We start from the raw sequence: 72,089 nt of genomic DNA, 5'->3' as shown, positions 1-72,089 counted from the left end.
AATCCAAAAATTCTAAATCCACCATGCAAAGAGATTTATTTATTTTTTATATTATAATATTTAATTCTTATAATTATGGTATTAGTATAGTTTATCTCTAAGGGATACGAACTGTATCAGTAGATCACAGCTCGTCCTGTTGGAGTATAAACTATCTAAATTTAATTACAAAATCTAAGATTTAATCTAGCATACCACAATCGATCTCTCCTAAGCACGTACCATATCCAAAGATCACGGTACGTCAATAAAGGGTACAGGCCGTGTAGGCTGGATCAATACCTCAAAAAAAAATAAAAGATATGAAATAAAAGCATAATTTTATTGCATAAAAATTAAATATAAAAAAAAATAAAAACCAATTTACAGGCTTCATCATATTTCTGGATTGAAGGAATTTAGCCACGCATCAAGCTCTCTAGCTTCATAATCTTCTAATAATTGATTCCTAAAGCTCTTTGAATTTTTTCTCTATTTTTTTTTTACTTTTTCTCTAATTTTTTTTCTTCCAAAGCTTATTTCCAGACCTCCTATTTATAGATGAATTTTTCATAATTTTTTGATAGGAAAAGGAGTCCTAAAACCTTTAGAAATCATATTAATCCCCTTAGGAATATTCCTGACCGTCGGATGGAGTTTGGACAGCTCAGATCTGATAAAAATCAATCGTTTTAATCCAAATCAAAGTTGAATCGAACCACAACCTTCCGATCATGTCTGAGATTGATTCTGGACTGTTGGATCGCGCAGAAGAGTCCTCTTATAAACCGGCAACAAACAACAGACTTGGATCTAAGTCGGATTGAATCTCAGCCGTCGGATCGTGTCCAGTTTCTTTCTCTCATTGTGAGCCATGCCTGTGGACCGCGTGAAGTTTTCTATGGATCGTGCCCTGTTTCTGTGGACCGAGCGGCCGGTCCACCATGCACCGGAGGTAATATTTTTTATTTTTTAGGATATTTTAGCTCTATTTTTGCTTCGATTTTTATCTGAAAAATTGAAAAAAATATGCATTAAATTTCTTAAAATTTTTTCATCATTTTAGTACTTAAATTATTTAATTAAATTAACATCTTATTTTTCATAAATATATCTAATTTCATATTTTTTAAAAAAATTATTTATTTTTCAAAAAAATTTTAATAAATTTATGAAATTAGATTTTTAAGAAGATGTTAACATCATAAATTATCAAAAATATCTATAATAAATATAAAAATATACCACTTATCAGTGTCACTAGTAGATTATGAGAGCTCACTAGGATTGTTCTGGATCGACAATCCTTGTTGAGTTAGTGTGAAATTATTCCGACCCATTGAAAAGAGTTTTAATGATACGATGATAAAGATCATTGTATGTCTCACTATCAGATAGAATTGAACTTATGAGGTCACACAACAAAGGGATTAGGCCTGAAATAAGTAATTGAGCTTATGAAGTATCAATTGGGTTTAGAGAAACCTATTAGATTCATGGTAACCTTGCTAGTATGGTTGGACTCAATTTCTCTTTTCATTGGGATTACTTATTTGATAAATTAATTTTAACTTAATTATCTGCTAATAACCTACATAAATAAGATTCATGAGACTTCAATTATTGGGTGTCTAAAGTTATGGATCACACAAATTAAGGATGCAAGTCCTTTATGAATCTCTTTGATAGTTATTATGGGGCGCCACTTTGATTTGATCAATTTGGACGTGTCTATTAATTAGAGGGTCTTTGATTTTTATATGGGATGTCTCTTAGATGTAAAAGAGGGTGTCTAATTATAAATGCAAGGGCTCCAATAGTTGGCATCTAATGGGCTTCCTAATATAAGTTGGATAACTTAAGTTAATAGGAATCCTAATGCAAGTAAGACTTATATTATGAGATTGAATAGGATTCAATCCTTATGCTTATTTAAAAGAACCTCCCCTAAAGTCCCTAGAGCATCAAAATCAGCAGCCCCTCACACCCAAAGGCTCTTCCCACACCCTCTCTTTCTCTCCCTTTCTCTCCTCTTGAGTGTTCTATACACCTCTTCCTTAAGATGCACGTCCTAAGGATTTTCATGCCCAAAAGAGTTTGGGTGCCTCTTCCTTGCAAGTTTCTAATATCTGGTAGCAGCACATAGCAAGGAGAAACTCTAGAGAAGAAAAGAAGAAGAAGATCAAGAAGAAAGATCAAGTGTTGATCGCGATCCAGACTTCGTTCAGATTCAGCAGGCTAAATTTTAAAGATTCAAAATTCAGATTATAGAGGGCTGTTTCAGGCTGATCTTGAGTGGATACTCGTAGAGATCGGACACTTGTGCGGCTAACAGAGAGCCTTATCTCTTTCAGATCCAGATTTGAAGAAAGAGATTGCGAAACAGGTATGTGATTTGATCACAATCTAAATTTCAGTATATATCAATTTCAGCATATCAAATAGATTCATGTAGTTTTATATTTTTATGCATGCAAAATTTAGATTAAAATTATTTTAATCTTATTCTTCATTGCGGTATTTAGAAAATTAAGTTTTAAAACACATATGCATGCTTCAAACCCCGAATTCCAACATAAAGCATTCTTTTTCTTCCTCATTTTTAGTACATAGCAATACATACTATATAACTATATAATACATACTAAATATATAACCAGACGATAAATATTGTAAGTTTTTTTGATATACATCAAGCAACAATCCAATATACATCTACAACTAAATTAATACAAAGTTTACCAAACTTAATATTTACTAATACATAGTATATAGTCAGTCGATATAGTGCATCTAATAAAATATTCATTCAATATTCCAATGTATATCTCTAGATAAAATGATATTTAATTTTTCAAATATAATATTTATCAGTGCACAGTATATGAATAAATAATACATACTAGATAGCTTATTGATATATACTGAAAGTTTTTTTGATATACACACAGCAACGATCCAATACACATCTATAGATAAATTGATACATAATTTATCGAACTTAATATTCACTAGTTCATAATATATAATCATTTGATATACATCTAGCAAAATATTCATCCGACGTCCCAATACACACATCTAGATAAAATGATACATAGTTTTCGTAAACTTCTAGACGCAAAAATTTTAAAAAAGAAGAAGAATTTGGAAGAGGAGAAATGATCTTAAGGTATGTATTAAGTCATTGCTAAGTGTGTATCAAAAAAATTTATAGTTTATATGAATAAGATATCTAGTGCGTATCATTTGCTCATGTACTGTGTACTGATAAATGCTATGTTTGAAAAATTAAATATCGCTTTATCTAGAAATATATATATTAAAATATTGGATGAATATTTTACTATATATGTATCAACTGACCATATATTGTGTATTAATGAATATTAAATTTGATAAAATATATATATCAATTTAGCTGTAGATGTATATTATATTGTTGTTGGGTGTGTACCAACAAAACTTACAATATATATCATTTGGTTATATATTTAGTATGTATTATATAATCATATAATATGTATTACTATATACTGAAAATAAAAAAAATATTTTAATCATAAAATTAATAATTTTATAAATAAAAAAATTTAATTTTTAAATTTATATTTTAAAATTAATATTAAGAGATGCATGGCATATTATGTAGCTAATATTTTATAATGCCCATCCCATATGCTTTTTGTTCCTACTAATAATGTAATCCTTTTTCCTCCCCTTTCTTCGTTTCACGTGTAACCACAGCATACCCTATGTGCAATAAATGCATTTTCCCTCCTTTCAATTAATAGATTATTAATGATCTAACAAATAATTTTTCCTTTTAGTGTCCACTATAATTCAAGCCTTCTTAGCCAAGAGAAGGCCAGGTTTGCCCCCACACAGCCTGGGCGAGGCTCCAGCTTGGAATGAGACAGGCCATTGGCAGTATTAAAGAGAGGACCACCAGCCCCGCGCCCACCGCTTCATTCAAGCTGGAATTCACCTCCTCACAAAGGATCAAGGTTTCTCTGGAGATCCGCACCCTCCTTTATAAGAGATCACGGGTTACATGCAATCTGCAATCCAAAATTTCTTGAGAAAAATCCTATGCATTTGTAACTGAAAAATCTGCGCGCCTTTAACCCCTGAATCTAGAATACCAAAGCAAAGAGCTCGGAGAATGAGTTGGTTGCTGTTATAAATAGATTCACAGCAAGGGTGGATCACCAAGCCGTCACCAACAGGAGAATTTTGAAGCCAAATTTTTACATGATTGAGGCAACCCATTGTTACACTAGGAAAAAAAAAAAAACATTTGCTTTTTATCTATAGAAACCATGAAGATTGGCAGCTGCTAATGTACAAAGGGATATCTCTAAGCAGTCTAAGCAGCAACAAGGCCTACATCTTTCTTCTCCCCAAAGAACTCGGCTAAAATTGTACCAACATCCTCTAATCCAACACCAATAAACAAAGGGTTGCCAGGAGGCTTAACAGAATCCACACAATGATCTGAAACTCTAACATTTGGTCCATCCCTGCATTTGCCCATGCACTTGCAGCCAACAACAACACCTTCAATGCCCGCCTTCCTCTGGAGTTCATTCAATAGCTCTAGAGAACCAGACCTCTTGCATTTCCCTCCCACACAAACTTCAATCCTATCCGCAGGCTCTTCGACTACTATCTCACTGCACTTACAGCTAACATCAGTGCTGCTGCTGCTGCTGCATTCTTGGTCAGGCTTCAGAAGGGTGCGATTCTCTTCCATTCTTTCTTCTGTTCCAAGTTCCAGAGTTATTGGGTCTTCATTGCACTTAGGTGCCTCTTTTCGAACTTCCAAGCTTTTCAGTCTGGGGTGTGGAAGAGAAGTAGTTCTTAGGCTGCTCATCTTGACTACTGTTTCCCCATCACTGTTGCTGGATTCAGAGGAAGTGCTGGAGGCATCAAGATCGGCAGAATCTTTCAACCTTGCTGCTTTCATTGCAGCCTTCTCTTCCTTCCGTTTTCTCTTCATCTCCTTCTTCTCTTCCTTTCTTTTCCTTTCCATGTCTTTCTCGCCAGCTCTTAGCTGGTTCAGCTGTGCCAGCAAAACCTCTGCCGCCTCCTGCATCCAGAGAAAAACAGGAGGAAACCCAAATGAGACTTGCCTTCCAATTTCAAATTAAGAGCTCCAGCCACTACCTCAAACCAATGGTGAATCGACGACACCAAAAATCTTTTAAAATGCAATTCCAAAGCAATCATAAAACGTATCAAGGAGATAGATGAAATAAATTCAGGATTTCACAGTCATCAAATTAATTCCAAAAGTTAGACACACACACACACATATATATATATATAAAGGTAGGTTTTTGAAATCAAAGATCAAATAATCAAAGATCAATTATTTTCATGATTACAATCAATTATCCCCTGTTCTCTCCTGTTAAATTTCAAGAACTGCCATTACGAAGCCTCCTAAAAAGTATTACTTTCCAAATTCCCATCAAGAAAATGAGCACCTAAAGCAATTCCAGATGCGGAAAAAAAAAAAAACAATCATAAATTAACTATACATATCTAAACAATCATAAGCCTATCATGTAACAGACAAAAAATGAAAACTAATTCGAACCAATTCTTGCAATCTGTTCACAACGGATATAACCCAATCGAAAAAGACAAGGTTCAATAAATCATCAACCATCTCCTATTTCCATCAAAATCCATTTTCTAAAGCAAAAAAAAAAAGTGATAAATTGGCTCTAGAAACACACCGTGATCATCTTCGCCTTGACATCTCCCACGACTGCTTGTCCGGCCTCCACGCCGAAACCCACCGAATAGAAGGCCGACAAATCCCTCGCCAAACTCTCCACCAACCTCGCCCTCCTCTTCTCCTCCTTCTTCCTCCCCCCGCCGCATCTTGCCGGCGTCGCGTAGTACCTCAAGTATCCCTCGTCGGAGAACCCGCAACCGCCGCGAACCCGCCTCGGCCAGGATGATATCTTGACCCCAAATCTCCCACAGCCGGCGGCGATCGAGAAGCCAGAAAAGGAAGGCTCGCCGGCATCACGCTGGAACCCGGCGCTGGAGACGGCCGGAACTCGCCGGAGCGCAGCACCGGAGATCTCCATCGGCAGGAGGGAGAGGATCAGAGGGCTCTAAAGCGGGGAGAGTTCCGTCCTCGCCGGTTTATAAAGCGGCGGATGGAACGTGGCGATACATAAGTGGCTAGAATTGTGGGTCCATGACGTGGACCAATGGTGTGCGTCGGCCCCCGGGCCTCGTGGCAGTTTTGGCTAGCCACGCCCGGGCTCCGTGTCATCGCGCTCTGGGCACGCGAAGGATGGAAAGTACGACCGTTGGATCGGAATTTTGGAAATTGGATGGTTGGGATGGATGTCAAGTCGATGATATGTTGGCCTTCGGCGCGGGAAGCGCGGGTCGGGTTAGTTCGTAAGGATGGAATTACCCTTGTCAATGTGGATATTGACGTCCAAGTCCTTTTCCGCGGGTTTGGCTTTCTTTTGGCTTCCTGGTGGAAAGAAGGTGAAACAAATGAAGCAAAGTGCGCTGGAAGCAGCTCGTGACAAGTGTAATTTAGTTTGTTACTTATAGTTCAATAAAACTTCTGCTTCCTCTCTGTTTACCATATATATATATTAGAAAATTACTGTTCCAGGCTCAGAAGACTCACAACACTTTGTTAAGAGAATATATATATATATATATATATATATATATATATATTAGAAAATTGCTGTTCCAGATTCAGAAGACTCACAACACTTTGTTAAGAGTTTGCTGGCCTGGTCTCGTTATCCAGGAAGGTCCGATTATTGCTTTTCAACCTAATAGTCTAGAGAAATTTTTTGTGCACCAGTACAGAACGCATGCACTGTTCGTAGTAATTGATTCACATATGTTATCAAAATATGATATATAATTTTTTTTTTTCAATTTCACGGTACGAATCAATCATCATGAGCGGTGCGTACGGTTCTACCCCACTCACAATGTACAAAAAATTTTTCTAATCCATATTAGAACAAGTATAAAGGAGTCCCATGCTAAGCCATATATCTTCACATTCCGAGTTCAAGTTGTATCTTTGATGCTAAAAAATGATTCACTTTCGTTTACAACATCCACCATTAGATCATACAATGATCGCTTCAAGATCTATATGGATGAATAGAAGATAGATGTTAAAGTACTTTATAATCTGTGTAATATGCAATCCAATGATTGGCCTCATGAAAAAAGATTGATCATTCTTTTGCATGAAAGATACAATCCGAATCTTTAATGTTTTACTCTCTATCTCTTGAAAATTGGAATCCCATCAAAGCAAAGTTTGTCTAGATGGTTAGTTATTTTTTGGATAGAGATTAGAGTGCTTTACAGTCTGTGCAATGCATAATTCAATAATTGACCGCGTGAAAGAAGATTGATCATTTTGTTTGCATTAAAAATATAATCTGAACCCTAATTTTCTCTCTCTGTCCCTTGAAATCCAACCGAAGTGGGTTTTGCCGAGATTATTGGTTACTTTTTGTTTCCACTACTGGACAAAGAATTAGGATAATGTTGTGGACGAGATTGTCTATGTAAAATTGGAGGGCGGCAGTACCTTGGAAGCAAGAAGATGCTCTTGCCGATAGAGATGGGTGAGCTATGATGAAAGATGCAAGCAAGGAATATGACTCGCTTATGGTAGGAATATATTTTTGGATTGCGATGAGGTCATCATAGTAGCACGCATGCAAAAAGTTGGGAACTTCTCATTAGTAGATAAGGCGTGATCTATATACCGTGGAAAATGAGTCATCAATCCAACTTCTTTATTATTTAATTATTTGATGATATAACTAGATATGATTTGCGGATTTTGTAAACGGGCTGCACTCGGTGGTGTGACTTCCAGTAGTAGACCATGTGTGGCATAAAGCCATGGGAAATTAGTGGTCATGCAATAAGATTCTACAGTGTCATATAACTAGCCAAATTCTCGTGAGCAAGTTGCGCCCAGTGCACCGTGATCCACATAAAGTGTGACCAGATGGCGGCAAGACGTAGTATAGAAAAAATTCCCACTAGTTTTTTTTTTTTTGAAGGAAGAAAGAAAGCTTTATTTCACAAGTTATAGTCTGGGACACAAGTTAGAACAGAGCCTACATATATCAATAAACAAAAAGGCTTAATTCTGAAGAAGCAAAAGATAGCAAAGTAGCAAATAACAATAGCACTCCCAGAAACCCAAAAAACTATATAACAAACTGAAATACATGAGTCAAAATGGAGAACCAAAGAAATGGAAGCGTTGCCCAGAGTCCTGAAATCACAAATAGCAAAACATGCCAAAATGCTGAGTCTTCATAGAGTAATATATGCTGTAGATGATGCAGCAGTTATGCTGAAGAGGATATATTCTATTAGGAATCCAAAACAAACTTCTGAACAAAAGTCTCTAATGTACTAACAGTGGATAGTATGCCTGTAACGGCTCAGGTTCTTGGGCCTGTAAACACTTGACGGCCTTACGAAAAAAAAAAAAAAAATTAACGAAAGGAAGAAGACTCCTAATCGGAGTCTTCTTCCTCTCCATTTCCATGAAATCGGACTCGAAGAGTCCAGCTAGGGTAGAAGACCTTCTCTATAAAGACCCCCTTTCCTCCCTTAGGACCTTACAACAAAATTTCGAAGAAATTAAAGGAATTTGAGGGATATTTTCAAAAGAATGCCGTGAGCGGTTAATTGAAAGAGAGGGGCCACCGAAGCTGTTTTTGACCATCGGAACAAGGTATGTTCTTTTTCCCTTCTTTTCGAATTGATCCTTCCGGCCATCAGCGTGCTTGGAAGCCGGCAAGATGCCGGTTCAGACTCAAACAGAACACCCTTGTTTGTACTATTTCTCTCCTTCCGTCATCGGCAGTAGGGACGGGTGGGGCTGCCACCAGGACGGTAGCCTCACCATCGTCAGGGTTGCCGAGGAGGGTGGCCGGAGATGGCCTACCCTGACCGTGGGAAGGAGAGGCGTTCGGGATGGGGGTCGGGTCCCCTGTTTTGATCATGGGGAAGAGGAGAAGAAATCTCTTCTCCCTTCTCAAAATAGAATTAAAATATATATATATATATATATATATATAATTAAAAAAAAAGAGACACAGGTAAGGGTTCTGATAAACCTCAATATACAATTTTTTTTAAAAAAAATAATTTGATTAAATTGATTTGTTTGATAAGAGAACGGTCCAACGAACAGGAGGACAATGAGTAGGATTTTGATTTTCAGACTGTAAGGCTGTGAGTTTGATTTCTCATTAATCGAGGTAAAAATACTGTACATGATCATCACTATATATATTATTTGTTTGTTAGTCTTATAATATTGATTTTGTATTACTAAATTTATGATCGATGAGTTTTCTATGCTTGAGACACTGATATATGGCTTATATGATTCTTTTTAAGTATGAGCATGTTATAAAAAAATTTCTATGATTGATGGTATGAGTTTTATGGATATGACTTATCAATTTCATCATTCTGTAATTTGAAATTAATTCGATAAAATCAATAATTAAATGAAAAAGATATGGTTTGGACTAGCTTCGACATATGCATCAGTCGGCCAGGAGCTCATGCCTGGATCAGTCCGTCAGAAGCTTATGCCTGAGACAACCCCCATTGGTTTATAGGTAGATCAACCGGCCAGGAGCTCATGTCTGGGATAGTCCGTCAGGAGCTTATGCCTAGGACAGCCTCTCACGGATTTTCGTATGTGGAACAGCCGGTCAGGAGCTCATCCTGGGACAACTTTGAAAGGCTTATATGAAAAGAAAAATTGGATTGACAAGAGATTGAGGTATGATCTGGATTAGTCCAAAGCCAAAAAGGGATAAAAGATTGTCAAACTGAAGATGTGAAAAGATGAAAGATATAACATGTAATTCAACAATGAATGAAGACTTTACTTGATGATATATGATGATCCATATTTATTAAATACATATTTATATCAATATTCGAGTTATTATATACATATGAGTCTTCACAAAATTGTATTAATTTTAAAAATATTAATTTTATCTATTGGCTTAATGTAAATGTGTAGTGATTCTTATTGAGCTGGAGAAGCTCATATTTCTTTCTTATTTTTTTCAGACTCACAGAATGCTTAGTTTGGATGGTTTAGACGAGAGCAAATAAGAACTGAAGCCTTTAGTAGTTCAGTTAGTTTAAATTCTCTGATACCAATAAATATTTGAATAATTGTATTGAACAAAGTTTACTTTTGATTTGAAGTTGTGACTCGATTGATTGATTTGGTATTTACTTGGTTATTTAAATTTTGAAGTGTTAATTATTTAGGTCTTACATGATCCTTAGAGCGCTGCTCTAGGGTTTGTGTGACCGTATCACGTGCCCAACTCAGGTGCTGGGTTCGAAGTGTGACAGAGTGATATTAGAGTCTAGATTCAGGAATCCTAGGATTCATTTCAGAGAGAGAGTATATGGGTAGACCTTTAGATGAAAATTAACTAATATGAGATATTTTGTTAATTTTTCTAACTAAAGTAAAACTGTGTAGGTTGACATGGCACGAGGGACTGAGCGTGGGCGTAATCGGAGACCTACTCGATTTGCGGATGGCTCTAATGCTTGGGAGCCAGCTATGTAATAAGAAAATGCTCCATCCTCACCGGTTAATGATGCACCACAACAAGAACATCCTACTGAGCCTGTTGAGGTCACTCCTGGGGAAGAAACTCCAGAAGAACCTGAAATTCAATTTGGAGAATAGTTACTACAGCTCAGTTAATGCAAGTACTGGTTCAACAACAAGTTGCTGCGAGGGAAGATATGAGGAGGATATTGGAGGTGCAGCAGGGACAACAACAGTAAATCATACAATAAATATTTCAGGAGCGACAGTCCCAACAACAACAAGGAGGTGAAAATCATATAAACGTCAAATCAATTTATTAGATTTCAAAAAGTATGCACCACCGGCATTCTCAGGGACCTCAGATCCTATGAAAACTGAAAGCTGGCTGAAAGCAATAGAGAAATTTTTCATGCTTTGAGATGTCCTGCTGAAAATAAGGTCACTTTTACTACTTTTATGTTACAAGGTATGGTAGCCGATTGGTAGAAATTGAAAAGATGGGGCCAAATGATGTACATTTTACATGGAAAGAATTTAGAAAGATCTTCTATAAGAAGTATTTTCCTCAGAGTATCCGACTCTAAAAATTTTGAGTTCGATCGACTGGTATAGGGCTACATGACAGTTGCTCAATATGCGGCCAAATTTAAAAAATTATCGAGATATGCCCCTGCATTGATAGTTGAAAAAAATATTTGAGCCAGAAAATTTGAGAATAGACTAAGGGATGGAATCCAACAATTAGTGACTGTATTTGAGCTGCCCACTTATAAAGAAGTTATCAACAAATGCTTAATAATAGAAAAAAGACTTAATGATGCTCAAGTAGCAAGAGAGAAAAGTATAAAAAAAAGGGGTCGAGCAATTGATTCTCAAGGTCAAAGTATCAGAGCCTTCAAACCAAAGACCCCAAAATCAAGCCAGACTGTCACTGAAAGTAAATTACAATCTCAAGGGAGCATTATATGTTACAGATGTAGAGGATCCCATCTTAAACGAGATTGCACATGGTCCGGAGGACAATGTTACAAATGTGGACGAGATGACCATAAAGCAATTGTATGCCGCAGTGGAGGAGAATTATAGAGATAGCAGATGCCTCAAAATTTTCAGAATATCCCCGCAAATCAGGCACCCCAAGATGTACAAAGACAAGATGGAGGACAACAAAAATCAAGGACCCAAGGACGAGTCTATGCACTTACACAACAGGATGCTAACGCTTTTAACTCAGTGGTGACAGGTACTGATTCGATCTCCTAAATTTTTTTTATATATATGTCATGAAATATTATATGCTTAGATATATATGGACATATAGCCCTGGATGATAAATGAATATTATGTAAATATCTGATAGGTATGATTAAAATAGCATCCAACGATGTCTATGCTCTATTTGACCCTGGAGCTACCCACTCTTTTATAGCAACTAATTTTATTAAGAGGACCAATGAGATGTCTCCTGCACTTTTAGAAAATGATCTTTATGTCTGCATGCCAAGTGGAGAGGTGATCTTGGTTAATTCAATTTGCAAAGATTGTATACTGAGTATTGAAGATAGGAAGATGAAAGCAGACTTATTAGTCTTAGAGATGGACTTTGACCTAATCCTGGAGATGGATTAGTTGGCAGCATATCATGCTACAGTTGATTGCTTCAAAAAGACAATAAGGTTTCAAATTTTAGATCATTCAGAGTTTAGTTTTATGAGTAATAAACCCTTATTTATCTCAGCTATTCATGCTAAAAGGCTTCTGGTGAAAGGATGTAAATGATTTCTTGCCATTATATTAGATACTCAGAATAAGAAACTCAAGTTAGAGAATATCCCTATTGTGAAAGAATTTTTTGATGTTTTTCCAGATGACCTGCTTGGATTACCTCCTGATAGAGAGGTTGAGTTTTCTATTGACTTGATCTCTGGTACGAGTTTAGTTTCTAAAGCCCCTTATCAAATGGCTCCAGCAAAATTGAAAGTGTTACAAAAGCAATTACAAGAGTTATTGGACAAAAGATTTATTAGACCTAGCATATCACCTTGGGGAGCTCCAGTACTTTTTGTGAAGAAGAAAGACGGTAGCCTTCGGCTTTGCATAGACTATCAAGAATTAAATAAGGTAACAGTGCGAAATAAATATCCTTTACCACGAATCGATGATTTAATTGATCAGTTGTAAGGGGCACAGGTCTTCTCAAAAATTGATCTTCGTTCTGGCTACCATCAATTGAAAATACAGTCTGGAGATATATCAACAACAGTCTTTCAGACTAGATATGGGCATTATGAGTTTTTAGTCATGCCCTTTGGTTTGACCAATGTACCGACAGCTTTTATGGATCTTATAAATCGAGTGTTTGCATCATACTTGGATCGATTTGTAGTTGTATTTATTGATGATATTTTGATTTACTCAAAAAGCTCACTCGAGCATGAAAATCATCTGAGGACTGTATTACAAACTCTGAGGAGAAAGAAGCTGTATGCAAAGTTACAAAAATATGAATTTTAGTTGAATAGTATTACTTTCCTCGGGCATGTTACCTCCAAGGATGGTGTTTCAGTTGATTCAAAGAAAGTGGAGGCAATAGTCGACTGGAGCCGACCTACTAATGTATCGGAGGTGCGTAGCTTTTTGGGATTGGCTGGCTACTATCGAAGGTTTGTGGAAGGTTTCTCTTGTATTGCTATGCCTCTATCTCGTCTAACACAGAAACAAGTAAAGTTTGAATGGACAGATGAATACGAGCAAAGCTTTCAAGAGTTAAAAAGACGATTAGTGACTGCTCCGATTTTAACCATTCCATCCGGAATAGAAGATTTCACTATCTATAGCGATGCTTCTCGTAAGGATCTCGGTTGTGTTCTAATGCAAAAGAAAAAGGTGATAGCTTATGCCTCTCGATAGTTGAAGTCATATGAGCGAAATTATCCTACTCATGACTTAGAATTAGCAGCTGTGATTTTTTGCTTTAAAGATATGAAGGCATTATTTATATGGAGAGCATTGCGAGATTTTCACGGATCATAGAAGTTTAAAATACATCTTTACTCAAAAGGAGTTAAATTTGAGACAAAGAAGGTGGTTGGAGCTATTGATGGACTATGACTTGACAATAAATTATCATCCCAGGAAGACGAATGTTGTAGCCGATGCTTTAAGTAAAAAATTCTCTGGTGAATTGACTGCTCTAATTACCTTACAAAAGCCTATATTGCTAGATTTGAAAAAATCAAGAATTGAAATACGACTACATGATCCTCAAGTTCAACTTGCAAATCTTGTACTACAGCCTACTTTGATTGAAAGGATTAAGGCAGCTCAAAAGGAGGATTTGGAGTTACAAAAGATCATAGAAGTAGTGGAATCCAGTATACAGACAGAATTTTGAACACATGAGGATGGATTATTGAGGTTTGATAACAGACTATGTGTTCTTAAAGTTTCAGGATTAAGGGACGAGATCCTGGAGGAGGCTCACTGTTCAGCTTACACCATGCATCCTGAAAGCACAAAAATGTATCAAGATTTGAAAAGAAACTTTTGGTGGTCTGGTATGAAAAGGGATATTGCACAATTTGTAGCCCAATGTTTGGTATGTCAACAAGTAAAAGCCGAACATCAAAGACCAGCAGGACCATTGCAGTCTATTCTTATTTCTCTATGAAAATGGGAGCATATTACTATGGATTTTGTTACTGGGCTATCTAAAACACTTCGGAATAATAATACTGTATGGATAATTATTGATCGATTGACGAAATCAGCGCATTTCTTACCCTTTCGAATTGGTCTTTCCTTAGAAAGATTGACAAGCTTGTATATAGAGCAGATAGTACGACTGCATGGAGTACCAGTTACTATTGTGTCAGATCGAGATAGTAGATTTGTTTCTCAATTTTGAAAGAGCCTTCATAAAACCCTTGGTATCAAGTTAAATTTCAGTACAGCTTTTCATCCTCAAACTGACGGATAATCAGAACGAACCATACAGATCCTAGAGGATATGTTAAGGGCTTGTGTCATGGACTTGGGCGGTACATGGGATAATCACTTATCATTGGTTGAGTTCGCTTATAATAATAGTTACCAAGAAAGCATTCAGATGGCTCCTTTCGAGGCATTATATGGAAAGAAGTATAGATCGCCCATTTGTTGGGATGAAGTGGGAGAAAAAAAACTGTTGAAACTAGAAATAGTGCAACAGATGGTGAAAAAAGTACACATGATCTAGGAACAGCTTCGTACAGCTCAGAGTAGGCAAAAGAGTTATGCTAATAATAGAAGAAAGGAGCTGAAATTTCAAGTAGGCGATCATGTTTTTCTGAGAGTTTCTCCTACTAAAGGTATCATGAGATTTGGAGTTCGTGGTAAGTTGAGTCCAAAAGATATTGGCCCTTTTAAAATTTTAAACAGGATTGGAGATGTTGCATATCGGTTAGCATTACTGTCGACTTTATCTGGTGTACATAATGTGTTTCATGTATCAATGTTGAAAAAGTATATTTCAGATCCAAGTCATGTGGTGAGTTATGAACCTTTGCATCTTCAGAAGGATCTGACTTATGAAGAATATCCAATACGGATTGTTGACAAGAAGGATCAGGTGTTACGGCATCGAAATATTCTTTATGTGAAGATCCAATGGAGCAATCATAGTGAGAGAGAGGCTACATGGAAACTCGAGACAGAAATGAAGGTCAAGTATCCACAACTCTTCAAAAACTCAAGTATGCAAATTTTGAAGATGAAATTATTTTTTAGGGGGAGAGATTATAAAAGCCCAGGTTCTTGGGCCTATAAACCCTTGACGGCCCAACGAAGATAAAAAAATTTAACGGAAGGAGGAAGACTCCTAATCGGAGTCTTCTTCCTCTCCATTTTCGATGAAATCAAACTCGAGGAGTCCGACTAAGGTAGAAGATCTTCCCTATAAAGACCTCCTTTCCTCCCTTAGGACCTTACAACAAAATTTTGAAGAAATTAAAGAGATTTGAGGGATATTTTCAAAAGAATGCCGTGAGCGGTTGATCGAAAGAGAGGGGCCACCGAAGCTGTTTTTGGCCATCGGAACAAGGTATGTTCCTTCTCCCTTCTTTTTGAATTGATCCTTCCGGCCATCGGCGTGCTTGAAAGCCGGCAAGATGTCGGTTCGGGCTCAAACAGGGCATCCTTGTTTGTGCTGTTTCTCTCCTTTCGTTACCGGCAGCAGGGACGGGTGGGGCTGCCACCAGGACGGTAGCCTCACCACCACCGAGGTTGCCGAAGATGGTGGCTGGAGATGGCCTACCCTGGCCATGGGAAGGGGAGGCATTCGGGATGGGGGTCGAGTCCCCTGTTTGGATCATGGGGAAGAGGAGAAGAAATCTCCTCTCTCTTCTCAAAATAGAATTAATATATATATATATATATATATATATATATTAAAAAAAAAGACACAGGTAAGGGTTTCGATAAACCTCAATATATAATTTTTTTAAAAAAATTAATTTGATTAAATTGATTTGTTTGATAGGAGAACAGTCCAACGAATAGAAGGACAACGAGTAGGGTTTTGATTTTCAGACTGTAAGGCTGTGAGTTTGATTTTTCATTGATCGAGGTAAGAATCCTGTACATGATCATTACTATATATGTTATTTGTTCGTTAGTCTTATAATGTTGATTTTGCATTACTGGATTTATGATCGATGAGTTTTCTATGCTTGAGACACCGATATATGGCTTATATGATTCTTTTTAAATATGAGCATATTTTGAAAAGATTTCTATGATTGATGGTATGAGTCTTATAGATATGACTTATCAATTTCATCATTCTGTAATTTGAAATTAATTTGATAAAATTAATAATTAAATAAAAAAGATATGGTTTGCACTAGCCTCGATATATTGATCAGCCAGCCAGGAGCTCATGCCTGGGACAGCCCCCATTGACTTATAGGTGGATCAGCCGGCCAGGAGCTCATGCTTGGGACAGTCTGCTAGGAGCTTATGCCTGGGACAGCCTCTCACGAACTTTCGTATGTGGGACAGCCGGCCAGGAGCTCATCTTGGAATAGCCTTGAAAGGCTTATATGAAAAGAAAAATTACATTGGAAAGAGATTGAGGTATGATCTAGGTTAGTCCAAAGTCAAAAAGGGATAAAAAATTATCAAATTGAAAATGTGAAAAGATGAAACATATAACATGTAATTCAACAATGAATGAAGACTTCACTTGATGATCCATATTCATTAAATACATATTTATGTCAATATTCGAGTTATTATATACATATGAGTCTTCACAAAATTATATTGATTTTAAAAATATTAATTTTATCTATTGGCTTGATGTAAATGTGCAGTGATTCTTACAAAGCTGGAGAAGCTTATATTTCCTTCTTATTTTTTTTCAGACTCACAGAATGCTTAGTTTGGATGGTTTGGACAAGAGCAAATAAGAACTGAAGTCTTTAGTAGTTTAATTAGTTTAAATTCTCTGATACCAATGAACATTTGAATAATTGTATTGAACAAAGTTTACTTTTGATTTGAAGTTGTGACTCGGTTGATTGATTTGGTATGTACTTGATTATTTAAATTTTGAAATGTTAATTATTTAGACCTTACATGATCTTTAGGGTGCTGCTCTAGGATTTGTGTGGCCATGTCACGTATCCAACTTAGGTGCTGGATTCGGGGTATGACAATGCCCACAATCACATCAGTATCATCATTCATTAAAACATCATTTGGGATAAAATAATATCAGCAGCACAATGTAACCAAGCAAAAAAAACCCGACCAGAACATCCTCTTATGCAACAATTGCAATCCAATAGCTGAGCCTGCCATTAGAGTGACATTGGTAGGATGGCCAACTGTTAGGGATAGAATAAAACTTTTGAATAAGGCCCAACTCCCATCAGAATCAACCACTTGAATAATATCATTTGGGAGGTAAATGGGGTGCCACTGGGAAGTCCGTAACAGACAAGAAGAGATAATTAAAATATGAATCCCATCAGTGAAAACATCATCTGAGAAAGGGACAGCATAGCTGCCCTTGTGCACACTGAACGAATTCAGCTTTTGCCAACAAAACACTATGAAACGCAGCTTGAACCACAGAGAATCCCACTGGGAATACCAATGCTTCCAAGTACCACAGGCTATAGAAAATTGCTAAACATGCTTACCAAGTCGGACAAATAATAGGGAATAGATTAAAGAACTACTCCCAACAAGCTTTGTATGGAGATGAAAAAGATAAGAGCTGTTATATATGGGAATATACAGAAACGAGCCCTCCCCCCCCCCCCCCCCCCCCCCAAAGCATCCAATGACAGAGACGCATAAATTTTTTAATGGATATCTAATCAGGATACTATTCCCCCCACTCCCTTAAAGCATCCAATGACAGAGACGCATAAATTTTTTTAATAGATATCTAGTCAGGATACTATTTTTTAAAATCTTTTTGATATCACACATCACAACAGAAAAAAAAAAAAAAAATCAAATACGTAGATCAGCCAAAAAAAGACTCCTTCACGGGACATGTAAACTTCACTATGAGAAAAAAGAAAATATTACAAGAAGAGATCACACCTTCAACTCTCGTACACTCAATCTCTCCTTCACAGGAAGTTCTTCCTCACAAAATTTCTCTTTAGTAAGATCTCCTGAACCCCTGAAGCGATCACTGTCCACTGTCCAGATGCCCTGCTCCTGCTTTTTTCAGCGTCTTATGTCTGCTCTCTCTCTGGGTTCCAAGTTCTATGTCGGACTACCGTGCACCACAGCCTCTCTATTTGTGAACATGGCCTTATAAAGGCTTAAAACCCAGCAAACATCAGAAACAGACTCCTGATCGAACTTCTGACCATCCGATCTGCATCAAATGATCAAAACAACTAGTTGGATCACGCCCAAAACGCATCATAAAAGCTCTCGGCAGTTGGATCATCACCGGGAGATCAATCCACCATTCGATCGCACCTTCGATCCATGAAATAATCCGTAGACCACGAGAAACGTAGGAAAAACATCTCTCGATCCACGGTGGACCGTGAGAAATCGAGGGAAAATGCCCCCTCAGTTCACAGACCAGCCTGTGCACTGCCCGATCCACGGTGGATCGGGCTATCCGGGCCTCTGCTCCCGCGCGCACGGGCGTGCACCCGAGCCGCGCCTGCACGCTCGTGCGCTCGGGCCTGGGTCACACGCTCGTACCCAGGCCTAGGATGCACTCTGCGCTCCCGCGGCCGAACGGCGCACTCCCCCGCCACCGCTGCTCCGCCAGCCTGCTGCCAGCCACCGTCGATCCTCCACCACTCCAGACTTCGTGCCGATTTCAATCAGACATATCTCCTTCATCCGAACTCCATTTGAGGTGATCTTAGACTCGTTGGACTCCATTCATCATCGCGGACCTTGCTATGGGCTCAATACGGATCGAATCTCAAGACATCAAATTCTAATAATCTCCATCTTGACTCGATATTTGGCCTCCTTCTGACTCTGAGAGTTTCTAAATCTCCTCGCCTCCATGTCCTGGGACAATCGCTTGCTGATCATGGATGGACAGATATGGGAGTCGAGACAGGCTGCTCGATCTCATCTTCATTGTATGCTGTACTCCTCCTGACCTAAGATCTACTCGGGGTATCATCCTATGGCAATAGAAATCTCACCTTGTGATATCGCCTCTCATCCTCCCGAGTCTTGCGTCTCGTACTCGATCTGCCTCTACCTGGAGCTCCACCTTACTCTAGGCTCCTCCTGACTTTTGAAGCTCCACCTCATACTAGGCTCTCTATCAGGTAGTTATGTCCTCTCGTCCTCTTTTTTTCCTCCAGAATAATCCTATCACCGTGCAACACCTTCAAGATTCCTCCACGAGCTACCGTCCTGTAGCCTCTCGAATCAATCTGCTCAGTGAAATAAGATTCCGTCTGAAATCGGATATGTATCAGCTCTCTCCCAATCTTCTCATTGCACCATTATGTGTCATCTAGCTGACCATCCCGATATCTCTGATCGCACAGCTCGATCCATCCGATAGATAAATAGTATCCTCACTGTTCTCCAAAAAGTCAAACTGCTCTTCTCTGCAATATATATGATAGGTGCATACAAAATCTAAAATTCACTACTGAGATGAAGTAGATATCTTGTCAGATATCTCTAGGATATCTCCCTCTGAATAGCTACTGGCTGTTGCTACAGTAGCCATCATCCGATTCCTGAGTTGAGAGTAATCTATGGCTAGTTGTCCCAACTCGTCACACCAGTAACATCTGATCTTGCTCAAGTCCCTCAACCTGGACTTGGACCGCCCTCGTCGCGATCTCCTGTCACTCTGTCTACCGTCTCCTGCTCCTTCAAAAACCACCAAAGCTGAGCTGCCGCCACCTGAGCTCGAAGCTGGGTTCTCTCTTTTGAGAACCTCATTTTAGAGAATCACCACAGTGATCTCGACCATCTTGATAGTGCTCTTCTCCACTAGAAGAGCAATCATTAAGGACTCATACAAAAGGAGAAGCGACGCTAGTAAGACCAGCACTCTGATCTTCTCCTCAACTTTCTCACCAACGCTAAAGAGGTCGGTGAGGATCTTCTGAAAGTGGCTAAGATGCTCCTGTATGCTCTATCTCTCAGTCATCCACAGCTGATAGAACTACCTCCAGCGAAAGAGTGTTGGTGAGAGATTTCATAATATACAACTTTTTGAGCTTCGACCACAGCACCATCGGAGAAGTCTCATCAAGCACATGGATCACCACCTCATCCGTTAGGTACATGCGGATGGTACTCACCGCCTGCATCTGTAGCTGTCTTCAATCTTGCACCTCCATGATGGTCGGTTTCTCATCACATAAGAGAGCATCGATCAACCCTTGCTGGATGAGCACATCTTTCACCCTTGCCCGTCACAAGGAGAAATTGCTTTTTTCATCAAACATGTTGTTCTCCATCTTGATTGATCATGTCTTCTTCATCTTCAATCTTGCTCATTATTGCTGCAATTTGCGTTCTGGTACCGTCTCGCTCTGATATCAATTGTTGGTGGATATCTGGCCAGGACACCACCTCCTAGGATCTTTTCGATACCATGCATCGCAGTAGGAAGAAATAAAATAGAAACAATCAAATACGTGGATCAGTCAAAAAAGGACTCGCCTCTACGGGACATGCAAACTTTACTATGAGAAAAGAGAAAAAATTACAAGAGGAGATCACACCCTCAATTCTCGTACATCCAATCTCTCCCTCACAGAAAGTTATCTCCCATAAAAGCTCTCTCTCTAGGAAGACATCCTAAATCTCTGAAGCGATTGCTGTCCGCTGTTCAGAAGTCCTGCTCCTCTCAGCACCTTGCGTTTGCTCTCTCTCTGGATTCTAGGTTCTCTACCGAACTACCGCTCACCACAGCCTCTTTGTTTGTGAACAGGGCCTTATAAAGGCTTAAAACCCAAGGAACAGACTCCTAATCGGACTTCTGACCATCCGATCTGCATCAAATGATCAAAACAACTCATTGGATCATGCCCAAAATGCATCATAAAATCTCTCAGCCATTGGATCATCATCGGGAGATCAATCCACCATCCGATCATGCCTTCGATCCACGAAATAATTCGTAGATCGTGAGAAACGCAGCAGAAACATCTCCCGATCCACAGTGGACCGCAAGAAACCAAAGGAAAACGCTCCCTCGATCCACAGGCCAGCCTGTGCACCGCCCGATCCATGATGGACCAGGCTATCCAGGCCTCTGCTCCCACGCGAGCGCGTGTGGACCTGGACCGCGCCCCTGTGCGCGCGCTTGGGCCTGGGCTGCGCCCCACGTGCATGCACCCAGGCCTGGGCCGCACACTCGCGCCCAAGCCTGGGACGCACTCCGTGCTCCCGCGGTTGGGCCGCGCATGGACCACACCACCGCCGGTCCACTGTCGGCTGCCGTCGGTCCTCTACTGCTTCGAACTTCGTGCCAATTTCAATCAGACATATCTCCTTCATCCGGACTCCCTTTGAGATGATCTTGGGTTTATTGGACTTCATTCGTCGTCGCGGATCTCGCTGTAGGCTCAATGTGGACCGAATCTTGAGGTATCAAATTCTAATAAAACTAGACTTTGCAAATGGATGATAAGAAATCTAACTATGGATGCCATGAAGCGAAACCACCGGCCAGGCAAACGGGCCTAAGAGCAACCCTATAGCACAAAGGCAGAGTAGAGAAATTCAAATAGGGCATAAAATATAGGGAAAGCAATAAGATCAAAAGGCAATTAAGCATGGTGAAATCCCTATTAAACCAAACCTCCTCCAGCTGGTGGATCAGATAAAAGATGCAGAAATTCAGATCAGATAGCCAAGAAGAGGGCAAGCCTCTAGCAATCCTATGACGCCCTGATCTACCAGATGATAAAGAAGAGTTCTCACATATAAAATAAGAAGTTGAAGAAAACCAAAGAAGAACAAATAATAACAGCGAAGGCTTAACTTGCAACTACCGAGAAGAGGAACTTATAGACCTCGATACTAGCCAATTCATATAATCCATCACGAGGAAATGCAACAGCATAAGTATCAGCTCATAAAATACGGAGCAGAGTAGGGTATAGATGCAAGAGATTAGAATTAAAAGAAAAATTTTCTACTAAAGCATTGGTGGCTGTCCAATCCGCATCTTGATTGCCTTCCTGACAAATATGAGATATTGTTAGAGAATGGAAAGAGGCAAGCCATACTTTAATATCCAGCATCCAAGGCGAGATACTCATCTATTACTCTGGATATTCTTAAGCCATGAGATAACAACTGATGAATCTCCCTGAATCCAAATACACCGAGAGTAGAGATGGGTGACTAAAAATTTAAGTCCCAACCAAACTCCGATAAGTTCAGCAAAAGACACAACAACATAAGGAAGAAGCTTTCCTCCCATCGCCATCATAGCTCCATCATGGTCCCTAATTATAAAACCTCCAGTAGCTCTGTCTTTAGTAACTGCTCCATCAAAATTAATAGTAAGCACTTCAAGGGGTGGGGGTTTCCATGAAACATAATTCACTGACGAAAGCCGCTGATACAGCTTAGGATTACCCCAGGTCCTTGGCTGAGTGGACTTACTAGGAGGAAGAGAAATAGAGGAGAAAAATTGATCTTGGTTAAAACAGACACATAGCCGGAGAAGATGAGCAGGAGAAAAAAATTGATCCTGAAAAATCTGCTGATTTCTAGCATACTGAATAAGAGATGCCATGAAAGCGACAATTGCTTCACCTCTCGTTCATATCCTCGAATTAGCTTAATAAGCCAGCAGATCCAGTAGAGAAGATGGAATAAGGCAGCTAAATTGGTGGCTGATAAGGCTCCAGCAAACTTGAGCAAAAGAGCAAGTGATAATAACATGCTGGCAATCCTCCACAGCATATCCACAAAGATCACACACAGGAGGCCCAGAAGACAAAATATTTCTGTAATACAAAAATTTCTTGGTAGGCAAACGTTGCCAAAACAGTTTCCAGCAAAAATATTTGATCCGTTTGGATACAGATAATTCCCAGATCCACTTGGCATGAAAGTTGAAAGAGAGAGTTGGAAGGGCGTAGAACCGCTGCAATATCATGAGTAGAAAGAGAAAGGGACCAAAAGTTAGCCCAACCCAACTAATCAGGCTATTTAGCTTGCGCATGGAGAACGGCAACAATGGCACTCATCATTTCAGTATTAAATAGGGAGGCTAACAAGGATGTATTCCAAGTATTATCAGATAAAATAAAATCTACAACACAATACATTCATTAAAGAAGGCCACCAAGATAATGGTATACAGGATATCCAAGGATCCTTCCATACATTTATAGTCTTCCTATTGCCAATGAGCCACAAAAATTAATATTGAATATGCTATCCAATAGCCGAATTTTTTTTCCAGATGTGAGAACAATGACCCGGAGGAGGACGGTAGGAGATCCAAGATCAATGGAACCTGTACTTTGAATAGATCAATTGGCTCCGTAACGAAAATGGTTGCAAAATTAGCTTAGCAGCCAACTTATCCAAAAGAATAGTTTGTCACTGCCGGATTGAAATAGAGCCAAGGCCACCTGCTTCCTTAGATGAACAAATAGTGTCCCATGAGATAAGATGAGCACGGCAAATAGTAAAAAGGTGACTTCATAGAAAGGCTCGAAAACTCTCGCTCTAAAAAATTTATTATTAAATGTATGTTCTAAAAGCCAATCTTGACTGACATATACTTTTCTCTAGGACATGTTTTATACTTGATGGGTAATTTTTATAACCAATCATGTCTTATGTATCCATGATTTGTCCTAGAAATTAACAAAGATGATTTTGTATATTCTCAAAGTGTTGAGAATTTGAGACATACATCATTAGCGGTTAATTTCTAAATGCTCCCGATCGAAGGATCGTTACAAAAAACAGTGATCAATCCATTAAAGATCAATGCACAGATCATCTCCCTTTAGGATAGATGAGTCTCAAGTCTGCGGTATAGAGACACTGGGGTAAGAGTGCAGGTGGTTGTTAGAGAACAACTTGCACTGAGCATGACCAACACGAAAAACTACTTAGATGTCTACTCACTCGTCAGTGATTTTCTCGATGCTGCAATAGTGTGACTGATTCTTGAACATATGATATGTTGACTATTCACAGTGAGGCTACTTAATTTGACTGCATATTTTCTTAGTCCCTAGCCATTCAGGTCCTTGCTGTGTACGTTGGCTATTATAGGTTCAGATTCGCTGTTTGGAGTAGGATGTACCTAGATGAAATCTATCGATCTTGGTAGAAAAGGAGAAGTCCTATGCGATTCGTAAGACTGAGTTCAAAAAATCTCTGGCCAGAGTAAGAATGAATACTAGAAAAAAAATTTCACAGGATTCACAGATAAACTCGAGTCAAGCCAATCTAGCATATGACTAACAATGGGGTTTGACGAGTTCTTCATGACCTCCATCTAGTCAAAACTCATAATACATGGATTGTATCACACGATAACTGCACCTAGGAGTTCACTTTTCTGTTCTGCTAGATTGCCACTGCATGTTGCTAGACGTCATTGGTAGATCGTGAGAAACACTAAGATCGTTTTCGGATCAACAATCTTTGTTGAGGTGAGTTGGAATCATTTCAGCTTATCGAAAAGAGTTTTGATGATACTGTGATGGAGATCATTGTATATCTCACTACCAGACAGAATAGAATCTGAAGGGATCACATACAAAAGGAGCATGACCTGATCATATTCGAATTATCAATCAGATTGATAGTTTGAATTTTAATAACTACTAATTTGTAATTGTTACAGTTTTGGTAGCAGCTAATTATTAGTACAGAGACTTAATTATAAATATTATAATTTTTTAGGACTGACTAAATTATGAATTAAATTTTAATTAATTTAAATCAGATTTAATTTAATTAAACTTAATTTAATTTAATATTACTTGGGTTCAATTATCCAAATCAGATTTGGATTTCAAGCTTGATTGGATCAGGCTTGATAGCCTTTCGAATTCATTTCGTTTCAGACTCGATTTGAATCCGATTGAGATCCAATCTGAACCAAATGAACCTTGACTCGAGGAGCTCAGGTTCTCTAGGACTCGCTCTTCAGAAATCATGCTATGAAGAGGAAGGGCGCATGTTGAGACGCACTCGTTATTCTCTTGCGCACGTGAAGAGAGGAGGGGAGCCAATAGTTGGCGCCCCATCCTTCTGGGACTCTCTTTCTTTAGGACATCTATCCAAATATGATTTGAATAGATGTCTTATCAAGAAAAGATCCTTATCTGATTTGAATAGATGTGGAATATTATTTTGTGTGACAAAAAACTTTAAGAAAGGTGGGCGTGCGCTAAGAGATTACTGTAAGAGTTTTCATGTGACTTCCTTTTTGGCGCACAAGATTTTTTCATTCCTTTTCCACACCATTCATTCATACTTGGATAAGATTTGTTCTTATCTCTTTGGGGCGTGAGGGAGAAGCGGCATGGAATTGATTTTGTGGGACAAAAATAAATGAGAAAGCGAGGTGGCGTGCATAGGTAATGAGGGGCTTTCTTTCTTATATCTTTCTCTCCTTACATCTCCATGCCTCTTCCTCCCTTATCCCTTTTGTCCAATGCCCAGATCTGATGGTGATCAAATCTAAGAGAGAAAAAGAGAGAGAAGAAGAAGGGTTCTTCTTTTCTTCATGGTGATCTGATTTAGATCCCGTCGAATCTGCATAAAAGAGTTCGTGCAGCTATCTTCTTTTTCAAGATCTGGAAGAAGAGATCTAGATCCAAGGATGAAGAGCAAGATCTGTAAGGTGCTAGTACACCGATGATCTCGATACTCTGATCAAGCTTCTTCATGTGGATACTAGCAGAGGTCAGACGCGTGTGCGGCTACGATCAGAACCCAAGACATCCGCATGATCCGAGGTATTCTTACTAACGTTTGTTTTCTTTTTCAGATTTTAGATCATGGTTGCCTATTCGTATCAAGTTCCTAACTATAATTTTGAGATTAGATCTAGTACATAAATAAATTAAAAATATTTTAATTTATTTATTTCTCTGCACATATGTTTAGAAAAAACTTTGAACTTTACGTACGAAATCGTAACAGTTTTCTAACAGTGGTATCAGAGCATAGGTTCTGATACGAACATGAAAACCCCTCAGATCTGAAATATAATTTGTAGAAATCAGATCTAAAGATTAGTTTGATGATCTACTCATTCTAAAATAAGGTTGTCCTAACATAATCCTGTTATGCTGAACAGTTGTCCTAGAACGATGTAGAACATCGATTAAGGTTAGATCTGAATTTTTTACATGCTGTAATATGATTATAAAATTTTTTTAGATATGAATTTATTTTAGATCTAAAATAAATCATAAATTATTTAGATCTAAAATTAGTTTTAGATTTAAAAATATTAATTAGGATTCAATTTAGATCTAGTATGATTGCTGAAATTTTTATTACGTGCATAGATTCGATGTTATTGTTCATATATTTGACATGTGAAAGATAATTAAATCTAATTTTTAATTGATTATATATGTGATATGTTAGATTAAACTCTCAGTAGCATAGTAATCAAATTGGGATAATTACCATGGCCATCCAGTCATAAGATGATGAAGGGATTAAAAGTCCCTCTTTTGCCTATTTGATGGGTTCTCTCTTATGACGTATAGGAGAATCGACTGTGATGTTTCTCATGAAGATGAACAGTGAACGAAAAATTTATATATGATATAAGTTTTAGATTTAAATTAGATTATGCATGTATTTTTATGTGTTTTAAATTGATTAATATTATATGTGATATACTGTTTTGACACGCAATCTAAAATTTAATTTCTGTAAAATTCTAAATCCAAAAATCTTAGGTTCTGTTTGTATGAAGATATAAAACTGTGACTGATATGCATGTGGAGTTGATTCAATTTTCAATTAGATCGACTCGAGTTGTTGAGTTGAGTTGACTCATTTTTGTTGGAGTCGACTCGAGACCCTGGTAGGTCAACTCATTTGCTGATAAGCCAACTCAATTATGCAGGCTAGGTCTATAGGTTTCTATTTATCTCAGTATTATGCCGACTCATTGTGATAAGTCGATTCATGTATTAGGGTGAGTCAACTCAATTCTGCAAACAACAATATTGTATGAGATACAATAAAATAATTTAAATTAAAAATTATTTTGAGATCTAAACTTAAATCTATGTACATAATGCACTTAATTGAGAATTAAGAATTAAAATTATAAGATCTAAAATTATGAATTTAAGATCTAAATTTCAATGCATAAAATATGGACTTCGGGTATGGATTGAACAAATTAGGTTTAGAGACTAAACTATAATTAGGATTATTGATTAGATCAGGTTAAAACTCTTCCAATTTTGAGCAGTTGATCAAACTTAATCAAGAGTTGGTTGGGATTAGGTCAAAGGGGCTCAAAATTGAATTTAGTTGTAGTTAATCAAATTATTTCACATGTGATGTGAATTGATTAAGTCAAGATCGAATTTGGCTCTACGATTCGAGCCCGGGTCTATAAGTTAACCTAATTAATTTTAATCAACCAATTTGATGTCTAAGGCAAGTCTTAGATGATGGTTCTTTAATTGATTTCGTTGTCTAATCTGACCAATTCATTGATGTCTAAGAAAAGTAATGAGGGAACCCCCACTCATCTTTACTTACTTAGCTATCTTGGAAGATTATATTTTATATTAGGTTATTTGTTGACTCGAGTTCATCCATACCGACTAGATTGGTCAGATATAAAATGTGCTGATCCAAACCAGATTAGTCATTACATCAGATATATGTGACTAATTAGAAGAGATATGAATCCAAATCTTCTCACTAAATATTAGATCTACTGATCTTCCACCATTGTAGAGATGCAGGTGTCTTTTTCGACGTTGATCGTTCTCGACTGGTTACAGTGGTTTGGTTGCAGCGGAAAGATACAACCACTCTATTGGCATTGGATGCCCCAAGATAAAGATGGGATTGGATTCAATAACTGTTAGATAAGGGACCCAATGACGGCTTTGCACTCACTGATGAACGGTGGGTTGGATTTAACTAAGAAATGTACCAATAATTGTTAGATAAGGCCACAGGACTTAGAGAATAAGTCGCTGCAACATGTTTGAAAAAATATCTGGATAAAGAGTTGTCCACGCATTGGTATATGTATCACCAATAACTATTAGAGTTTCTATTTCTCTATCCGAGGAGTGTGAGAGACTCGAAAAATTAGTGAAAGTCTTTTGTTTATTTTTAATATCCCTAGAATAAACTATTATAAGTACAATTATCTAATTAAATCTTTACTCTCTATGATCAATTCTTCAGCTTCCAACCCTTTAGCTTGAATCCTAGATATTAACCACTTAATTGAAATCAAGTACATATTCTAACTTAAAAATCTAAGAATGGTTCTTGACTTTTAGAAATTAAGTCATGTTCCTAACCAGATTAACCCAATATCATCAGCTTGTCTAATCCATAGTCGACGAGCTATACTTGATAAATGGTTGGATATTAATAATTAGATTAGGTACTATAAATTAGACTTCATAATTGATTGAAATCTAATATATGTATAAGGACATGTAGACTACCAATGACGTGCTGATTCATCTGCAATAGTTGTGAGATGATCAGAGTCACACAGTGCATGAGATGCGTGATAGGTAGTTTGTCTATGATCGATGATCAAAGACATTGAAGGCCTTGAAAAGCTCGATATGACCATGCACAAAAAATTGCTAATGAATTTGATCTTGTAATTTTTGATTTATACGAATAGTTTGTGAAACTATTACATGAATAAATATTATAGTATCTTAACCGAATTGGTCAATATGCTGATAACTAAAGGATCTTGAAAAATTCAATGGTACATAATTGGAGAACCTAAAGAAACATTGACATGCCTTTGGAAGGTATGTCAAATTGCTCAAAATTAATCTTACGATTTTTTCTTTTTCATTAGACTCTAGTGCATATTACGTACTTTAGAATAGGGTCTAAGAAAGGAAGAGGACTGAGGGAAGATAAAGTGACTCTTTCAAATCGACAATGGTGCAAACGTTGCATTGAGGCCGTGAGCACCTAATCTCGATGATTATCATTTGGATTTATTTCATTATTATTTACATGGTGATGTATTTGTGAACTTATTTGAGCAAAAAGTGAATGCCATTGGGTCTGAGAGATCCAGAACCAAATAATCTGAAGTATACAAGTGGTTCTTTTGGCTAGATCATATATGAGAAGAAATAATTTACCGACCGAAGAAAATAGATTTTTGGACTCATTGACTGTTAAGTCATATCTAGTCTATGAATTATTCCTTTGAGGATTAATGACCAAGCTATCCTTTATGGGTCAAAGGGATAGGACCACTGAGATACTTATCTTAGTACACATATGATGTGCATGGCCCATTTGATGAGCCAGACCAGGAGATTATCACTACATCATCTTTACCGATGAACTATCATGATATAAGTATATATGTGAGATACAAATCTGAAAGACTTTGAAAGGTTCAAAGAATTCAGATGTGAAGTAAAAAAAAAGGATAAATCAAAAAATTTATAAAGGTACTTCGATCAGATCGAGGATGTAATACCAAATAAAAAATTTATCGATTATCTAAAAAGAATGGCATAATTTCATGATGAAATTCTCTTTGCACACCTCAGCTCAACGATATATATGTGAGGAGCAATGGCGCTATATGAGATATGGTCCAGTCCATCATGAATATCACTAATTAACTATTATTTTTTTAAGAATAAATTTTAAAATTTAAATTAAGTTTCCTCTAAAGTTGGTTTCACCACATCATATGAGATATGATATGATGGACAAGTTATAGGATAGATCTGTGAGAACTCATTTATGGGGTATCCTAAAAGAGTTTGGGATGCTACTTTCTCTTTCTGGTAGTTCACAATATGATTGTGAGCGATCATATTATTTTCTTGAAAACAATGGGAGGATGAACTCAAAGAAAAAATTTCTGAAGAACAATAAGTCATAGGACCTGTACAATCTATTTAAGATAAGCCAGTATATGTAGTACTTCCTTCATCTTGTAGATCTAGTACGATCTTCCATCTTTTAGAAAGATAGTTGGTATTCTTACAAAAAATTTAGAGAAAGTATTTCTCGAGGGAGATTAGAAACATAAAGATAATCTCAAAATCTACAACGACGTGATATAAGAAATCATGTAGTTACATGAAGGTCAGTGGGAGGGTCTTATGTTGACATCGGTTATAATATAGTTATATATAGAATTTTTTTATCAAAGATCTAGGTCAAACATTCTGAAAATAAAAAGTCTATGGAGATAGATCCTGAAAGGATGTTTGGTTTCCACAGACAAGTACATAGAAGAGGTGCCGAAAGGGTTCAGCATTGAAACCTCCAAGAGGGATCCATTATCCTCTTAGGCATGGATATATCCATGATATGTACTCGACTTGATATATCTTGCTGTGAAAGTCACGAGTAGATATTAGTCGAATCTAGACTAGGAGCATTGGATTTCTGTGACAATATCCCTAAGTACTTGAGAAGCACTAAGAGATTATTCCTCGTCTTTAAATAAGGATTAGAGCTAAGAGTGGGAGAATACACTGATGCTGATGGTAGAATATCTATATCAGCATGTATTCTTGAGTTATGTTGGTTCAATATGTTGGAAGAGTTCTAAGCAATCGACTAATAGAAGCTGAATATGCTATAGATGTGCAGGATGCGTTCTAGTTCTTATAATAGTTGCAGAATTGAATGTCATACCATTGGATGCTATGACATTGTACTGCAAAGATAATGGTCCATAATCTTTGCTAAGGAGCCAAAGTCTCACCAGAAGTCCATGCACATAGAACAGGGATATACGTGTTACCTCAAGTAGAAATATATGGAGATACAAAGAGTAGACTCCACATAATAGTGGTAGGCCTAAGTCGCTTAGCTAGCTAAGCATCGAAGCCTATCTTCAGAAGATGAGGCTCAGGTATATGGCAAATTGACTTTAGTGCAAGTGAAAATTTGTTAGATGTGTGCCTTAAAAGCTAATCTTGACTGACACATACTTTTCTTTTGGACATATTTTATACTTGATAGGTAGTCTTTATAACCAATCATGTCTTATGTGTCTATGATTTGTCCTAGAAATTAATAAAGATGATTTTGTATATTCTCAAAGTGTTGAAAATTTGAGACATACATCATTAGTGGTTAATTTCTAAATACTCTCGATCGAAGGATCGTCATGAAGGACAGTGATCAATCCATTAAAGATCGATGCACGGATCACCTTCTTTTAGAGTAGATGAGTCTCGAGTCTGCGGTGTAAAGACACTGGGATGAGAGTACAGATGGTTGTTAGAGAACAACTTGTATTGAGTGTGACCAATACGAAAAATCACTTGGATGTCTACTCACTCATCAGTGATTTTCTCGATGCTACAATGGTATGACTAGTCCTTTGATCTGAGGTGTGTTGGCTATTCGCAGCGAGGCTACTTAGTTTAGTACACGTTCCTTTGATCTCTAGCCATTCGGATCCTTACTGTGTATGTTAGCTATTGTAGGTTTAGGTTTGCTGTTTGGAGTAGGATGCACCTAAATAGAATCTATCGATCTTGATAAAAAAGAAAAAGTCTTATGCGATTCGTAAGACTGAGTTTAGAAAATCTCTGACCAAAGTAAGAGTGAATACTAGAAAAGAGTTTACACAGGATTCACAGATAAACTCGAGTCGAGCCAATCTAGCATATGACTGACGATGGGATTTGACAAGTTCTCCATGACCTCTATCTAGTCGGAACTCACGATAGAGGGATTGTATCACACGATAACTGCATCTAAGAATTTACTTTTCTGTTCTGCTGGATTGCCACTACATGTTGCTAGACGTCACTGGTGGATCGTGAGAACTCACTAAGATCATTTTCAGATCAACGATCTTTGTTGAAGTAAGTTGGAATCGTTTTAGCCCATCGAAAAGAGTTTTGATGATACTGTAATAGAGATTACGGTATGTCTCACTACTAGACAGAATAGAATCTAAAGGACCACACATAAAAGGAGCATGACCTGATCATATACAAATTATCAATCGAATTGATTATTTAAATTTTAGAAACTGCTAATTTGTAATCGTTACAGTCTTGGCAGCTGCTAATTATTAGCATAGAAACTTAATTACAAATATTATAATTTTTTTTGGACTGATTAAATTATAAATTAAGTTTTAATTATTTAAATTAGATTTAATTTAATTAGATTTAATTTAATTTAATACTAATTAGATTTAATTATCCAAATCAGATTTGAATTTCAAACTTGATTGGATCCGACTTGGCAGCCTTTCGAATTCGATTCGTTTCGAACTCGATTTGAACCTGATTGAGACCCAATCTGAACCAAATAAATCTTGACTCAGAGAGCCCAGATTCTTTGAGACTCTCTCTCTTTAGAAATCACACCATAAAAAGGAAGGGCACATGTTGAGACATGCTCCTTATTCTCTTGCATGCATGAAGAGAGGAGGGGCGCCAACTATCCTTCTAGGACTCTCTATCTTTAGGACATCTATCAAAATATGATTTGAATAGATGCCTTATAGAATAAAATAAAATCAATACAAGAAAAACTCACTACTCAACCCTTGTACAAGAATATCTCACTAAAAAGTCCCAAAACTCTCATAAAAGCTCTCTGAAATCTCTCTTGAAATCTTTTTGCATCTCCAAGACGTCACTAGCTCTCTAACCAAACAAACGGCTCATCAATCGGAGCTATATAGGCTCCAAAATCTCAAAAACACTGTTTCAGTAGGAATATAGAATCCCAATCAACCCTAGAATCATCCGTGTCCGTCCGATCATGACCGGCTCACACCAGAGCCGTCCGACATGCAAAACAGCCTCTGATCATGCCTGATCATGCATGGATTGAGTTTCAACCGTCTAATCATGAGTGGATGCGATTTGGACCATCGAATCATGCAAAAACTCTCCTGGACCGCGTGTTCAGTCCATGCGGCTTCCATGGACCGCCTAGCACCCCGCGTCCACGGTGGGCCACGTAGGGGCACTGGGCGCCTATGTGAGCTAGGTCAGCCCGCACGCACGCCTGTGTTGGGCCCACCTATGCGTTGGGCCGCACGTGCGCATCTCCGCCAGGCCCAGCCACGCCACCGCCGGCCCGCTGCCAGCTCGTGCTTCATACCACCTTCTCCGATCTTCTTTTGTGCGTATCTTCACCGTCTGAACTTTGTTTGGGCTATTTTTGGGCTCGTTGAACTCCATTTGTTGTCCTAAACCTCACTGTGGGCTCAATGTAGACTGAATCTCGAGGCATCAAATTTCAACAATCTTTATCCATACTCAGGCCATCTCATGGGATTGAAGCAATTAATGTTAGAATAATATTTAAAAATCAGATGTGATTTAAAAAATTAATAAAAATTTTGATTGTAAAAAAATATTATAAATAACTTATAGAAATTTAAAAATAAAAAATAATCAAATCTGAAAGTATGTTGGATACTGTTCTAAGATGTATTCCCATCCCTCGTATAAGAATATCCGAAAAAACTATCTCAAGATACAACTAAGAACCTCCATTTGCAAGCACAATTATAGAGAAGATTGATGAAGACTCTTTCAGCATCTAGAAAAATAAAAAATATTGCAGTAGAAAAAAAAAGTATAGGAGAAAGCTTAGGAAGAATAAAAGAAGGCTCTTGGATGACTTACTGGGTTAGGTCCCTAAGGATCTTTATATAACCAACCAAAATGACCATTTATGGCCATTTATGATTGTGGGGGCTTTTATTGACTTATTAAGATATTTAATAAAAGGCCCAATGGTTAAAATCTTTAATAAGGAATCCAACGATAATAAAATAAAAACTAGTTAAATGCACATAATCATTGATAATTAGAAATCTAACAGTCAGAAATTAAAATTATGATAATAAAAAAATTAAAATATTTAAATGATAAAATTAAAAATATTTAAAAAAATAAAAAAAAAATTGGATCCTCCCCAGCAACTACAACTTGGAATGGAACCCTTCCTACCCAACGATGAGATTATACTTTTTAAGTAAGTACTCCATGGTAACTAAAAGCAAAAGTTCATGTTCCTATAAAAAAATTATACAATATCCTGGTAATGCAAAAGATCATCCATTCCATTATTCATGGATGGAACAAATGAGATCGATACACTGTAGGTGCAGGAAAAAGAAAACCAAAGAAGTATAACTACTAAACACGCATTGGTTGTGGTTGTCTGCAGAACCTTTGATATTTTAGTTTCACATGCCAATGTCTGGGTGGTGTAGTTGGTTATCACGCTAGTCTCACACACTAGAGGTCCCCGGTTCGAACCCGGGCTCAGACATAATTTATTGATAATTTTTTTAAATTATTTTCATGGCTTTTTTTTTTGTTTTTTTGTAATTTTTTTAAATTATTTTCATGGCTTTTCTTTTGTTATTTTGTAATTGTTTTTTTCTTTTATTTTTTTGTAATTGTTTTTTTCCATAAAAGAATTAGTTGGTGGTTTCCCAAAACCTTTAAAGCAGAAAGAGATCATTTCTTTAACTTCCACTAAAATACAGTGGTCCATCTGACATGAAGCCCAACGAAAGAATGAAAAACAAACTTTTTGGAACTCAGTAACCACGATTTGCCAATTTTCCAGTGTTCTGATTTTTGCCATTATATTTAAATATCTTTATCCAATCTTTGATATGATAGATGTAGATATTTGAAATTTAAAAAAAAAAAAAAACAAAGAAGAAAAACCACCATGAGAGCCTCATTAAAGGTAGCTACCCTTGTGCCACTGACTTAAAACAAGTCCAAGGAAAAACTTTCACAAGTATGGAAAAGCTAGCACAGCAGTTTTGTCCAAATAGATGCTATGAGGCTCACAATATATAACTTATTTGGAGGTCCAATGTTGCAATTTACTGTACTCCTCTGACAAAGCTCCAGGTCCCCACCACATAAGTGTCTAATTGGGTCTCAAATGAGCCAACATATTATGAACTACAGATAATGCTCCTCAGTTCTGACAACCAAATCCAAACTCCTAAAACAACTAGTTACCTTTCCAACTATCTTGCATGTATTATCATTTTACAACATTTCAAGCAACTCCTTCGATATGTCACCCCCAGCTTGCCTTCCACCTTAAATTATTTCTGAGAACCTCTGACGCTATGTCAAGACATTGCGGTAATCGGAAGCAGATCCTTTGATCCTCTTCCTTTTGATTGAATCCGCTCTCTAAGTTCCTCAAAAGCACACATCGTCTCAGAGTCGAGACCTCCAGCAAACTGCCAAGCAAAAAAGGAAAAAAATAAAAATCTTCAAAATGCTTATATATGTGGATGCATGGATGTAACATAATGCATATATTTGGCAAGGTCTCTGGTTCAGCTAGATAGGCATACTGATGTCTCGTAGTCTCTGTGTTACAGTAAATAAATGGTAAACGTGTGCTAATCTTTATAACAGAGATTACTTTCTGAACTAGTCCCCTGTTTTTGAAACTGGTATCCATAAGTACTTTCATATTGGACTTCACTCTTCTTGTGGTGACGCAGTGATGTGGTGAAGTAGTTCAAAGATCATTAACTTACCTGGTGCACACGATAAGCAAAACGAACACCCTGGAACACAAGCGCCTCCTGTGCTGATTCCCTTTCTGAATGTCGAACTGATTCAAGCTCCATTGATACTCTCTTTAAGTACACTTTTGCAAGCTTCACAGAGGCCAGCTTTAGCTGTCATAATCAAGGATAGGAACATCTATTTAGACATATGGAGAAGGTTTCAGGTGCTGATTCATGCCAAAAAAAAAAAAACGGGGTCTCAATATCCTTTTTCAACTTGATGAATATCTAGAAAAAATTAACAGACACCATGCTGCTCTGTGCTGGCTAGCATGTTTTCATGGTAGGCCAGTCAGCATGTGCATGAATATGTATGTCAAGATGGTGAATTTGATGAAGCATATTTAAGATTCAGCATTGTATTGACTATATACTGTTCTGTTTGTGTAATTGATGATACGCCTACCACATTACCTATTGGATTAGATGTGTCCATCAGCATGTGCAAATGGGCTGTTACCTTAAGTGGAATACCCTTGCATGCTCTCAAGCTCCCAATGTCATAGTTTGCTCAAGTACTTAAATCAAGTGCACATGCAATTACACAGAAATTACTAAATAGCAACTAGCATACCTTGCTCACCATTCCGGGGTCGAGCATCCAGTCTGTTGGAATTTTGCACTCTTTGTAAGGTAGCATAGAAGTATTTCTCAACTTAATCAATCTGTGCATGCTTCGCTCCAACCTTCCGGCAGGGTCATAAATAGAAGAAAAAAAATCAATGTTGAAAATTATTGAAAAACCCATAGAAGAAAACAAGCTGTGATTTCCAAAGTAACGATGAAAAACGTTGTGTCACTATAATACTCACTTATCTAGCAAGTTTGATATCTTCTTCAGGGTGGCATCGCATGGCATGGACGTGTCATCCTTGAAAGAAGAAACTTCGGCTTCTACCTGTTTGAGATCACGGTACTCACAAGCAGCTTCTCTCAATGCATCAGCTTTCCTTTCAGGCCAGTTAAAATGCTTCAGAACAGCGCTCTCATCAGCCTGCAGAACATTGAAGAAATAATCGGTATCATATAAGCGAATATCATCATGCAATCAGAACTTACAGAAAAATTGAAGCAAACATAATCATAGAAAGAATAAAAGATGAGATCGCACCATTTTCTAGTTATGTAACTATGATTTCTTTATGTATCTTCATTTTACCTGGTCACAAACTGAAAAGATAGGATACTTTTGCATTATATATAGTCCTTTTCTTTATTGTTAATTGATTATTACAGGCTAGCAATATTTAAGCTGTAAACACAAACAATTAACTCAGGAGTTGCTGCAGTGCTTTCGCCCATCAGCTAATATTGAAGCTGGTTAATCTGTGGCGGGACACAATAAAAGCATAAACTGAGGGTACCAACTGGTTTAGATTGCAGTGTCTTGTGAAAGACAATACTTAAAGTATTTAATGGGCTTAAAAACTATTAGAGTCATTATGCGTGTGCTGGTTCCTTATCTTCCAATGCAGCTGCTACCTGTGCTTGCTCCAGATTTTGCCATTGTTTCATCTTTAGGCCCCTGAGTTCCCATTTTTAGTTGGACAAGGAACACTTGTTTGTACAGATTGTATAATCCTCTTCAAACTTCAGCACTATGGAAAAGCCCAATCAAACTCCTGCAGGAGTTCATAAAGGCTATCTTCTTCTTTGCAATTTTTGTGACACTGTCTTGCACTTAATTTTCATAAACAACTCCTGAATTTTCATTGCCCATCCCTCAGGATTTCACGAGCATAAATCCCACTATGATTTGAGATGCTTATTTTGAGTTGCATTTCTTTGTGTGTCAGGCTATGCTAAACATCCAAACTGTGCATTAATAAATCAGCAGAAAATGGAGGAAACTATAGATAACCAGAAATTTCATCGAGTTACAAGTACTCTAACCCCAAGAAATAAACTAGGTAAGTTTGACTGCAAAAAAAGAAATTGTAGTGATGATGCATTATTATTTCACCCTAAACGTTTGAAAATCATATAATTGGAAACACAACATTGATTTGAAGTTCACACTATGCAAAAGTAAACAATAAACAAGAAGTCTTCAAACTAAGTTGTCGTAATGAGGTTGTCATGTGGAGGACTTCTAACAATTATGGACTTCCAAGAAGAAAATCCCTTTGGGCAAGCCTAGGCATGTGAGAGTATCAGTACATTTGAAAACATTTTAAATGATTTTCATGTTGAAGGAAACCCAGGTGTAGACTTAACTAAAGCTATAACTCGATTTAAATGTTGACATGTAGAAAAATTATGTCCTCAACAGATGATTCTTAACTATTATGAAGACACTAAGTTGCACTTCTCAAGCTTCAAGATGCAGCTCATCATATTGCAGTTTTTCCGAGCTCTCATCACCAGCTGGATATGAAATCAAAGTTTAATATTTGAGCAGTGCCAGAACCATTTCACAGAAGAGAAATTAAGAAGAATGAACAGGACCATCCCACCCCTTTATAAAAATGAAAGAGTTTCTTTTGATGTGTTGGGTTTTGAACAACATTAATACTGGGATTTAGTTTATTTGGGAAAAAAAATACTGTGATTTTGTTCATCAGCTTAAAACAAAGGAGATGAAAATCCCTCTAGTCAAGGCCAAGATACATGAATGCATCAGAACACTTGCTACTTTCTTAAGAATTTCAATGTAGAAAATAGAAACAAAGTTACATGTTGACATGCCTAAAAGTATTGGTAAATTTAATTCTTGATTAAAAAATTGTCTTCAACAAATGCCTCTGATTACCATTAGATTTGAAGATTATTCTTCTCATACTGCAAGAGTTAAAGAAGCTCACATCTTGCAGTTTTCTAAGTTATCATTGCCAATCGCATATGAAATCATAGCATACTGTTGAACAGTGCACAATCTAATTTCTTCATCTTCTTATATGAAACTAAAATCTGATATGACATGGATAGTATTCTTAATGAGGCATTGAATTTCCTTCCCTAAAGAAATCATCGCTTAGATTGAATGGGTCATATGTTGTCACCACAGCCATTAGTAATAAGCTTTTAAGCATTACCAATGTAGCGAGCTGTCCATCAAGCCAATCAACAAACACCAGGACATCTTCCATATTCATGTAAGCCGCAGACTGAACTTTCTGTATGAGCTGTCTGATAAAATCTCCTTTTGTTTCTACATCTGCTTTAATCTATGGAAGTAGTTAGAAAGCCAATCTAGAGAATAAGAAATAATTATGACAACAAAGTTAAAAATTACATGACCAAGGGTCTAAAATGCTTACCGCTAACAAATGAGCTGATCGGTTTTGAAGCTCACCAACTATGCTGTTATGTGCATTACCAGCAACAGGACTAGAAGAATTCCCATTTCCCACGGGATCCTTCTTTCCATCTCTCTTTGTTAAGGAATGATATAATTCAACTAATGCTGTAGCCTTTTGCACCGTATTTTGTCTTGCAGGGACTATGCGGGGTGGTGGTGGCGGTGGTGGTGCAGGAGGCCCACAGGTACGCGTACACAGAGTTGGAGCAGGTGAAAAGGGCTCTTGCTTCAAAACTTGTGGTTGGTTTTCCACAACTTTTGTCCTAGATTCGGATGCCAAAGACTGTATTCTCACAGATGTATCTTCCTTGACGACATCCTTTAGTCTATGCTGATCTAACTTACTTGCTATGAGTTTCTGGACATCCCTAAATCCAGAAGTCTTGGCTTCCTGACCGACTGATACCACCTGCATCCATTTAGAGAAGCTATCATGTAACAGTCCTGATCATACTCTGCATCAATTCATTGACTCCATGAACTAGGGGTGCCTTGGCACGCATTTCTCAGAGAAAAGTCATAGTTATAGGATTATGTCTAACATCAAAATCATAAAACAAAAATTCACTTTGACAAGCAAAGAAAGAAAATGTCTGAAAAATCTGTCTCAAAAATCAGGATGATTTATGAATCAGGCAATGGTTCTTCTCAATATCAACTAGAAATGGAACCTCTCTCTCTCTCTCTCTCTCTATCTATCTATCTATCACACACACACAATATCAAGTAGAAATGCAACCTCTCTCTCTCTCTGTCTCTCTCTCAAGTGGGAGATTTTTAGCTTTTGGTTAGAAGAACCAGCATGAAGGATGGACTGCAGATGGTATGAGCGTGATGAAGATAGTGAAATTTAGGAGCAGCAATTTTTTAACCCTTAACTTCTGTACAGAGAAATTAGGTAGCCATAAGTATTTCTCCAAATCACAAACAATCCAAAGAAAGAAGAAATTTAGTAAAATTTCCAAACAAACATGCTCATAGTGAAAAAAATCTTTACCTGCTCACTCCTCTGGAGCGCTCTGATTTTGCCTTCGGCATCCAAGAGATCTTCCCCAAGCTTCTTATTCTGCGATTCCAGCTGAAGATTAACGCCCTGCAGCTTCTCTATCTGGGCTCTCAGCCCCACCATTTCAGACTGCAACTCCTTCACCAATCTCTCTTTCTCATCAAGCTTCCTCTGCAATTCTTTTGTCTTCCCACCAGCTTCATCTTCAGAGCCCCTGCAATGAGTATCTCCCTGCCGCCGCAACCGAGCATACTGCTCGACAACTCGGTTTCCTGGCCGGCTGGTAATCTTTGAATCCTCAGTCTCTCTTTCCTTAGGAGCTTCCACTTCATCGGCCCCCAGCTTCGTCTTGTTTAGCTGAATAGATCTTCTAACTCTTTGGGTGGTGTTTGCTTCTAAAGGAACAACCTTTGGCCTCGTTTTCAAGCCTGGAGAGACCCCATTTGCTAAATCTCTTCTCGGGTTATCCCTTGTTCTGGAAATTCTTGCTCGAGCTGCAGGTGCTGGCGAGGAGGCCTTGTGATCAGTTGTGGAGAGCTCTTGCTTCATTGTTTCTTGAGAACAAAGACCTTCTCGATTACAGTTGTTGCAGAGGATGGTTCAAAGAATTTATGAGATGTTTCTCTCCATGTGGGGGGGTGGTTGGAGAGCAGTGGGAGGCTGTGTAGCCGGGAGTGGGGATCATGTGGAAAGAAGGCCAAAGTCTGAACAGTTGACTCTGGACGCATGCAAACACTGCGCTTTGTTTTCTGTGCAAACCTGGGATCCGCCAACAGTGACAAAAAAAAAGGTTGCATGAATTCCAAGTGAGCCAAAAGTACATGACGTGTAATCACGGGCAAATGATTAGTCAATAGGCTGCGGGGAGGATATATCAGAGGATAAGGATTGTATGGTTGTGGTGAAGGATCGATTGGTGTTTATACGCCATATAACATTATAAAAGGATAAGAAGATGACCTTATGGGTGATGGGAACCAGAGGACACGCACAGAAGCACTAATTGTTTATCTAACTAGAAGGTTTAGACTTTAGTTATGCTTGACATACTTCTGTTGTACTGCGTTTTGGTAAAAAAAGATAGGTTCAGATCTCTGAATACTGGACGTTAAAATTTACACAAGTTAGTGGATTCTGATGTTGGACGAAATTGTTTGGGAGAAGAGACATAATAACATAAACCGGCTAAAAATTAGTAACATCGTACCAAATAATTAATCTGCAAAGTTGACTCATCACTCCAAGACTTATGAGGAAAATAGAGAAAAATGAATTATCCTAGCCATCCGGTGTTTGGAAGTGGTCGTCGGCCTAACGACAATGATGGCAGCACTAAAAGCCTGATAAGTGGGAACGATTACTGTTAGATGCTCAAATCACATCATAAATCTTGGCAGAAGCAATACCAAAGGCACATGAGACAATAGAACACGAGGCGGGTATGACGAGGGATCAAAAAAGAGATCAAACAATATGGTAAATATGCAAAACTTCAATAAATAATACTCAAAAGTTATCACTAGGATGTCTCATAGGATATTTTCTCATAAGTTGTGATGGAATGGAAGCAATGATCAGCACTATTAAAGAAGTTTCTTGTAATCTGCATACTAATTTAACTAAGGTTGCATACTCTTAAACTAAATAATGAAGTTTGGCAGCATGAGAACCTTGAATGATGAGAATAAATGCATGTTATAAGCCCCATCCGCAGCATTTTAAAACCAAAATTTTCCCACTATCAATAAACAAAAGAAAGGGAAACAACTGGTTCCCACTCACCAAATAAAGAGCAGTTAAAGAAAGATTCCTTTGGACCATGTCAAATCATTAGGAACCAAGTCTGTTCCTATTTTCAGCTGCAGTAGAGTGTGCTAAAATCAGTGGGGTCTGGGACTCGGGAAATTTTTTGGTCCTATCTTCCTTGAATCCCAACAGAAGGAATATGTAGACACTTTTTAATGTGCAGATATCATATAATAAGGAAACAAAAGCATCCAATACTCAACAAAAGATTCAGCAATTGATTGCTATCAATAGAGTATACAACTTTTAGTTGCACCTAGGTAGAATTATAGCAACTTCAGTTGTAGCTACTCTTTCCTCAAAAATTATTTTAACTCGATTTACATCTGAATGTAACTTCTATTTGTTGCCAGTAGCTGCCATCAGCTGCTGTGTTGCAATCAATTATCACTTTGGCCGGAGGTGCAGCACCTGGACTGCTTACTCAAACTGGGGTAATATGTTAATTTGCGCTTACCACAAAGCAAATACCAAAAAAACACTAGCTGCATTAATGAGATTGCAGCGGCTCAACTTATGTACAATCAAAATGACCATAGTTGGATTGGTGGAAAACCCAATAAATTCTAACTCATCGTTGTCCACCAACATTCTAGGATATTAATTAGGTCTCTATCCCTCTCTCTCTCAAGTCAATTAGATCACTCCATCCAAAAATTCTCCACTGGAATGTTGGGCATTTCAGAGGTTGATATATTTAGTACTTTATACCTTAACTACTGGTACCGCCCACCATGGAATATATTAGCCTTGGTGCTACGAATTATTAGGCTACCAACCTTTATCAGTTGTCCTATGGAAGGCCACAGACAAAAGCATACAAAAAACTCTCAAATATGATGCCCGTCCTACAAAGCTATATGAACGTATACATCTAAAAGGTAATGTGCTAGACAAAAATCATGTCATCGGACCCTCTTACAGGCTCCGATCACCTCAACTTACTTAGAATTGATGCAGATTCCTTCTAGAATGATCACCTTTCACCAGTCATAACATGCCACTGCCATGCATCACGGACCCTAAAACAAATACCTTAACAAAAACCTCCTTCCAATGAGGACAAAGTTGCAATTTAAGTTTTGGAAGAACGCATGAACCAAAAATTTCACATGCTTTTTTGGTAGTTGCAATCATGCCAAGAATCTGCTATGTGAATGACATAAAATACTTTCCTATCACGAATCACCGTTGCACATTTCCAGGCTTCCAGAGATAGCATTTCTCATCTTTGGAATTACAAATTTTGGTTTCTTTACTTTTCTAGTAGAAATACATATCTTCATGCAAACAAAACTGGTATCTGATTTTCTTTATGAGTGAAAATAAACTTAACTCTAACTAGTATTTCTAATACTACAAGGCCAATTCTTGATGTCTTCTTCCCCCAACAAAACTTGAATCTCTACCCCATAAACATTTTGAATAGGTAAAATGAACTTGATAAGGCCAACTTTTGGACATCAAGTTTGTTGCATGATCTATTACAGTCTTTGTCGGCCTACCTTTTTCCTTTTATTTGAGAAACATAACATTTTCCCCTTGGTGATCGCTTAATTGCACATGCTAGTCCTGCTGCTTCTCTCACTAGGGATGTAACCAAACTTCAATAGTGAGTGTAGTGAACAAACACTCACCATCACTATGTAATTTACCTAGCATAGTCATACTAATAACTTAGCCGTCAAGCATCATTCCAGCTTCTTGGAGTAGGCTTCAATAATCCATCTTTTCAAACTGTTGTTATGAAAGGATATGTCTCTTACACTGCTTTTCAACATCATTTTCTTAGCTTCAACACAATGTTATTTAGGCCTACACCTAATTTTTGGCTCCAGAAAAATACACACACACACACACACACATATATATATATATGCCAAAAACCAATCTCTCCTTTTGATGCCACCTAGTCATCTCTTAAACATGCGACCATCTTTGCTAGCCCTCCATCGTCCTCAGGTTGTGCAACTCTCATGCTTCCTTAAAGCTAGATATTAAAATTTTATCTGGCAAGATATCAACCCTAACTCTAGGTTCATCAATAGAAGGGGTATCACCACGCTACGGTAGTGTGGGTATACACAAAGATCAACCATGTTTATCATGTGATTCCTACCTCCTACTCTCTATCAGCCAGATATATCATCATGATCTAATAAACAAATCCAAGTCTATTTAATCAAAAAAAAAAAAAAAAGTTCCAAGTTCAAACACAAATACAGGACCACTCCACTTACCCCATAAGAAAAATCAAGTGCAAGCTAATTACCAGACTATCAAGCAGATCTCAGATCCCAATCGTCTAATAGATTTTTGATTTATGATCCATTAGAAAGCAGTCAAAATAGGCATCACCTAGATATTGCCAACAAAAAGAAAAAAAGAAAGAAAAAGGCAATATCCATGTGTGTCGAGCAATCATTATTCACATAGGACCATCTACTAAAACTTGGCATATGGGTTCTCTATCTTCTACGTGGATACCTTTTTTCCCTCAGACTCCTAGAAAAATCCTTTTGTTTCTATATGAACAAGCACATCTAGGTCATTTTCTTAATGACGTTTATTTTCTATATGAAAAAGAAGAAATGAAAGGAGAGCTCCTGCTTCCCATTTATTATATACCTTCCATTGGCAAAGGCACTATTAAATATCCATGTATATGGATGACCAGTTCCAACCCAGTATCCATGTATATTTTCTGCACCCTTTTAACTTAGTAAATGCTATTCCCAAAATGACCCTGTACTTTATATGGCATAGCTTTACCATGCCTCTAAAAGCAACCAATAATAGTTAACAAAAAAAAAAAAAAAAGCAACCAACAATGGTCGTATTACTCCAAAAAAGAACCATAGCTACTTATACTTAACCGTGGGAAAAAAAAAAAAAAAAAAAAAAAAAAAAAAAAATATATATATATATATATATATATATATATAGGAATAACTGTAGATATAATTGTAATGAATGATCAATTCCATCAAAGACTCTTCTACCGGGCTTTATTTATCAGTTATCAGACTAATATAATGCTTTCAAAATTAGAAATCCCATTAAAAAAAAGAAATTAGAAAAAAGGACGGACGCGAATCATGAGGTAATCACTATAAATAACCTTTTCCCGCAACTACCCTCGGGAACGTTTGCGATACGATCGGGGAAATGATAAATGGCTTAAACATACTAAAAGATTTCCATTTCTCGAGCGCTTCGCCAGTTTCCGATTCCCCTGTTCCGAAACACACAGCATTTCCGTGTTTGGAAGACCAAAAATCGCGTCCATCAAATACTAATTGAATAAACCTTCATAAAAGCTTCGATTTTTTAACGTAGAGAAAAAGGAAAGATCCAATAATTTGCAGTTTTCAATCCCAACGTTAGCGAAGAACTCAAATTTATAACAAAGAAGCACATTTTTATGCAATTTTTGCTGTGGAAAACCCAGAAAAATACATTTTTATGCAATTTTTGCTGTGGAAATCCCAGAAATCTAGATTACCAACCAAAAAAATGCGAAAAAGAATCACAAAAACGCAACACTAACCGTTGCTAACTGGAGATGAGAAGATTCTAAAAAGATCCAATTTACATTAATTTTTCCCTCTACAAACTATTGCCAAGAAGAAGGAGATAATACCTTAGAGAAAGAACGAGAGCGAAGGGAAAGGGAGAGAGAGAGAGAGAGAGAGACGGACAACGGGCACTGCGTTTCCCGTGCGCGAGAGTCAGAAAGCTGCGAGCTTTGGCGTCGTCTCGAGCGAAAGAGAGAGCGCCATGTTTATAGCTCCATTTCCGTGTTGAAACGTTCTCAAGAGATCGCACACCGAAAGAACTTTTGTATAACCGGTTGCATCACCGTCCATAGAGATGATGATTCACATGTGAGGCATCCAACCAACGGTCAGCATCGGTGATGCCCAAGTGGTTGCGGTTGCAGTGTCAATGAGTTGCGGCTTAATCAATTAGTGGGTCTTGAAACCTGGAGGAAATGTAGGTTTTGAAGTTGAGTGATTGGAATGTGCAAACAACCCCTCCACATCAACCAACCAACACCCAACTAATGTTTCCAAGGGCTGCAAAACTTGGATAGAAGTGATCAAGTTGGACCCAGAACCAAATCGGAAGTGGGCTCGAGTCGAGCCGCAGATTGTAGACATGATTGCCAGTACATCTTAGGATCCAATTTGATGCAATTGTTCTCCAGACAAGTAATACAAAAGCCTGGAATCTAGCTTGCTATGGATTAACTTGACTCTTTCATTTGGTGCTCTCTATACCATGTTGTTGCTTGATACATAACAGGGTGCTGATCGTGTTGGGTTGGAAAAAACAAGAATGCTGCAGATGTTGTGGCCCCATGTTTCAGTCATATGATCATCTGGCTTAGCTTGGCTTTGCTCCTAGACCCAATCCGTCGTTCAGATTTTGTCTGTGTCGGATGTTGGATAGGAGGGGTCCAGGTTTATGCCGGATGTAAAACTTAAAGTTGAATTCCAGGTGCAGGGCAATGGTTTCTCCAGAATATGTATGCCTTCAGCAGGTCCGCACAATGCACCTAGTGCAAGAAGCCAAGCAAGTATTTCATCTTTGGTGCAACTTTTGCGCTCCACTTGTAGTATCCTGTGATATCGTGCTCTGAAAAGGTCTGTGATTCAAAAGGTGGGGTGACATGTTTGCTAAGATCTAAAAGCATTTCCTGAAAATGTTTTTTGATTTTATTTCCCAAATCTATGTATTCATCTCACTTTCTAACATTAATTAATATGTGCTGGTGTTTATTGCGGGCCATATACCAACCCAGAATCTTATCTAAAAATACTAGCCGAAAGCTGTTAATTGACTTGCCTATCCCTGATCCAATCATAAATACCATAATTAGCTGATGGTCAGTCTAATTGAACCCGTGCTGTAAAATCTCCCGATCTTTATAGACCATGGGACGAATCTGTTATCATTGATGATAATCTAGAATCTCATCTAAAAATACCAATTGAGAAGTACTATTCAAATTTTTTAGCTTGATACAAATATCTAAAATCTATCTAGTGCATAATCGATATGGAGCTAAATATACACATGTGTGGATCCTCATATATTAACCAACTTTGGTTTCCCATGTAGATGGTTTCCAAAACTCATCTCTTATCTATACGGTAGCCATAATCTCAACTTTTTTCCTAAATTGTTGTCAATGATCCGCCGTCTCAATCCTTTTGGTGAGTTACATAAGCTCCCCGAATACATGCTAGCAATTCTCATCCATGCAAGTTGCTCATTAATTACTCTTGATCTTTCAGCATCCTCAGTCCCATCAACCATTCGGTCATACATTACGCCGGGTGAGGGCGTGGAATATGGACGCCATTGTCTCATGCTAGGTTTGGTGGTGCAAATCATGCTTTAATTTGTTTTAGAGCCAATAACCATCATCTAAAAGTCAATAGAGTGATTTTTACTACATTGAAAACAACCAATCATGACACATGGATTTATTAATTGTTGCAAAGGCAACGTAGCTTGGAAAGGGCTTATTGGGTGGTGTAATGCTTGTCTTTTCCAAATTTATTCCCTACCTTGTTTATTCCAAACACACAGGCTAGTATTCTAATCCTCCCGTCTTCCTCTGACTGCACAAACCAAGAGTAGCTTCAAAGACTTTTATGGATGCAATGCCACCGTGGCCAAAACAAGGGCACGATCTCATGGAAGAGATATACAAAAATACTTGGGAGGTAAACAAGGTTCCAAATAATTGTTGGTGTGTCAGATCATAGCTAGATTGAGATGGCGGTGATGGAGACCTGAATTCGAACCATGGCTTTTATATCAAGGAATACCGTCTTCTTCCAACCAAATGGCCTATTGAATACCAACCATTCTATGCCTATGGAACATTATTAAAGGGCTTCCTATGACATGGAAGGAATTAAAAGACGTGGATGTTGGTTTGAATGGAAACATCCGATGAGTAATTTATACTCCTTAGATTTTATACGTGGCCAGTCTTTTATGAAGGTGGTTGGTGAGTGCACTTTAGAGTGGAAATTAAAGCTTGGAGGTTTTCTTTTCTCATAATCTATTCATTGATGACCAAAATTAGGCACCTGTTGTAATTGTAATTAAAAGAAGATTCTGAGTGTGTCCCAATCTAGTATTAATTTTTGGAGGCGGAAGGTGTGGATTGATCGAAGAGGTGTGACCACCACCAACATAATGAGTCAAATTAATTAGGACAGTGTCATTGGACCAATTCCATTTGGTACTCCATTGGAGCAGCACGTTAAGAATCCGTGAGCTACGGAAATATGTAACGAGGAGGTGGTGCCTTACCAAGTGTGTTGTTAGCTAGCTGAAATTATTGTTCGTACTTCTCGTGGTCATTCTTCTAGCCTGTCATGTGTAAAGAATGCACCATGGAGCACCACCAAATCAACATGTTGCACCCAACCTAAACTCGACCCATCTCTCTGAGGGACAATGTGTATAATAATCATGGTGGTCATAAAAAAACAGAGTCCAAGATGCCATGGACCTCCATCTAAAGATGCATTTATCTGTTGTTTATAAGCTTTTGCTAGTCGATGTGGATGTTGTGAAGTGGTGAGATGCATAAGCGTCAAGCATCTCAAAATTCTAATATGGCCATTGCAGCACTATTTTATTCTCAGAATTAATCTCAGAGCCCTATGTGCAGCACAAAGAACCATGGTTAAGCAAGACATAAACTCGTAGGCAGGTGATGCACGACTTTTGAGGTCATTGAGCGGGCCGCAAAGAGTTGTTTTCTGGTATGGTCGTCCCAGGCCCGGTCCATTTGCATCCCGGATCATGGAGCCCATTATCAAAGTCTCGAAATCAACCCGAATCGGGTGCAAAAACCCGTCTGCATTTCCCGGTGATCGGAGGGTCTTGTTTCTGCGGACGAGGGAGGGGACCAGAAGCCGCCGCCGGGGAAAGATGGACCATGATAACGCCGACGCCGCCGCCGCTCCGCCTATTAGGCTGGTCAACTTCATCTCCGAGGAAGAGGTCTCTTATCTATCTTGATCCTCTAAGCCGTAGCCTTAGTCCTAACCCTAACCCTAACCCTGACTATAGCTCTCGTTTGGATGTTACAATCGTCGGGGATTGGTTACAGTTGGATCAGGCCAAGAAGACGAGGGGTGAGAGAGTCGACGATGGAACCGCCCAGCGAGACAAGCCCTTGTACGAGGTACAAGCTCTGTTCTCCTTTCTTTCCGTTGTTTCGTCTGATGTACACCTGTGAATTTGCCTTCTTTGTTTCCCATTATATTCTATTCCTGTCATATTTATCGATTGATATTATATTTTTTGAGACAGTTTAGAACATTTCACCTTGAAACCTCTTAGAGTAATCTTCCTTTATAGTTCTTTTGGTGGGAAACAAGAACAACCGGACTATTAGGCGGGCCTGCCGAGCCTCTGAATTTAGGAAAAAAGAATGTTGGCTGAAAATTTAAAGGAATGCTGCTGCAGATATTACCTGGCATCATCCGTGAAGTTGTGTTGTCTGGTTTCCTTGGATCGTTATCAGTTCCTTGGTGAGATGGGAAAATGCGAATAGCTGGATCTGAATCGAGGCTCTTCCTTTATTTCTTCCATAAAAGAATTAATATCCACATGATGTGAAAATTGTGTTAATGCACATAATCAGTGAGTATTTTGGAGACTTGAAACGTTGATGCATCAATCCTTATGCCTTTCAATTGTTCTGATAGAAGCTATGATATGCTCAAAATGTGAAAATTTTAATCAACGCTCATGCAAACAGTGGAATTATATATGAACTTGCAATAGAAAGGATAAGTGAAGAGAACAAGTTAAATCAAGAGAAAGTTCTAGCCTTTTGTCTGTGATGAATGATAATGGTGTCAAGAAATTGTCAGTGGGTAATGATAGACAAGTACCTTTCTAGTGATTACCTAGGCTATGAGGCCCTATCTCTTTCCATTAGAATGGTGATTTTCCAGGCTTCAGACACCTTCGTAAAAAATAAAAAACCGGTAATTGGTATGTAAGATGACGCTCTTTCAGTATTTCCTATATAACGGACATGGATTCCGACTGCCCAAATATCTCTCAGTGTCCAAAATTCATTTATTTTTCCTTAATGACACTTCAGCGGCTGGACACAGAAAAATGTTTGACACTTACAAAATGTGAAAAAAAGATATAGCACTTAAGCTTCCAATATTTCATATGTAAAGCAGCTAAGGTTTAGAACTTTATAACTTGTTACCAAGCATCCTTTGATTGTGCATTCCAAAAACCACAGCAAGTGTTGTTGCCTTCTAGCTCAAGTAGGCAGAAGACTCCAATTCATTCTGGGGTCCCATGCAGCATCATACCATGCAATTTCATATCCAACTGCTGAATTGCGTTACTAAGCTAGAAATTTTGAGAATTGGAGCATCTAGGTAATATTTAACTCATTCACATATCTTGTAAAATAGTGATATAGTGTTGGAGACAAGATTAATATTGTGCATGAATGTAAAAGCAAGAAACACATTTGGAAGAATGTGAAAAATGTAGAAAAAAAATTGGAATGAAAATGATGCAGAAGGCTGACTTAAACTAATGTCTAACCTGTGGACCTGGCTGTTAACTTAGAATTTAGGTTCTTTATCACATAGAAATGGGGAAATACTTAGGGGGAAATCCAACACAGCAAGGGATGATAAATAAATTTGAGGTGCATTATTTTTGGTGCCGGGCATTTACATTGAAGTGAAATTTAATGCCTTAGGATGTTCAGTCGACCAATATGTACTACAAATCTTTTTGTTGATTAAGTGCCTCATATATCTGTTTTTTCTTTTCTTTCTTTTTTTTTTCCCACCGGGGGGGGGGGGCGCAAAATCATCATGTAAGATCACCAGATGCCCAAACAATGTTTAGGTACTATAGGGCCATGACAACTTGGACCTTGGAGGACTTGGATTCAAAAGCAATATTCGAGAGAAGTTGCTGCTCAACCTCCTTTTAGTCTAATTTTTGTGTACTTGTCTGCTTCTTTTTAGACAAAAATAGTTTGAATGCATGTGCTTTCAACTAATTGTATAATTATGTTATAAGAGCTGTGAATATTCATCATTATATATATTTCAGAAAAGAAAATCATGCAGCGATGCAGACTAAGTTGATTAGCATTGCTTTATGTAAAATCAAGGGTACAATCTGGACAGGGAACACCTTCAAAGAATGCTTCATGAGCCTTCATCTGCTCACTAAATATTTGTTTGTTGCAGATATTAAAAGAGAACAAAGACAGAAAAGATGCAGAATTCAATGAGAGGTTCAAGCATAGTGAGTTTTCTTATTTGAATATTTTTTCCTGAGCTAATTGATTCATGAGGTATCTATGATTCATGCACAGTTTAGAAATTGACATGCAGCATGCATATTTTTTGATGGCAACTGAATACTCCATCGTCTTGATAAGTATATCTCCATCAATTTCCTTTTGACTTTTGAAGCTAGAATGCTTCACTCATTTTACTTTTTTTATTTGTATGTCTCATGTCTTTTAGCTGTGACCTCTCTTCCCTCCAACCAACAGATTTAATCTCTTGTCTAAAGAAATTACATTGTTAATATGTTTCTTATATATTATTTATGGATAACATGATTGTTATATATAGTTTTTTGTAATCTAAATGTAGATTTATTTATTTAATGGTGTTGCATGTTATAAATGTCAGTTGAAGAGTGATTTGATTCTTTTTGATGCTTATTTCAGGACCACCCAAAGCTCTAGATGAGGATGAGACAGAGTTTCTAGATAATTTGGAGATGGTGAGCATGGTCTTAAAAGCTATTCGCTCATTGGGTATGCCAGCATCAGTAGACCACAAAAGCCTTTCCCAATTTCCCATCTTAGTAGAAGTTATTGGCAATTATATGTTATCATTTTTTGCTTTTTCCTGTTTTAGTTTCTCAATCAAATTTATTTGCTTTTAATTTCATTCTTAACTTGCACTTGTATTCGATTTGGAATGTACATTTGAAAGTTAAAATTGTTGTCAATCCCCTATCTCTTACTTTGTGATAACAAACATGCCCTTTTGTCTGATCTAATGTGCATGCTAGTAGAGAGATTTAACTGGAAATTGGAAACTATTTTCTCGAGAGATTTACATGTCTTAAATGTTGCCAGTGTGTCTGTTTCGGATGCCTTCCCTGGCAAGCACTGATTTACCTCTCAGTATGTTTATATTCTTCGTCCTGGCCCCAAAGGTCTCCGCTCCCTCCCTTCCCCCACCTCACATGCGTGCACTGTTCTAATGAGCACGCATGCACACACACACACAGAGCACGTGCATGCGTGTGTTATATGTTTGTGTCCATCTATAATCCTTTCTTTCAAATTTCTTTGCTATTTTTAAAATTAATTCCTAATATAAGATAAAAACCGACTCCTTGAGCTCTATCTCTTATTCTATTTATGAAATAAAAAACTGAATCTTCTTACTACCACCATGTACTGTAAGTACATAATATGGTTTCATGTGATGCTTTTCTGATCGGCGGTAGCATATAATGTGATGGTTGCTTGCTTTATTTGAATGGAGGGAGGAAAAAATTAATCTCTCTCTCTCTCTCTCTATGTGCGCACGCACGCGTGCACGTGCATGTGCATTGACGCGCGCGTGTGCGCACGTGCATGTGCGTTGACGCATGTGTTATATGTTTGCATCCCTCTATAATCCTTTCTTTCAAATTTCTGAAAAATGAAATAAAATTAATTCCTAATATATGATAAAAGCTGATTCCTTGAGCTCTTTCTCTTTGTAAAATATAGAATTGAATCTTTTTACTACTACCATCCATTGTAAGTACATGATTTGGCTTCATGTGATGCTTCTCTGATCAGCGGTAGCATATACTGTGATGGTTGCCTTTCTTTATTTGAACGGAGGGAGGAAAAATTTAGTCTCACTAGTCGTGGTTGATGTGCATTGATTTGTGGTACTTCGTTGCAGTTGGCCTGTGCCAACTGTTTTGCCCTTTTTACATTCTGAACTTGTATAACTTCAATGCAGTCAAGGAGAAAATATGAGCGGCAACTGGCAGATGAAGAAGCCCAGCAACTTCGCAGTTTCCAAGTAAATTTCATTCCCTTCCAGTAACTTGGTTTTGTCATCTAATATATATATATTTTTTAAATCTGATTTTCTGCTCAGCTGAACAGCTTGCTTGGAAATTTGTCTCATTGTTGGTCCCCTAAGAACTTTGATAGTTTTTAATATTCAAGATGATTAGTGCCTCTAGTATTGTTATTGCCAAATTCCAAAGCCTTTAAGGCCCTCTTCACCCTTGATCACATGTATTCAGAAAGCTAAATTGAATTTGGTCTGAAGAAGCTGTCTGCATTACATCAAAATCTACAAAGATCTTCCAATGCTGCCTAATTTGAGGATGGTTAATACTTGGTACACACAAGATTTACCATGTTGCTTCACAATATCTGGAACTGAATTTTGTATGGCTCATATAAATTCCATTGATCAAATTCTAAAGATTAACTGCATGCTAATTTTTTCACTGCCAAATCATGCATTGTTGTATGTGTCAAACGTATTTACTCACTAAATCATGGCATTGAGTTGATCTATTTCCAGTTTAAATTCCTTTAATGTGGCCATTGAACCATGGTCTAAATTTCTTCTATCCATGTAAACTTCTGTTTTGCCCCCTATTTCCAGGACGCAGTGGCTGCCCGGTCATCTATTGTTCATGAGCTCAAAGAGACTCCTGCCATTGCTAGAGCTGAGGTTAGTTGCTTGTGCATAGGGGCATGCATTTCAGAGACAATTTTTTTTTCTTATGAATATAAAACATGTATAACATAGATCAAAGGAAAAAAATCAAGCAGTTTGTAACAAAGAAAAACTTTGTTCATTGAATACCTATGCTCATACAGAGGAATGCATCTATGTGCCCGCATGTGTCGTCGTTTTAATCAGATGTGGCTTTCTGCTGCTATTATTGGCAATCTGAACTATATATGATATCATGCTGTCTTGTGAAAGCTTCATAGCTGGATTCTCCTTTTTCTTTTTTTTAATTAGTTAAATAAATTAGTCATCACATGGGTGACTGCACCGTGCTTGATTCCAATATGCAGGAAAAGAAGCCAGTTGCAAAGAGAAGTCAGGATGCACGGCCAGGGCACCTGATTATCTCAGTAAAACCACAAGCAAAGAAAGCAAAGATAGATGCCAAATCTGATAAATCCTCAGTGACCGATGGATCATCTAACGGACAAGTCGATGAGAAGCCGCCTGATGTTGCATCTGTAAAGGCAGTCGGTGGTTTGGTCTCATATAGTGATGAAAGTGATGATGACTGATATTTTCTCTCGGCGTGTGCTTGTTCTCTTGGCTTCCATATATTTGCAGCAATCTTTCTGTTAGAAAACCTAGGCATATGTATATTAGATCAATTTTCTTTGACCTGAGTAGTTTCAGTACCCAGCGTGCTTAAGCATGTTGCACCATGTTTTCTTTGTTTCATATAAGATGCCTTTGCACTCGAATTTCCTGGTCTGAGTGATGGCATATAGAGAAACACGTGATTTTCTGACCTTGTTCTTCCAGATCTTTTTTTTCTTCTTGGTGTAATAATCTTATTTCATAGGAAATATTTTCTTTTAGATTGGTTTCAAATACCTAGCATGCTTGTTTGCCTAGCAAGAGGATGTGATATTAGACGGTCCAAAACATGCATCTGTTCTTAGTTCAAGTCATCGAAATCTGACATGGGACTATCGGACAGCTTCCACCACCACGTTTAATTTGTTTTTCCCTTCAATAACACGTGCCTACTAGCTCCGTGGTGGCAGACCGCATGAGTTTCACTTATCCAAATATGTTACGCGAGCATGTCGTCTTGTCTTCTCATCATGCATGCACCAGTTATACAGGAATTGTTTTTTTAAATTACTTGTACGCGAGCAATACTTGAGTTTTGTCATCATTGTAGAAGAAAGAGCAGGTAAAGCACCATCTCTGACTTGACCTTTAGGTGCAAAACACCTAAGATTTTATATATAAAGAGGACGCCTAAACACACTAGGCCGGCATCTGTAACTACGAAATTTGGTATGCAATAAACTTCTGCAAACCCTATTCAGTATCTTGGATAATACTAATTTATTTCTCATATTTAATGCCCAACGCCCTTTAAAAGTAAAAAAGGATAAAGAAAAGGAAAAGAAAAAGAAGAAAAAAAACTCTTCTTACAAGCCACGTGCATAACATATCTAACGTACAAGCAGTTCCGCGGGTCCAGGTTTCATTCATGATCCCACTCGATACGTCACAAATTTACGCCCGTAGAGTTTCCGGATAGATGGCATTCCTGGATCAAATAAAATACGTTTCACAAAAAGACTAAATTTTTAACGGCATTAGTTCAGAAGAGATCATGAGGCTGAACATGATCGAAATCAAAGTGGACCAACCTCGATGCTTTCTTAAACGCTTTTGTTTCTTTGGACAGAGCACTAGCTCCATCAAATATGGCTGCAACCAGCGTTATCCTATAATTACATTGTTGAACTCTGTACTACATGCACATATATTTCAAAGAGTTCCACGAGTTGCCACGCCCAAATGGGCGATAACTGATGACTGCATTTTACCATCTGGATGTGAAATGCAATCCTTTCTAGCTTTGTAGAGAACCTTCCACTAAAAGCGGTAGATACTTGATAGTATAAGCTTCAATAAGCAGGGTGATGAACCCATACTCTGATCGTATAAGATGATGCTCATTTCAGCACCCTGTGCCGGCCATACAGCAGCAACATCGGAAGATAAGATGCCTCCAGAGCGGGATTCACAATGTTCGAGTCATGTTTAGATGTTGTAATGATCCTCACTTTCCATACAGCACTCTGAAGAAATTCATTCCATATCAGAAGTTTCATCCTCATCTTCATCAAGTATATACACCAAGGCATGCCTTCGTGACGAAAAGACACAAGCAACACCTCGGGAAGCTGCAGCAAAAGTTCAGTTATCATTTACAAAAGGAAAAGATAAAAGAAAAAACAAAATATGATAACCATGAGAAGTTGTCATATGGAAACAAAATCTTTATACTTCTCAAGATGTTCTTACCACTAACTGCCAGTGGGTTGGTTACACGGTGAGGAATACAACGAACTTTTCCATTTTCAATGTGCAGGTCCAGAGCAGAAGCCTAATGCATAGTGCATAACAAGAAAAACTTGTTATGGAAAATTCAAGAGTTGTCAAAAACAAACTAAATGATAGAACACAAATACAAATGCTGCTCCCAACATGCATGTACAAATGTATGTATAAATTTTTCACACTCCAGAATGGCTTTTTGTGGATTATCAATAATTTCACTGATTACAAAAGGAAGCAGAAAAACAAAATATGATCTGAATCCAGATTTTTTAAGGTGCAGATGCAAAAATGAATCCACTAGTGGTCAAATTATACTTTGTTATATCATATAGTCCATATGTCTGCAGGCACAGGCATGTGTTTAGATAAATCAAGATTTTATTCTGATCTAGAATAAATGTAGACCTGGTTGTTTAGATCTAAGCAAACAAAGTGATAATCAAATAAAAATTCTCATTACAGGTGATAAATAAGAGAAACAGTGACAAATATACGACCCAATCTTTTATTTTCATGTTAGGTTACAAATATGATAGTAGCTAGGTACTTAGATGGTCATAATAAAAAATCTCAAAATAGTACAACTATTCATAAATGGTAAAATGGAATATAGAAGTTTCTATCCAATGCCACCTGCTAGATTTAAGAAATAAATATATTAGAGGAGCTGTAGGTGTTGCATAAATTAAGGACAAAGCAGTGGAAAATAGATTGAGACGATATCGACATGTATAGCGATGACCAGAAGCTTCTACAAGGAGAAGTAATTTAGTTTGCGTTCAAGGTTGTAAGAAAAGAAGAGGATGACCTAAATCAACATGGATGTAAGATCTAATGAAGGATATGGAAAAATTTGGAACAACAACAGACATAGCCCTAGATGGGAATATTTGGTGAATGAGGATCTATGAAGCCAAATCCAAATAGTTGGGAAAAGGTTAGATGATTATGATTATGAATCTGATATATTAATACCTTCAATTCACGCAACTTCCAGAGATTAGTAGGCCCCAATCTTGAAAGAGGCATAAAAGAAAGATCACTTGTTTGTACCATCATCATCCATGATTTCCCAGGACTCTCAGAAGTTGAGTTTGCTTCATTAAGTAGCAAAACAATCTCTCTTTGCTGTTTTTTCAAAAAAGAAAGAAAGAAGGAGAACAGTTACTGTCAAAGGTGATAGAAGTTTAAATTACAGGAAAGAGGGAACCAGGAGCATTTTACTACCTTATATAGGGATAGATCGATGCAGTGATATCCATCGGGTATGCATAGCAAAACAGCTCCAGGTGAACTTACGTCCTTAATAGAACTGGAGGTATTTGTAGACCCTCTTATTACGCCAATACAGTTTGTCAAATCCATTGATTCATCAGGTATTCTGAAGCATATGTAGTCCACAAGGCCATGTGGAGCGCTATCAAGGTTATCCTATAAGGTATCAAATGAAGAAAAGTTATCACAATCTATAAAATCACCACCATCTATGACAACCGCTTCAAAGCAGAAGGAATAAAAAAAAGAAGTGCATCATGAACTAGCTCAAAAGAGCTGAGATAAATACTATTGACTATTCTCATGTCATATGAATGTAATATGGAACATGGTCTGTAAGGAAGATAAATTAAGAATAAATGCATCACTCTACCCTTATTCACAAAATTATGATGATGCTAATGATGTGACAATAATGATTAAAGAAAAATGGTATATATTGCCATTGAAATACAAGGTATGCCCAGAAAAGTTATATACTAATCCATAGTATACAACACCAGCATTGAATTTGTCAATGAAATGGAGCTTTACCAGAGTTTGACAACAATAATTGAGGATATCATTTTTATGATTTTAGTGCTTGCAAGTAGTTTAATGAAAGTAATATAATGCATTCACAAGGTACTCTATTCTCCAAGCTTTTTTAAAAAAAAAAAAAAATCACAGTATATTTACATAATTTTACAAAATGGTTTGCTCTGTTCACATCATCATTATTCACATCCTAACCATCACATTTAGAGATTCCTCCCTTGGTTATTATTTCTTGCCTCACCCACATAGCATGCAGTATGGTCCAGTTTTCCTTTGAATTCTCACTTTATTGCATGCATAAACATCTCCAGCTTCTTGCTTCAAATTTTGATGCATTTGTTAGCTCTTCCCATTGTCGTTTCTGTGCAACCTATTGGTTAGACCTTCATGATCTGATCTCTTCATAGCTTGACATTTTCTCCTTTATGAAGTATTCTACAGGCACTTCAGTTTGCATGGTGTTACTTCTTGCATTAAATCACCCTTATCATTGCATGGCACATCAGGCCGCTTCCTTCTGCTCGCTACACCACCATGAACCCGCTTGCAGCTTTGAGATCAGTTTTGGCTACCTGCACATTAGTCATTGGTGCTTCTGCTATTTTGAAACCAGCAATCCATTCTAAAATGAGACATGCCTATCTCAAATTGTCATTTATGGATTCATCAATAAGAAGCATTATATTTAAGTGCATCCTTGCAGCTCTTTATCATCATCTGTCCATAGAGGCAGATTGTTGCCCTATGCTTCATTTGATTAATTATGTTGAGGTTACCACTTAGATATCTTTCTCAATAATCAATTGTTTGCTTTGAATGTTGATTAAGCCACGCACCTTGCAAATTTCATAGTTACCACTTCAAGTTATGTTGCCTTTTCTTTAGGACCATCTCAACTTGCTTGCACACCTCTCTAGTCACCAACACTACATCACGAGCATCTTATTGAATGAGCTATCATATTGTCTTACAGAACACATTGTCTCTTAATCATGGTCATGACCCTTAAGGATTTCCTCTAAAAAATTGTCTATACATGGCCCTTGGTCCACTATTAATATAGAAATTCTCCCATCTCTAACACTACCTTCTATACACGGCAAAATGTTGGCAGACACTTCACTCTCTTCTAATCGACGTTCCGATCATTCTTCAACTACAATTAGATCAAGTTAATTATGTTCTTTTGCTTTACTAATATCAAAACATTAACTGCTCTTTTATTTTGGGCTACTTCCACCTTGATATAATCTTTTTTGTCTTACAGGTGTTAGTATTTCTTGGCACTGATTATAGGCAATTTTTCCCAATTCAGTAGATTCACATCACCGCATGTATCTCTTGCTTCCAAGCTCATTTTACATCCGTAAGAGAGTTTAACCTTGTTAGAAGCCTTTTTATTGCAGATCTCATAGTTTCTTTTGGGTTTCTGAGTATTCTTAGTAAGAGATTATGTTACTCATGGCTCTTTAACCATGACTCATTCTACAGATGAATACAACTCCCTTAATAAACCTTTTTCTTAGTTGTCTAGGATTATTTCAGAGGATTATCTCTTGGTTTCATATTTGATTAGCAGGGCAAGATGTCGGACATTATACATGCATTTCTCCTGCAAAAGTTGCATTTGCTAGAAAGTTGGGAGCAATTCACTATGGGTTGAAGTAAAATTTACACTGCGGATAAAATTACCAAAACTCTGATTGATCATACTCTGATCCATAAAGATGACCCTGTTAATATTAGCTGCAGTATTGGTCATGTAAATTGCTCAATTACTAACAGATGATTAAATGAGGGGGAATGATGAATACATACCTTGTAGTAGGATATTGATGTTGGACCATGTAATGATGAAGCTACAGGTGAAGATGGAAGAGGATAGAGCGGTAACAAGTCTTCACAATGTATCTTCTTTGAAATAGTGGTAAATGGCATTAAGAAAGCTTCTTTCAAACTGAAAAATAAGAAGACAATGTAGGAAAACATGCTGAGAAGATGTGCTTAACCACATATAACATCTGATAAGAAAACAAATATATATGTGAAATTTTTTGACTCATGAATTTGCTACTCAACCATCCTATAAAAAGATTAATATAATATTGGTCAACACAAAAAAAAAAATCATTTTACAGCTCAGAAACCGGGATTTTTTTTTTTTTGCATTCTTGCGCAAAGAAAAAAGGCATTTTCAAAATCATGCCCTTCATTTGGTTATGTTTCTAAAAGGTGCAAATTTTGTCTTTAACTGCTTCATGTTTGTGTTCAAATACCATTGCTCCAGCTGACTGAATTCATTTGCTAAAGTTCTTTCCAAGAACCTTGTATCCAAAAATCCACCAAACATTACAAGTTGTTCAACTCGCTGCTTGGCATCCCTGCAAAACAGAATGGCTCTGTATGTAAAAAATGTGATAACGAGAACCCAAGCAAATAATTGGTGAGGTAAAGCAGCTAAAATATATCAGTGAACTCACAAGGATAAGCACAAACCACTATAGATAAATTTCTATCATTTTATATCTGGTAAAACCACATGGACAGGACAAGAATTTTGGCTATATTTAGATGTAGGATATACTGTAATTTCTTATATGCACAGAATCAGAAAACACTCAAACATGGAACATGAGCATAAAGATTGCAATTGAACTCATTTACTTCAGAACTAAAAACAAAATCCACTTAATAATTTTAGAGAGATTTGAAATTTACAGAAAACAATAGAATTGTTCTTATATAAAAGTTGAAAAAGGAACTTACGGATCAACATCAATTGTATGATTTACTTCCAACAACTGTCCAACTGGATCATGGTCAAGAAGAAACTTCAGAAATATAACAACGAGTTCACTGAAGACACAGGGCGCAAAAGTAAGAAACCAAGAAAAGGAAATGCTTCCCTCAAACAATGTGAGCTTAAAAGGAGTGCTTCGACATAAAACCTGTTGGGTGGTTGTATTTGATCAGTTGGGTCAGACAATAGTATCTTTATACATTTGGCAACCCAGTTAAAGAAATTTTGGAACTGAAGTGTATGGAAAAAAAAAACAATGGTTAGTCATAGAAAAGTTTAATCTACGACCCACTTGTTGCACATGGCAATAACAAACGGGAAGCAATTTACATAATTACTGACTTATCCAAGTAGTGATAACAAAAGTTCATAACAAGAAAAAATCTAATATGTTTCTGTTCAAACAGATAAAAGGACAATTTACCTTCTTGGTAAGCAAGAATAATGCACTCATAAAGGTAATTTTTTTTCCTTGAAACTCATTGAATAAGTCTCAGCTCACCTTAAATGATGGCCTTTTATTAATATATATTATTCCTCTAATAGACAACTGTTAGCCATTCCAAATTGATACATTCGCACTTGATGCTAATGATGTAGATTATTGATACAGAAGAAGGCATTAGCTCAGATGAATAACGCCCATGGCTAACTATGCAGCAAGATGAGGAAGAACATGGCAACTTCTGTGGAAGTCCTATTCAACTTTCCAAAATAGAGAATGTACTTTGAAAATATTTTTTTGTTAGGGCTTCCAAATGTAGTTAGTGCACACACGGATGAGATACACTAGCACCCATGCAATCATACCCTTCAGGACAGATAAACCAAAAATATCTCGAGTTTCCACTCCATCTAATCTATGGTTACGCACAAAAGCTTTGCTTCCATGTATATGTTTAACATAGGAAGAAATCTCCATGATCAAGAGCTGGCATGTCAAACACCTAACCAATATTCAGTTTCTTGATCTAAAGAGATAATGCAACAACTTGTACACATCCAACAAAGTATGAACCTCTTGATTGCAATAAATGTGGTCATCGCACAAGATAAGATACAGACATTTCTGGAGCAACGCTCCACTTAGAGGGCCATGATCAAGATCTGTGGCATTTGAAGAGGTAAAAGGGCATCAGGGTTCTATTAACCATTCAAAAGGTGCTAATGAAAGAATCTTTAGATTTTCAAGCAACTAAATATGGAAATGGAATTCAGTCCAAGGGATTGTTTAGTTGCAAGACCACAAGAAAAATCTTCAGAGCTTGTTGGTTTTCAAGGAAAATCATAAGGTATGGAAAATCATATCAGATTTTGCTGGAAAACATGATTGTTTGCTTTCTAGCAAAAAAAAAACTTTTCTGGAAAAAATGCATTTCCGCTCATCCAGAATGTAAGGACAACTTTTTCCTTCTTCAAACTACCAAATACTTTAGCAAATCAAACAAATAGATAGTTAAATGCAGTGAAGTCAGTGGGTAATTTTGGCACAAAATAAACATTGCCTACATCTGGATTTGAGACAAATTCAGGATTTCTTTAGAGATCACATGCCCAAATTCAAGACCCAAGTTAGTTTTTTGGTGAGGGTCCAATATAGCAAAATTTGACATGTCATATGCTGAGCTGGTAGGTTTCAACAACAGACACTTTCTGGTGGCCGCTTGCAATCCAAATCTGAATAGAGCTGTAAACTTGTTGATTCAGGGGCAAACTTTGAAATGCAGCACCAAGAGTTGGTCAAAAGTTCAGTATTAGAGTAGACCAAAACTGGCCTAAACAACACATTAGGACCTCAACTAGGAAAAGGCAAATGGACTAACAAGGCAACCTTTCCAACCTTCCCCACAAGACAAAACGATTAAGAAAACATATTCAATAGAAAAGGATGACAATCACTCTGAAATAGCTTAGCTTAACCAGAGGTCATCTGAAATATATTCTCATATATAAATGATGAAGGAAAAAATAATAGATGCAACTTGGTAACAGCTAGAGTAGACATGGAAGCAGAAATCGTAAGCAACAACAATGCAATGAGTGAATTCCCAACAAGGGAGAAAAAAGTGCCACATAATGATGTACACCTTAGACACACCTGATATAATACAGTTGCTAGAACCCTTGAAAAGCGTTCAAGTTGCACATGCAACATTCCAGCCTTTTCTGTTGCACTGTCAATAAGCTTCTCATCCAGTCCAATAGTCTGAAACCGTGCACGCCATCTTGAAAGGCCTCTCAATTCTCCAATTCTGAATCCAATAATTTCTACAGCAGGCTATCAAATAATGGATAAAATTAAAATTGATTAAACCACAAGCAGGCTTTCATATATTGATAAAGGCAGTTAGACAAAGAAACAGAGTACTTGGAGTAGGGAAAGAATATGACAGGCCGTGTTATCACAAAACCGCAACAGCTTTGACCAGTTTATGCAACCACAAATGAATAGAACAACCAAAGAAGACATTGAAAATTTCAACACTACTTGTAGGTATGTTATGGATTTGAACACTAATTTTTCTTCGAAAGCGTTTTCAATAGATGACATGTTTTCTCAAACCTGCACTCAGTTTCTACTCCAACTTTCAAACTTATTTTAGTGGCTAATGTAAGAGAGAGAGATGTAGGTTTGATCACCCTGTCATGCATATCAACTTGTCAAATACAGAACATTCTGTGAGAATCATATAAGCAAATTTTTTACAGTACAAAATGAGATTCCAACTGATATATTTAGGTTACTTAAATGAATAAAAATTTTAATCAAGTAAGAGACTTAAAAAATAGTAAAAGTGAACAAAAATATATTATGATGTCAAAAGGAGACATAAACAAAAGCAGGTGCTCATGTACCTGAAGATGTTCATGTACAACAACATGAAGCTCTTTTCCAGCATTATCAATGGCCTTAGACACACGCTTCACACCCTAGCCGATAGGCAAGTCAAATATTAACAGATTTACCTAAAAACTGCAATTTTAGGTTTATGCTCAACGTACCACTTCACCGAGTGAGTTAACTAGAAACTGGTGAAGTGCTGGACTTGTCCGTGCCCCGAATAACAGACTTAGAAACTCATCTTGAGAATTGGATTCTAATCCTGCAGAAATATTAGGCATATTATAAAAAATCAGCAAGCACGTGCAGCCAGAATATCACATAGATAGGCTTTGATTAAGATTGGTTTTGGTACCAATAGATACCATGGTCAACAATCAAAGAAGACAGAGGGTCAAACTTCTCATGAAATGTAGTCATGGTGTCAGACCATTGCTTGGACATCACTGCCAATGAAGCACGGACGACCTCAATTAAATCTTCAATACTTGAAGCTTGCAGGGCCACCTGATGTAGTTCATTTTTTCTGTGATGGAGAAATATATATGTTCCACTTAAACACAATAAACTGCATAATTTCCATTTAAACAATAGCAAGAATAAAGCCCGAAGTATTAGTAGAATTTGCAATTTGTGCATGTAAGATTCCAGTCTTCCCTGTTTTGACATCTAAAAAATTTTGCATCTTATGCACTATATCTAGACTATAGTGCATAAAGTATGACCAAAAATCTAAATAAATCAACTCAATGGATGGCAAGTTGATAGAAAAATAAGCCACAGCTCCTTGAAAATCTAAGTAAAACTACCTAGAATACCTAAAATTCACTCTATGGATCAATCGAAATTAGCTATTGGGCATCTCTCAACACATATAGAAGGTGTTTGGTGCATTGGATAACTCTACAGTTTCTTTATCAATAAATTCAGTGAAATAATGGAGAATATTAGCAGACAGCAATTTAAGAAAAGACTGCTGAGAAGAATTTGGTGTACTCAAAAGACAAAAAAAAAAAAAAAAAAAAACACAATAAGAGAAACAGAGATACTTGCAAAACAAACAGTCGAAGAGATGAGTATAGACTAGTCTATGAAAAATTGCATATAGTCCCTAGTTACAGTGCATAAGATGCATACATGCATCAATCAAGACTATGAACCAGAATCAATAATATATAAAAAGCGGTACACTAAAAATTGAACAAAGCAAAAAAAGAACCATGAGGCTGTCTTTGGAGGGTTTTTAAATTTGAAAACAAAGATTTCATCCTTTTACTTGATTAAAGATCTTTAAATTTTGGGACTTGAGAAGTAGGAACCATTTGTTTGTTACAAAGGAGGAAGATCAAGACGGAAAAATTTGTGAGGCAAAACGGAGGGGAAAAACCCTAAAACCTCAGAAATCATGAATTTGTAGAATTTTGTCCAAATCAAAAAAAAAAATCACAATTCCATGATTTCATAAATTTCATGAATTTTCACTGTGCAACCAACCATTCAAAAAAATACAAATCATAACTGAGAATGTCAATGCACTTGTTAAACTATAACACCTGTTTTTCCACTACAACTAAACATATTTTGATTGTTATGGAAACCCTAATACAAACTATTCTTGTACACGCTAAACTTGTCAGCTTGTCAACACCCTAATACAACTAAACTTGTCAACTTCCAGACTCCAACTTCCAAAACTGACAACCACTCTGAAATAGCATTGTGACAATATGAATGGCTAGGTATTCTGAAGCATTTAATCCGTAGCAAGCCACAGATATAAACTGGACTGTATACAACATAAATTAGTTTGATAAATCAAACCAACCACCTTTCCAGCTGTAAGATAAGAGTGAAAGCTTAGACTCTAGAAGTAAAACAGCCTAAAACTGAATGCTATAAACCAAGACAGTGGAGTTATTAGCCAACTGAGATTTGCTTACCTGTTGAGAAATATAGAAGTATTCAGAATCAGGCAGTGCAATCCCACCGAAGAGTCTTCACCACGAGAAGATTTGTCCAGTTCAACCAGTTCTCCATCTGTATGTATAAATTTATCTTTCAATTTAACAATGTCTTCAACCAGCTCTCCAAAGCTTGGAACAACTAACTGACGCAGGTTTTTAGATAAAGCCACCTAGTGAAAAGATACATCAATCAAGTCAGCTATATCCTTATGCATCCAGCAGAATACCGAACAGGTAAAGCAACATCATTTATCACAGTAACAAGTAAATTGATACTTTCATAGACAGTAAGAAGACATAGGCTACACTATGGGCTTCAACCTAGGCACATGATCACTACCATAAAAAATTCCAAGCGCATCAACGAAAAAGGCCTAAGCAAAAGCTGCAAGAACTGATTCAAGTCACATGCTCCGATCAAGGATCTCTGCTCCTAGGAAAATAGTAGTAGAGAATGATGCACAAAGAACACTGTGAACAGGTGGGGTAACGATCTGACTTATGGTTCTTAATTTTATGGATTTCAGTTTCCATGATGGGAAAAGGAGTATATTGACGAAACATTGACCTACAAAATAAGCAGCTCAGATCAATATTACAAGAGAACAATATAAACAACCAAAATAGCCTTACCCAATGGAAAATGCTATTTCAGAGAGTTTTCCAACTTCACACAACACCTCATCACAGTATCGGAAATCAATAGAAAACAAAATTTAATTAAAATATCACAGGTTTGACGTACAGAAAGGAAAAAATGTTTGTGTCATCAAAAGTTTTACTTGTTTCATTCCTAACAATAGTCACTTGCTAAGGTCATCCTTCCCCAGAAAGGATTTACAGTTCCAATGAGCAAACAATCCCCAAGTTGAGTAACAGAAAAGCCAAACTGAAAACATGCCAGGAAATATTGGTAGGAACTGATGCTACTAAGTTTTACTTGTGCCATACAAAATTTGAAATTAAATAAATTCATGTATCTCTAGACAGTGAAATATTTACTAGAGCTTAATATGCTACTATATGATATATAGACAAACAGCCAATATCAAATTAACAAAAGGGCTAGAAAATATATACTTACGAGACATATTAGCTTAAAATAGCAGAAATGCTGTAGTTTATACAGCAAACAATCTGAATACCTTTTGTATAGAAGCATTTTGTAGTTGGTATGTGGCCTGCTTGTCCAAATATGGAGAAGAAACAGAGAGTTTGTGGATGTTCTGAAATATGATGAGCATTAAAGAATTGTCAAACAGGAATAATCACGAAAGGTTAGATAAGTGGCCAAGAAAAATACATTGCTTAAAGAACAAATCTATCAAATAAAATAACAAAAGCAACACAAAGTATATGTTTTATTTATTTGCAAATTATTCCATTTACAACTTTTCGTAATATACAAAGGAATGCAACTGGATAAAGTAAATACAGATCTAGTCTCTACACGACCTCATTTGGACTCAACCAACATCTAAAATCCAGACTGCTGAGTTAGGAAACTCATAATTGGATATCTGCCCACCCAAATAGCCACAAGGAAAAGTAGTTCAAGAACAAGGTCAACTGATGTTCATCTTAAAAAGTCAGACTTGAGAGAAATGGACCAGACACATGTATGCACATGGACATAGAGATCAGTAAATCCAATCTTAATTAAAATTACTAGTCAGCACAATTTCATATGACAACATACTTCACAGATATCATAACCATAACCATCCAGTCTTTTGCCAACGATTAGGGGGATTTATGGATCCTCATTTGCAAGTATTTAGATTTGGACCCATTTCATAGTTTCACATTTTTCTTAGGACTGGTTGTCAACCTAACATAAAACCTCCCCTTTCTTATCTCGGCCTGGAACTGGCCACAGTGTTTATATTCCACAGATATCATATATGATTTAGTTATTGCAGTCTTATGGTACACCAATGTCTATAAGTGGTCTTATAATTCTTAAACTAATGTATAGTAAATAATTTTTGAGAAATTCTGAAATATAACAGAAAACATATAGCTTAAACAAATGCTAATCAAAATAGTAACAAGTTGCAGGTTAAAACTATCAAATTAATATTCTATTAGAATTTGGAAGAAACCATTTACACAACCAATTTGAATTTCCACTAAGCTTGTTTCTTCTAGGAAGAATAAATTCTTCCCTACACTATATACCAAAATAAAGTACTTGCATGCAAATTACAATACTAAAAAAATATGTTTTTAGCAAAACAGAATTTAACTCCATCAAATAGAAGAATAGTATGGCAAGAAAATAGGTAAAGGCATCAACATTTGATAATAGATGAATTATTGGATCCACCAAAGCCTATTAAATTGAAAACAATAGTACATATGAGCCATTTTAAAATACATGGTCCTGTCATGCTTCCACTCACATACAAACTTTATTTTATATTTCTATTTAATATCTCTGATTTATCTCCTCATGTTTGAAAATATATAAATTCTGCTGGATTCATATTCACCTGGAGGGATCACAAAGGCATAACTATTGCTATTCTGTAAGATGCCAAGACTAAACAAACACAACAAGGAACGGCCTTAGCAGAAGAACCTTAGGTTCCATGAAGAACAATATGAGAAAGCTATTTATTTATCTTACCAGTGACCAGTTTTTCAAAGCATATGCTGATCATGCATATCTTCTGTACTGACTTCAGCGACCATTAAGGTGATTGCTGGATGGTCATACATCACTTAAAAAGTAATCAAAATCTTTCCAAAAATTTAATATAACCAGAGCACAAATCAAGAATTTATACATAAAGAAGTGGTATTCGGAAGACCCTTCCAAGTTTGTTAGGGAGAGCCAACTACATACATGATAAGTTTATAAAAAGTCCTATAGCATGTAAAAGGTCACTAATTGTAGTACAACCTTAGTGTATGTATGAACAAGCACATAAGCTTAAACATTGCCATAAAGAAATATATGAAAATGATAACTTACAATCTTTCCTATTGGGAAAATTCCAAATATACTAAAGCAAATAAAGCCATCCTGGTCTCCACTGCACAGAATGTTAAAACATTGATGTGAAGAATTGGAAAAATCTTGAAAAGTATCTACGGGGTCATCCATGAGCCCAGTATCTCCAGAACCCAGTCCAGGCATCCGAGGAATTCTTGGAGCAGGAGGAAAGAAGCGCATGGTACGATCCTCATAAGTGTGGTCATTGTCACCCTATATGTAAATTTCCAAGACGAATGGATAAGTGAAGCACAATTGAATTTCCCATCATATAAAAATCCAAAAAAAAAATCACAATTGAAATAAAAACTAAGATCCTGTTGACGAGATAATAAATCATGGTCATGGGAACTTCAATGCAAATCATTTAATGCATTGAAATAAGAAAAATCTTTTCACAAAGACAGCATATGGAACATAAAAGTAAGAAAGAATAAATAAGGCCATTTCAACACCCGAAAAGTAAGCAATGATAAGAAACAAGTAATCCTATCAACCCTGTTGGTATTATAGATCATGACCTTGCATGATCAATAAAAAGTTCGTCTTTGTCCATGCAACAGAAACCTGGTTATCACTGGAAGATGCTCTTTTGTATTTTGTTATCAGACATGAAACCGATCTCAATCAATATCCTCATATAAACATTTATTTGACTCTTAATTGTGATCAAGTTATAACAGATCCCTTTCATCAAACTTAAACAATTCAAAGCCCCGTTGTAAACCAGATCGGGATTATTAATACTAAAACAGCTATTTGCAAGAAAGCTTCTTTGAAAAAATATAAAGACTATAAGAATTTGTGTAAATGGAATGCTCATAGAAAATTTCCAATTTCAGCCTGTAAGTCCTGTTCTTTCTGGCGGGTTGTCTCATCAGTCTTGCTTTCTTATTCCACCACAAAGAGATATCCTCCATTGTAGTAAAAGATACTTGATATTCTTTTACTTAACCACAGAAAGTCTTTCATGGTGGGGTTAGGGGTGGGGGGTAGTGTCGTGGGGGTGGCTTGGGGATTGTTAATCCCAATCTTCATTAACTCTATCTCTTGCAACCACTTATAAGATCCCTCTTTTTACTGGTCTAACTTTGCACCTTATCTTACAGAAATGCAACAATATTTAGATCAATAAAGCACCAATTTTTTCCTAAAGCATTGCTCTGCTCATGGTGTAAAACATGTTTACAGTCCATGCTTCCATCACATCCCATGTCCACATTCCTTGAGCCATGTTAATCTCCACAACATGAATCGTATCGGTCCCTCCATCAAATCCCCTCCCTGTTGCAACTGCTCTTGTTTGCACTCCTAGTTCCTAATGCATGTTATGTTATTAAATTACTGAAAGGAAAATATCATAACAAAATTAGCTGCCAACTGAAGGGAAAATATCTTAACAAAATTAGCTGCCAACTGTGTGGAGTGTAGGATTTAACACCACATCGAGTAAAAAAAAAAAATGCACAAGATGAAATTTGCTTCCAAAAAGAAATAAATAATAATATGTGTAGCATCAGGGAAATACATATAAATTTGAGGCAAAAAGGGGAAAAGAAATGGTATAGCCCTGGTCCAGAGTTTGCAAAGTAGAGAAATAGCATGCCTATAATCATAACGAGAGGTCTTTAGTGACCTGGTGACTTTATGATTCAAGAATGAGAAAAGAGCCTTAAAGAAGTGCATACCCTCACAAGCTGTGTATCTTCCTCCCAGTTCAGACAGACAACAGCAACATTGTGGGACTTAATGCTCCTCAATAACTTCCCATTCTGCAGTTTAACAGCGGATGGTGTTTCAAATCACTACCACAGTTTCTATTGCATCCAGTTGAGTAAATTAATCTAAACAATTATGAATGATCATGAAGAATGGGATCTTGGTATCTAGTAAGAACATGACATGAGAGAATAATATGAAATTGAGTCAAGCAAATGGAGTGAAATTGCACCAACATATTGCAGATATAACTTACCTATGCCAGTAAGGCTTTCTACTAAAAGTAAAATCCAGTTCTTGTTGATCAGATATCAATATGATTTAGATGATGAACTAAACACACCTATGATCCAATAAAATTAGTGGAAACGACTCCAAAATCTTACAATCGCAACCCAAAAAAATTGAAACAAGGGGTCGATCATCTATAGTATCAAATTCAACGTCTTATTTTTCCTTCTAATATGTTCAAAATACTTACTTCCACATCATGTAGTGAGATGGAACCATCCTCAAGACCAAGAGCTATCGCTTTACCATCAGGGCGCCAACAAAGACACGTTATACATTTCCCTAACCAATAAGCAACGTATATCAGTAAGTTTGAAATCAACAAAGGTGGACTTTGAACACATTTATAAACAATACACAAGCAACCAGCGTTCACTAAAAATATTTTCAGAAAGTATAGAACAAGCAAATTTGTGTAGCAAACAAGATGCGGTTGGCAAGAAAAAATCAGAAATTTTATGCAAAGCATGGCAGAAAATAATCAAGTGCCCAACCAGGAGAGAAGGTCCAGAGCCTCTGCCAGTTGAAACGATGGAGAAGGACCTTGGAGTCCTCCGTAACCATGGCAAGCAGATCCTTCTCCGGATTCCACTCCGCTATCTTGATCTGGAAAATCATAATACATCACAAAAACCAAAAAAAAAAAAAGAACACGAAAATGAGGGCGGAAAAAGAAGAGAGGGGAGGGAGGGAATTAGGGTTAGGGTTTGGGGTTTAAGACCTGGAAGGGGAAGGGCTTGTCGAATTGGAGCTGGAACGGGGTCGGCCCCGAGGCAGCGGTGGCCTCCATCTCGACCTCGAGCTCTTCTCCTTCTTCCGACATGGGAAATGGGGGCCGAAGAACGGAGGAGATGTGAAGGGAAGAACAATGGTGGAAGGGATCTGAGAGCGAGTGGGGGCGGGAATTGGGGGATTTAACTTTTAAGGCGAAGTTTAATGTAACGCCCGTTATTTCGGATCTAAGCCCCTACCGAAACACCCCCCCCCTTCTCCTTTGTGGCAGGGCACATGATGGACGGCTGTAAGCCCTTCAACAGTCAACACTGGCTGGTCTTCCTTCACTCTCCCAATAAATAGGAGGCTTGGAGCTAGGGTTTGTAAAATTGGCTGGCCTTCCTCATCTCGTACTTTCTCTTCTAATTTTATTTATTATAATCGACCAAATCAATTTCAATTAGTGATCCTAATAAAATATTCTATAGTTGAAATTTGCATAGTCTTGTAGGCTAGCTAGCAAAATTTGGTGATCTAATTATGAGCTCAATCGCATATTCAAATTTGTGAGAACATTTTGAGTAATTTTGTTTTTCAATATTTTTTCATCTTCAAAATAGAAAAAAAAAAGAAAAAAGAATCCCCATCTAGATGTTTGGGTTGTATCTTTTGTGCCAAAGAATGATTGACATTTTTTTTATGACATCGTCCATTGGATCATGCCCCATACAACTCTCAAAGCAT

At 37.2% G+C, this 72,089-nt stretch overlaps 4 protein-coding genes and 1 non-coding gene across 9 annotated transcripts; 2 read left to right on the top strand and 3 right to left on the bottom strand.

Annotated features, from left to right (window-relative positions):
• Positions 1–4,137: 4,137 nt before the first annotated feature.
• LOC105040102 (diacylglycerol O-acyltransferase 3) lies at positions 4,138–6,131 on the bottom strand. The gene is made up of 2 exons (XM_010916481.4): positions 5,727–6,131; positions 4,138–5,071 (listed from the first exon to the last, which is right to left on the bottom strand). The coding sequence occupies exons 1-2, from the start codon at positions 6,084–6,086 to the stop codon at positions 4,349–4,351; spliced, it is 1,083 nt and encodes a 360-aa protein (XP_010914783.1). The 5' UTR covers positions 6,087–6,131; the 3' UTR covers positions 4,138–4,348.
• A 28,410-nt stretch (positions 6,132–34,541) lies between these two features.
• TRNAV-CAC (transfer RNA valine (anticodon CAC)) lies at positions 34,542–34,615 on the top strand. The gene has a single exon. It is a non-coding gene; the product is annotated as a tRNA-Val (tRNA).
• Positions 34,616–35,121: 506 nt separating this feature from the next.
• Positions 35,122–45,806, bottom strand: LOC105040101 (INCREASED PETAL GROWTH ANISOTROPY 1-like protein 2). 2 transcript variants are annotated; one of them, XM_010916480.4, is made up of 8 exons: positions 45,654–45,806; positions 40,196–40,963; positions 39,158–39,607; positions 38,933–39,064; positions 36,710–36,891; positions 36,472–36,583; positions 35,865–36,008; positions 35,122–35,558 (listed from the first exon to the last, which is right to left on the bottom strand). In XM_010916480.4, exons 2-8 carry the CDS (start codon positions 40,751–40,753, stop codon positions 35,445–35,447), a joined length of 1,692 nt encoding a protein of 563 aa, XP_010914782.1. In that variant the 5' UTR covers positions 40,754–40,963; positions 45,654–45,806; the 3' UTR covers positions 35,122–35,444. The 2 variants fall into 2 exon arrangements, with proteins under 2 accessions (XP_010914782.1, XP_073106803.1); XM_073250702.1 differs by lacking the exon at positions 45,654–45,806 and adding an exon at positions 44,283–44,303.
• Positions 45,807–48,791: 2,985 nt separating this feature from the next.
• Positions 48,792–54,708, top strand: LOC105040100 (uncharacterized). Of its 2 annotated transcripts, none has more exons than XM_073250701.1 (7): positions 48,792–49,045; positions 49,115–49,229; positions 51,289–51,346; positions 51,780–51,835; positions 53,083–53,145; positions 53,746–53,814; positions 54,168–54,708. In XM_073250701.1, the coding sequence occupies exons 1-7, from the start codon at positions 48,807–48,809 to the stop codon at positions 54,390–54,392; spliced, it is 825 nt and encodes a 274-aa protein (XP_073106802.1). In that variant the 5' UTR covers positions 48,792–48,806; the 3' UTR covers positions 54,393–54,708. The 2 variants fall into 2 exon arrangements, with proteins under 2 accessions (XP_073106802.1, XP_010914781.3); XM_010916479.4 differs by having other exon boundaries at positions 48,830–49,045; positions 49,155–49,229.
• Positions 54,709–55,055: 347 nt separating this feature from the next.
• Positions 55,056–71,555, bottom strand: LOC105040099 (anaphase-promoting complex subunit 4). 3 transcript variants are annotated; one of them, XR_012137866.1, is made up of 19 exons: positions 71,353–71,555; positions 71,126–71,237; positions 70,822–70,913; positions 70,310–70,393; positions 68,601–68,834; positions 66,766–66,846; positions 65,597–65,790; positions 64,022–64,182; positions 63,818–63,918; positions 63,671–63,745; positions 62,913–63,092; positions 60,781–60,962; positions 60,291–60,395; positions 59,833–59,971; positions 57,430–57,633; positions 57,178–57,330; positions 56,167–56,248; positions 55,506–56,045; positions 55,056–55,402 (listed from the first exon to the last, which is right to left on the bottom strand). XR_012137866.1 is itself a non-coding variant. In XM_010916478.4 (19 exons), the coding sequence occupies exons 1-19, from the start codon at positions 71,452–71,454 to the stop codon at positions 55,951–55,953; spliced, it is 2,367 nt and encodes a 788-aa protein (XP_010914780.1). In that variant the 5' UTR covers positions 71,455–71,554; the 3' UTR covers positions 55,482–55,950. The 3 variants fall into 3 exon arrangements, 2 of the variants coding, with proteins under 2 accessions (XP_010914780.1, XP_073106801.1); XM_010916478.4 differs by lacking the exon at positions 55,056–55,402 and adding an exon at positions 60,963–61,045 and having other exon boundaries at positions 55,482–56,045; positions 60,781–60,870; positions 71,353–71,554; XM_073250700.1 differs by lacking the exon at positions 55,056–55,402 and having other exon boundaries at positions 55,482–56,045.
• Between the last annotated feature and the right edge of the window lie 534 nt (positions 71,556–72,089).

This window comes from Elaeis guineensis, chromosome 1, assembly GCF_000442705.2.
Source record: "Elaeis guineensis isolate ETL-2024a chromosome 1, EG11, whole genome shotgun sequence".
NCBI classification, from domain to species: Eukaryota; Viridiplantae; Streptophyta; class Magnoliopsida; order Arecales; family Arecaceae; genus Elaeis; species Elaeis guineensis.
The sequence above is the reverse complement of the archived record's forward strand: the minus strand, read 5'-3'. Positions and strand labels throughout refer to the sequence as shown.

Excerpts from the sequence above, each read along its gene's own strand:
- LOC105040102 (XM_010916481.4), bottom strand. The coding sequence starts at position 6,086 with ATGGAGATCTCCGGTGCTGCGCTCCGGCGAGTTCCGGCCGTCTCCAGC. Across the intron at positions 5,072-5,726 it reads TCAAGGCGAAGATGATCACG|GAGGCGGCAGAGGTTTTGCT; the intron begins GTGTGTTTCTAG and ends CTCTGGATGCAG.
- LOC105040101 (XM_010916480.4), bottom strand. The coding sequence starts at position 40,753 with ATGAAGCAAGAGCTCTCCACAACTGATCACAAGGCCTCCTCGCCAGCA. Across the intron at positions 36,892-38,932 it reads ATGGACAGCTCGCTACATTG|GCTGATGAGAGCGCTGTTCT; the intron begins GTAATGCTTAAA and ends AATGTTCTGCAG. Across the intron at positions 36,009-36,471 it reads ACCCCGGAATGGTGAGCAAG|CTAAAGCTGGCCTCTGTGAA; the intron begins GTATGCTAGTTG and ends TGATTATGACAG.
- LOC105040100 (XM_073250701.1), top strand. The coding sequence starts at position 48,807 with ATGGTCGTCCCAGGCCCGGTCCATTTGCATCCCGGATCATGGAGCCCA. Across the intron at positions 49,046-49,114 it reads ACTTCATCTCCGAGGAAGAG|CTCTCGTTTGGATGTTACAA; the intron begins GTCTCTTATCTA and ends CCCTGACTATAG. Across the intron at positions 49,230-51,288 it reads GAGACAAGCCCTTGTACGAG|ATATTAAAAGAGAACAAAGA; the intron begins GTACAAGCTCTG and ends TGTTTGTTGCAG.
- LOC105040099 (XM_073250700.1), bottom strand. The coding sequence starts at position 71,454 with ATGTCGGAAGAAGGAGAAGAGCTCGAGGTCGAGATGGAGGCCACCGCT. Across the intron at positions 60,963-62,912 it reads TAGCAACTGTATTATATCAG|GTTTTATGTCGAAGCACTCC; the intron begins GTGTGTCTAAGG and ends ACCACCCAACAG. Across the intron at positions 60,396-60,780 it reads CATACAATTGATGTTGATCC|GGATGCCAAGCAGCGAGTTG; the intron begins GTAAGTTCCTTT and ends TCTGTTTTGCAG.